The 55,109-nt window shown below is 54.5% G+C and overlaps 2 protein-coding genes and 1 long non-coding RNA gene across 5 annotated transcripts; 2 read left to right on the forward strand and 1 right to left on the reverse strand.

The window, feature by feature from the left end:
* The first annotated feature begins 8,606 nt into the window (after window positions 1-8,606).
* CLCF1 (cardiotrophin like cytokine factor 1) lies at window positions 8,607-17,069 on the forward strand. Of its 2 annotated transcripts, XM_066343700.1 has the most exons (3): window positions 8,607-8,768; window positions 14,573-14,739; window positions 16,568-17,069. In XM_066343700.1, the coding sequence occupies exons 1-3, from the start codon at window positions 8,753-8,755 to the stop codon at window positions 17,060-17,062; spliced, it is 678 nt and encodes a 225-aa protein (XP_066199797.1). In that variant the 5' UTR covers window positions 8,607-8,752; the 3' UTR covers window positions 17,063-17,069. The 2 variants fall into 2 exon arrangements, with proteins under 2 accessions (XP_066199797.1, XP_066199760.1); XM_066343663.1 differs by lacking the exon at window positions 8,607-8,768 and having other exon boundaries at window positions 14,439-14,739.
* Window positions 17,070-18,796: 1,727 nt separating this feature from the next.
* On the reverse strand, window positions 18,797-51,387 carry LOC136377309 (uncharacterized). 2 transcript variants are annotated; one of them, XR_010746282.1, is made up of 5 exons: window positions 50,984-51,116; window positions 46,367-46,521; window positions 45,906-46,087; window positions 19,011-19,116; window positions 18,797-18,918 (listed from the first exon to the last, which is right to left on the reverse strand). It is a non-coding gene; the product is annotated as an uncharacterized lncRNA (long non-coding RNA). The 2 variants fall into 2 exon arrangements; XR_010746284.1 differs by lacking the exon at window positions 45,906-46,087 and having other exon boundaries at window positions 46,460-46,521; window positions 50,984-51,387.
* POLD4 (DNA polymerase delta 4, accessory subunit) lies at window positions 26,119-28,393 on the forward strand. Its single transcript, XM_066343812.1, has 4 exons — window positions 26,119-26,352; window positions 26,563-26,652; window positions 26,859-26,970; window positions 27,335-28,393. The coding sequence occupies exons 1-4, from the start codon at window positions 26,256-26,258 to the stop codon at window positions 27,357-27,359; spliced, it is 324 nt and encodes a 107-aa protein (XP_066199909.1). The 5' UTR covers window positions 26,119-26,255; the 3' UTR covers window positions 27,360-28,393.
* Window positions 51,388-55,109: the final 3,722 nt, after the last annotated feature.

A 55,109-nucleotide genomic window follows, 5' to 3' on the forward strand; every position in this document is an offset into this window, starting at 1 on the left:
TGGACACATTGCTGATGTTCTCTGAGTCTCAGTTTACTCATCTGTAAATTGGGAAGAAAAGGTCTGTTGCAAGGATTAATGTAGTCAATGTTTATGAAGCTCTGAGTGCACGCCGTCAGTGTTGCTATGATGAGTGTTGCTGTGTCCTGCCACCTTCGTCTGGAGTGTGCCCTCACAAAATTCTAGGGTCAGAACCAAGAACCAAATAAATCGTCATTGTGGACAAAAAGCTGGTGCGAATCCACACTGGGAAGCAGAGAGGACAGTCCCGCAGAGAAACATTACAAAGAAAAGGCCCAGCCTGACCAGGCGGTGGCGCAGTGGATGCAGGTGTCCCCAAACTACGGCCTGCGGCCGCATGCAGCCCCCTGAGGCCATTTATCGGCCCCTCGCCACACTTTTGGAAGGGGCACCTCTTTCATTGGTGGTTAGTGAGAGGAGCACTGTATGTGGTGGCCCACCAACGGTCTGAGGGACTGTGAACTGGCCCCCTGTGTAAAAAGTTTGGGGACCCCTGGCAGAGCATCGGACTGGGATGCAGAGGACCCAGGTTCGAGACCCCGAGGTTACCAGCTTGAGCGTGGGCTCATCTGGTTTGAGAAAAGCTCACCAGCTTGGACCCAAGGTCGCTGGCTCGAGCAAGGAGTTACTGGGTCTGCTGTAGCCCCACGGTCAAGGCACATATGAGAAAGCAATCAATGAACAACTAAGGTGTCTCAACGAAAAGCTGATGTTTGATGCTTCTCATCTCTCTCCACTCCTGTCTGTCTGTCCCTATCTATCCCTTTCTCTGACTCTCTGTCTCTGTAAAAAATAAAATAAAATAAAAAGAAAAGGCCCAGAGGCCAGGGACCAGAAAGTACTCATAGGACTCAGGTGGGGGCAGAAGTCAGCCCCGTGGAGGAAGTTACGGCTATTGCCACGTGCCAGCCCCTCGATTCTAGGCCCTTGGTGTCCTTTGCCTTGTGAGGACAATGTAAGTCCTGTCCTCGCAAGCTGCCAGGGGCTGACATGAGGCAGTGGCTGGGCCCACACTGCCAGGCACAGTGCACAGATTTGACCAGCTCTCTCCAGTCTTCAGGAAAGGCGGAGGAGGAGGGAGAAGAGAGGGAACTTTTTAAACCCACAGAGGGGATGGAAAGGGGGAAGCTTAGGCTTGTTCACCAAAACCTGGCATGCTGCAGTTATGGGGCCCCCTCGGAGCACAAGTGAGGTAAGTTTAGGACAAATCAAAGACAGCATGCTTCCCCCAGCAGGGGAGGGTGCCGATGGAACTCATTACCCAAAGATGTGGTCTCGACTGGGAATATAAATAGCTTCACAGAAGGGTAGATAAATCCGTGGATGACAGCTCCATTCATGGGTTACAAGGGAAAGGCAGCTGTCTGGGGCCGGCTGGCCCATGGGGAAAGTCCCAGGGCAGCGCTGTGGCCTCCCTCGAGCACCTGGGGGAGCCCGGGTCAGAGGCAGGCTTCAGGTCACAGGGACCCAAGGAAGCAGTGCCAGGGCTCCTGTGGGCTAGGCTGATCCTGGCCTGAGGCCCTCGGCTCCTCCTCAACCCCCGACAGTCCCCATCCACTGTCTGGGGGGACATAGGCACCACCAGCTCTCAGGAGTCCTGGCCAGGTGTCCCCTAAGGGACCAGCAGAGGGAGACAGACACCGTGTCCAGTCCCAGCTCCCAGAACAGAGCCAGGCTACTCTGCCGGGTAGAGCAAGCAGGCAAGCACCCCTGGGACACAGCTTCATGCCCAGTGCTTGCCAGGCACCTGAGAAGGGAGGGGCCAAGGTGGGATTACTGCAGTGGGGGGGCAAGGGGGAGAAGCTTCAGGGAACTGGGGGCAGGGCAGCTCTGGAGCCATCTTGCTCTGTCCTCAGAGACCCCAAGCCCCTAGCCGGCAGGCAAGGTTCTATAGGTCCACTCTGTTCCGTGGGACACATATAGAAGGTGCTTCCTAAAGCTTTTGGGGAGGGCGACTGGACCCCACAGGTCTGCGTGCCAGCCCTCCCCCCCCCCCTCCCCGCCTAGTACCGGTTCCAGGCCAGCTGTGGCTTTCCCTGTTTTGCCACTCAGATCCTCCCAGGCCCTCTGGAAGCCTTCCCTGACATCTCCATCCACTGACCTCTCCGTTCTCCACACCAGAGCCCTTTATAAACCTTCCCTGTTTCTTGATTCCGTTTCATTTACCAAGTTAGTTTGTAGCCGCCAGTGGCTGAAACTGCCGTGTGCTCAGAGCCCTCTGATGAGGACTCCACGATGAGCTCAGAAAGGTGCCTTCGGGGCCGGGAGGGGTGAGTGAGCTCCTCCAAGACCCGAACCACCCCGTCTTGCTGCATGCAGAGGGCCTGAAAGCCCAGAATGGGGTGCAGGCTCCCAGCAGGGCCAGGATCGGCTGGCTCCTCTCATCCCTTCTGTGCTGGCTGTGCCCTGAATGTGGCCCCTCTGGCTGCAGCCCCTTCAACACCGAAGCTTACTGGAGGCTGTCTGGGACGCAAAGTCAAACACTCGGGCATCGTCTGTCATTGGAGGAGAGCTGAGCAACAGCCCAACTCTAGAATTCTCTGGAGTTTTTGTTTGTTTGTTTTTTTTTAATTTATTCATTTTAGAGAGGAGAGGGAGAGACAGAGAGAGAGAAGGGGGAGGAGCTGGAAGCATCAACTCCCACATGTGCCTTGACCAGGCAAGCCCGGGGCCTTGAACCGGCGACCTCAGCATTTCCAAGTCGCCTCCCCATCCACTGCACCACCACAGGTCAGGCTCTCTGGAGTTTTGTCTGTGCTGTGTGGGGAGTTGGGCGAGAGGTGATGGGGACAGGCTGCAGGAAGGACATGAAAGGGGCAGACGTGCAGACATGGGGGTTGCTAGGGCAGCGGCATCGCTTAGTAGAAGCAGGAACACAGGGCATGGGGGGCAGATACCGTAGTATTTAACATAACCAAGTGATGGTGCCAGAGAGTTGACGTGTATGAATTCAGTGTCCCTTATTCTGAGGAAAGCACCATTATGATCACACATTTTATGCAGGAGAAATCGGAGGTGTGCAGGGGTCAGGTGACTTGCCTAAAGTCACATAGCTCCTAAAAGTGGAGTGGTCACTCTCAATCGTCTCACTCTCCCAAGAGTGTAGGCACTTGGGGTGGCAGGCACTGGGGGGGGGGGGACGACTAGTCCCCTCCTCTCACCGGGATGGCACCAGGGAGGTGCTGTCTGTCCTCTGACCCCGAGGACCCCCAGGAAGCCCAGACAGTCTGCAGAAAGCCCTGGGAAGCCTGGAGGAGAGTGGCCGGTGGGCAGGGAGGGGGCAGAGCGGGAGGAGCCGGCAGTGACTCAGCAGGTCCGGATAAGGATCTCCAAGCCCAGGGAGAGGTAACCCCACTCCTCTGCCAGGGGAGACGGAGTCACAGAGCCCGAGGCATGGGCTGGCCAGGGCAGTGGAACATCCTGGGAGAATGACAGGGAGAGGTCCCGGCAGGCGGAGGCACTGAGCACTGGGGGGTATCCCTTCTGCCCCTGCCCATCTCACACACCCACTGCCCAGACGTCCTTGCTGACGGGGATCCAGAGCCCAGACAGGGCAGGGAGCGGCCAGCAGCAGAGCCGGGCTCCCCCGGGCTTCGCAGGGAGGCAGGTGGGTGCGGTATCCTCTGGGAGGCCTGAGCTGGTCCAGGTGTGGGCGGGACGCAGGGTGGGGTAGGGCCCTTGCCGAGGTAGGAGGAGGCCCTGGGGTTTCCGCTGATATCACGGCCAGCTCAGGGTGAGGCAGAGGGCCCTCTGGGCTCCTGCCCTCTGGAAGGAAAGGGAAAGTGCACACCCCGCTGCCTTTCCACACCCTCCTGCCCTCGGTGGCCCCCAAGCCTGCACATTTACACCGGAATGTTCCTGCGGGGGGGTGGGGGGTAGAGAGCTACTACCCCCTGCAAGGCCCTATGTCTGTAGGTCTGTACCTACTTGTTCTTCTGATTCTGCCTTCCTGAAGCCTGTCCCCTGCCACCCCCAGTCTGGCTCCCCACAAAGGGCACAGACGGGGGCACTTGTCTGGCCCTGGCAGTCCAGGCGGGGCCTCTGAGCCTTGGCAGACCTCCCTTTGCAGGCCATATAGTTAGGCCTTCAGGACGCACAGGGACACACTGCTCCCAGTGCTGCAGGCTGGTGGCCCTCTAACTCCTAGTTCACTGCTCAGTCCATAATCAAACTCACTGCTCTTAGAGTCTGCAGTTCCAGCTGGGGGCACTAACACGCTCTTGGTGCGGTGCTCCCACCCCCCAACCCAGGAGGGCAGTGTGAGGTGACAGCCCACTGTCACAGTCAGTTCACGTCAGTAGTGGGTGGTGGGCGAGAAAGCCCAGGTCTCTACTTCAGGCAAGTGGGGACTGTGTCTTGGAGTCCTGAAGAGAGCAGGTGGGCCCCAGATTAGATGTCTCATAGCCTGTGGCTCTCCAGGGCCCGCCTCAGGGCCCCTCCCAGGTTTGCATCTGTGAGGTGTAGTTAAAAGGGCATCGCACTGAAGGCAGACAGTCCTGGGCTCCGGTCCTGGTTCTGCTATTTATGTGACCTTAGACAGGTGCCTTCATTATACCAAGTGTCCGTTTCCTCACAGATAAAACAGAGGAATAACAGTTCCTATTTTATAGGGTTATTGTAAGGGTAAAATGGAATTGCCCACATCAAACCTTAGCACAGTACCTGATATGGGGTGAGGCCCACAGGAGTGACATGTCACCATTAACCAGACCCTGCGGCAGGCTGGCGGAGCTGCCACGCGGGTCCCTACCTCTGCTGCCTGCTCACAGGTCAGCCTCCCTTCCTCGACCCCAGAGTCCCTCAGGGCTCCTCTCTGTGTCCATGGCACGTGGCATGGAGTAGGTCCTCTGGGAATGTCTAGTGAGCAAATGAATGAATGAATGAATGGCTATCCTTACTCACTTCTGGGCTTCTCTACCACCACACTCTCCTGCTCACCCATTGGAGGGGATCAGACCAGAAGCCTTCCTGATTCAGGAATCCAGGACATCCGGAGGCCAGGGCCCCTACAGTGCCAATTCTTCAGCTGCCTGGGACATGGTGTTGTTGGGGCATCTCAAGAGCCTTCCCTGGGGGTGCCAGTTATGTGGAGAAGGTGGGAGCGAGAGGTGGGAATCTAGCTCATCCCTGAGCCAATACTGACTCACCCCTATTCCCTTGGAGGGCAGCTCAGTCATCACCAGGTGCTGGCCCTCCCCCTAACTAGCCACACCCCTTGGGGCCTTACCTACTATCCCACCGTAGATGGTAAGACTTGGAGTCTAGAAGGCAAGACAGGGCAGGAAAACAGTGTCTTCCTCATTGGCTCACTGATATCCCCACCATCCTGTGGGGGAGTTGGGGAAAGGTGGTCATGGTCATATCCCATCCCACAGAGAGATGACAGGCTTGTCCCAAGGCCACATTGGCCAACTGGGAGCCTGGCATCCTGACTCCCAGCCTGGCCCTTTGCCTGCTGCAAGGAGCCCTGTGGGCCATGCCCAAGGCTACCTCAGTACCTCTGCCCGTGGTTGCCCTGCCCCTCCAGCTAGCCAGTCAGATTTCCGCCCTGAAGCTCTGCCCCCTCCCCCAGCTCTCCTTCCCTCGCTGTCCCCTGATCACAGACGGTTTAATGCATGTGCCTGGTCACAAGAGTGAAATTCTTGAAAGCAAAGGTGGGTTTTCCCCTTCCTTCTGTCCTTTATAGGACCTAGCGTCTCGCAGAGGCTCAGGAAATGCCTGCATAACACGCCAAGGATCTGGAGCTGGGGATGGGGGTCTCCTCTAACCTCTGCTCTAGAAAGCAGGAACCTTCAGAGGTCCCCAGCTGGAAATCGCAGGGCAGCCACCTGTGCTCTGCCACCCACAGGAACCCTGGAGGTGCATCCTACTCTGCCTCTCCTTCCTTCTCCCCCAGTTCCAACAGCCCACTCCCATTTGGGACTTGGCAGAAGAAAAGCACAGCCTTTATTCCAGCCCCCACCCCAACCCCACTGGCAGCTCCTAGCCTGCTGCCTCTGCCCAGACATGGCAGAGGGGCACAGGCAGCTTGGAGATGGAGTTGATTTTCCCTTTGGCAGTAGGGAAGAGGGGGAGGGGAGAGGATCGCGCCCCCCCCCCCCCAGTGAGGGGAGAGGACAGGGATACAAGTCCAGGCAAGAGGCAGAGGCAGAACGTGACTTCCTCAGCCAGTGGGGGTCACAGCATCAAGCCCAGGGGCTATGTGTAAAGCCAACTGCCCCTGCACCCACCTGGCCTGGTCCCCATGTCAAGCTGCAGCCCTTGCTTCCTGCACACCAATGCTTTCTAGGCGTCTGAGGTGAATACTTGTGGGGGTTGGGGGCAACATGGTAAGCTCCCCGCAACTGCAGTCTGTCCCTCTTCCTCCTTGGGCTTCTGCCTCCTCCCCTCCTTCCCACTCCCACCCATTTATTTGCCTTTGTGTCTCCTCTTTCCTGCCCTGTCCCTTTCCTTCTCCCCCTCCTCTCCCCCCAGCCCCCCTTCCTCTCAGCCCCCTGCCCTCCTCTCTCTGGCCCCTCCTCCTCTCCCCCAGTGGGGCTGCTTTTTCCCTGACTCAGCAAGGTGCTTTATAAGGTGCTGAGGGCCTCGGCCAAATCCAAACCACATTGTCTGTGCAGACACTTCGCAAGGAGCAGGCTGCAGACCAGGGAGCCGGGCTGGAGAGGCTGCCCTCGCCTTCGTGGCCCCCTCCCTCTGACAGGGTGGCTGCTAGGGGACCTCCTGGCTGGCCTCAGTGCCAGTCACCCACTGGTCATCTGCCTTCTTGACCTTGGCATGGGCATCAAAGATTGTTGGGCTCACCGGCCAAGAATGTCATTGAAACTCCAGTGTTCAGGCTGGGGGGGGAGCGGAATGAGGGGGGGCAGAGGGAAGCCCCCCGCCCTTGGGATAGGGCCCCTCCAAGGCCGGCTCCATGGGAGCCGCTGCTGGCGCCCCAGAAAGTCCCCTGCCCCCTGCCCCCAACCCAGGCCAGCTCCCTTTTTCCAGTTTTTTCTTGTTTAGGAAAGAAAAAAAAAAAAAAAGAAAAAGAAAGAAAGAAGAGGGGGAAAAACTCAACAACAAAGTCTGTCCCACTCCAGTGAGGTAATTGAAAACAAACCTCTTCCCCACCCCCCCATCCCCCCCCACCTCAGTTCTCCAAGTGCAGAGAAGGCAGAGCTGCCCTGAGAGCCGGTGCTGGTCATGCCCATGCCGCCTGCTCTGACCTGCAGGCCAGGGGCTGTGGCGCGGCATCCACCCTTCCCTGGGGCAGCAGGGCAGGAGTGTGCCGTGGGGGCTCTGATGCTGTTCCAGAGAGAGGACTCACCTTCCAGGTCTGGCCTACCATCACCTCCATCCCTTTGAAACAACAAATAAACAGCACCAAAAGCAAGTACTCACTAACTGATTTTATTGCTGGTCTGGTTCTAGAGCTCTCAAGCCTTGGAGAACAAATTAACTGTCCCCCAAGAAACGTCATGAAGTGCAGATTTCTGCACGACCCCAGAGGAGAGCTGTTTTCTCTGCACTCTTCCCAGCAGCCCTCTGTACGGGGAGGAAGACCCTCCAAAGAGGGTCTAGGCTTATGGGTCCCCTGGGTATCCCGCCCAGCAAATCCCAACCCAGGTCTGCGGGAAGGGAGGAGGGAGAGCAGTCCACAGCCAAACCACCCCTACCCCATTACCGGAAAAAACCGACAGCCCCAAACCCCAAAGGCAGAGGGGGAAGCCAAATGCCTTGAATGGGGAAGAGTTTCACAAATGGGGTCTGTCCATCGCCTTGAATTGGAGCGTTCTCGCTGAGTCACCCCTGAAGCCCTGGTGTTGAAACTGGTCCCGGTGCCTTGTGCTTATTAATGAATTACCGATCCCCCACCCATGTGCGCTCTCCTGGCCCCTGGAGAGAAGAATGAAGAACCTTGGGAACTTGAGGGAAAGCCCTGGGCCAAGTGCCCTCTTCTCTCTTCCCAGCCGGCCGTGGGCCTGTGGTTCCCTCTTCCTCCCCCGCAGGGGGCATTGTGAACCGGTTAGTCACCTGCCCCGGCCAGGCGCCTCACTTAGCCCCAGCTTTTGGAAATGGGACAGGCGGCGGGACAATAGGCAGGGGGGGGGGCGGTCAGCCCAGACAAAGGGCAGCAGGAAAAACACCATCACTTGCTTAGAGGCCAGCTCGCTGACATTTGGGAGAATGTGTCATTGCATTTACTGGGTGCGTGGGGCGGGGGGAGGTTAGAGATGAAGAGGCAGAGGTAGGGCGCGAGCACGAGCCACGCCGGGCCGGGAGCAGCGTCCCAGGCCGACACCGAGGACGAGGAAAAGGAGCGGGCGGCTCCCTCCCCGCGCTCTCGGAGTTTGCAGACAGACCGATGCCCTCCCCGCCCCCTCCCCCGGGAGGCCCAGGGTGGTACCACCGCAGCCTCGCCTCACCTCACCCCCCCTCGGTGCTGTGGGAGGGAGACGAGCCCCAGAAGCCCTCCCTTCCCTCCTCCCCCCTCCTCCCCCCACCCCAGGGAGGGCCGCTACAATTTGTGGTTACAGCTTTACACGTCAGAAAAAAAAAAAAAAGTTTGCAGAATGTCCCACACTGAAAAAAAAAAAAAAAAAAAAAAAAAAAGTCGAAACCGAGCGAAAAAAACCTGCGAGTGGGCCTGGCGGATGGGATTATTAAAGCTTCGCCGGAGCCGCGGCTCGCCCTCCCACTCCGCCAGCCTCCGGGAGAGGAGCCTCGCCCGGCCGGCCCGGCCCCCAGCCCCATGGACCTCCGAGCAGGTAGGAGGTAGGAGCCAGGAGCCGGGGAGCCTGGAGATCCGGTTCCGTCCGTCCCCCGGGAGCCCCGAGCCGGGGAGCCGGGGAGCCGGGGGCCGCCCCCGCCAGCAAGGTTCGGGCCGGGGGAGGCACGGCGCAGCGCCCTCGAGAGCGGCCCCGCGGGGACGCGGCATTCCTGGAGTGAGCCCGGCGGGGCCAGGGGGCGGCTGGGGTCGCGGCGGGGCGTCCCGGCGACCCGCAGGACCTGGGGAGGCGGCCACCTGGAGCCCCAGCGAGCCGGGGTCCAGCCGATCCCGACGGACGGAGCCCCGCGCACAAGTCGGGGAGAGCAAGTCGGAGGCGGGAGCGGGGCTGCGGGAGGGAGACGCGGCGCGCGGGGCGGTGGGGCCGGGGAAGGAGGTGGAGGCGGAGGGAGGCGGAGGGGAGCCCGGGGCCGGGCCAGCGGGAGGCGAGGGGAGGCCGACACCTCGGGCCGCGCCGCTCTCCCTCCCCGGCCCGGCGGGAGGAGAGGGCGGGAAGGAGGCGGGAGAGAGGGGAGAGGAGGCGGAGGGCAGAGCGGAGCCGGGCCGGGCCGCGCCGCGGGCGGGCGGGACTCGCGGTTTCCTCGCTGCGCGCCGCGCGGCCGGAGCCCACCATGCTGCCCGCGGCCGGGGAGCCCGCGGCAGGTAGGGGCCGGGCGGCCGGGCGGGCGGCGGCCACCGGCCCTCTGCGCGGCCCGCCGGGGCCTGGGAGTGATTAGTGCCGGGGCGGGGGGGGGGGGGGACGACGGGCGCAGCCAGCCGGACCGGGCAGAGCAAAGCCCGTCGCCCGCCGGGGAGGCGGGCGGAGCGGGCAGGGAGGTGACGCGCGGGAAGGGGCAGCGGCCGGGCAGAGCCGGGAGCCCCGGGCCCCGCCCCCGCCCCCGCCGACGGGAAGGGAGCGACCGGGCGGGAGCGGGCCGGGGGCGGGGCCGGGGGCGCCGGGGCCACACCGGGGGAAGGCGCCTCCGCCGCGGGGAGGGGGCCGAAGGCGAGAGGTCACCGCTGGGAGGGGAGGGCCGGCGAGTAGCCGCCGCCTGGTCCCCGGGCTGAGTCCCTCGAGGGAAACCCCACGACCCCTGAGCTTCGCAGAGCCCCCTTCATCCCTGTTCTCCCCACCGTCCTTCCCAGCAACTCCACACTGTGCTCCAGACGCCCTCCCCAGAGACCCCCGTCCCCGAGGATCCCAACCCCGCGTCCTCCAGCGCCCGCCTGGCCCTCCCCCGTAGCACACGAGGGGCTGCCAGGACCAGAGGGGAGGCTGGCAGCCCGCACCCTCCGCAAGAGCAGTCCGAGCCCTGGACAGAGGCAGGGGGGGGGGGGCTGGACACACGGGTCTGTCGGCACTCTGTGACCCAGACCCGGACGGACATCTCCGTGCTTTCAGTGTCCCCACAGGCCCCTGCTGGGCTCCGGAGCACACATAGCGGCGCCCCTACGGGACACAGAGGCACATTCCCCTGACAGGGCAGACCTGCCCCCACCACTGGCTCAAACTGCCCTGGAGCCGCGTACTGGGCCAGGAGGGAAACGGGCAGCCCCAGAAGTTTTCTGACCGATGCACTGGATCCCTCTCCTCTCCCGGAGCCGGGAACTCCTGCCGCAGTCATACTTCTACACACCACGCTGCCACACCAGCGAGTCTGCTAGTGACACTTCACATTCCTCCCCACAATCCCACCTGCTTGTTCACATCCTGGCTCCCGCCAGGTCCCTCAGAGCCCCTCCCCGGTCTTTTGGATAACAACACCCTTTGAAACTCACCCACATACTTACCCCAGCTATTCCTTAACTTCTCCCTCCCCCCACCTCCCTTTCAGCCGGTGGCCCGGCTCCCCTGGCTTCAGTTCTCCCTGAGCAAACGGGGGACCTCTGGCAGCACAATCCAGAACCTTCTCACTCCAAAGAAAGCCCAACTCGGCGTCCACATTGACTTCACAAGGCAACGCTGCTGGCCTGCCTGGCTGCTTCTTCCCCAGGCCTCAGCTTCTGCTGTCATTTAGATGGAGAAGGGCAGGGAGGGGGTGGCTGTTGACGAGGACAGCGGAGACAGAGCCCCACATGGTTCTGCTGAGGGACTTAGCGTGCATAGTGCAACCCCTTCATGCAGGCTCCTTCACCTGGTAGGTTGGTGGCAGAGCAAGGCCTCCTCATTTCTGGGGGCCCGTGTGTACCCACTCACTAAGCCAGCTCTCGGAGGCCTGGAGGGTAGGAAACCAAGGAGCGGATGGAGTGGAGGGGAGGCCAGGCAGCCCAGAGGACAAGGAAAATCTGGCTGTTTCTGTGGGCCTTTCCAGGGAGGGCAGTTTGGGAAGCTACCCCAAGAGCCCTTTCTTACAGTCGCTGCCTGGCTCTCACACACAGTGGACACACCACCCCCTAACTACTTCATTCCCCCAGTTTCCCTCAACAGACCCCTCCAGAGTCACCAGGGTGCTGTCCTGGGCCGGTCTGAGGCGAGGCTTTCTTCCTGCTGGCTCCCACGTTTGGCCCAACACTTCTAGAGCTTTGGATGCCTCCCTGGCTCCTATACTTTCTGTTCATAGCTCTTAGCCACCAACCCCAGGTGCAGAGTCTCCCCAGCTGGCGTGTCCTGCCCATCCTGGTACATCTGGAACACTGAGCCCCCCACTCTCACTGAGTGAGGTCAGCCCGGAGGACACGGGCTAGGGACTGAGGGGCAGCTGGCCGAGGACATGCATATGCAAGTGTGCCTGCCTGTGCAGCTGTGTCAGGGTGGCCATGTGCTTGCGTGGGCTGAAAGTGTGTGTGCGTGCGCGCGCACGCGTGTTCATGGGGGGGGCCTCGGTTCCCAGGGCCCAGGGATCTGGATGGAATTAGGGGCTGGCCGAGGCAGGGGCCAGGATGGGGTGAGGGGCTGCAGCAGGAAACGTGAGCTGCGCTCATTAGCTCCTCACGTGCTCAGCCGGATTTATAAACACAGAGGAAGAAGGGATGTAAACAATCAGTGGGCAGAAGCCAAAGGCAGAGCTGGGGTGGGGAATGGGAGAAGGGGGCTCAGGACCCAGTCCTCAGCGGCCAGATCCACCTGCACCCGTGAGCCTGGAGAGGGGTGAGAGCTCTGGGATGCCCACCGCACTCCCCTCCTAGGGACACAGGCCAGCTGCAAGCCACTTACCACTAAAATGCAGGTGGTCTCTGCCCGGGACACTTTCGGTGTCGCTGCCTGAGATATGGGAACATTTTGCCCTGAGTGGAAGCTGTCGTAACAGCATGCAGAGCCCTTTCCTGCCCCCTTTCTCCTAGTCTCTTTCTGGTTCTTTCCATGGGTCAGTCAGTTGGATCCTTCTGCTCTCTCCCCTGCCCCCCTTCACGCCACCCCCCCCACCCCCACCCCCAGCCTGCAGTGACAGTTACCTCAGAACTGAAATATTCCTGGAAACACCGGCCTCGTCTGGTTAATTTCATGAGCCGTTTTTCTGCCCAGATGACTTAGCTCTTGTTTATCCAAAGGCTTCTCCCCCTCTTCCCCTATGTAGAGAGTCAGTGCTCCCCAGGGGTATCCCACAGGGCTCAGAAAGGGAGAGGAACACAGGACCCATAACCGGGTTCCTGACTGCCCTCTCCCCCATGGGATAAGCAGAGCCCTGTCCCGGAACTCTTGTCTAGCAGGGCTGCCCAAAGCAGGGAGGGATAAAGAGGCAAGCCCAACTCCCAATTCCTGCTTTAGCCCGGACCCGGACCCTTGGCATCGCCACTGCCACTGACTGAAAGAGAGGCCAGATGAGATCCTGAAAGCTTCCTCAAGGCCGGAAGGGCCACTGCCCACCTCAGCAGGTCTCTAACCTCCAAAACTCACCCCACCTTGTCCCGGGAAGATCTTGGGGGTGACTCAGCCAGGCTAAGGGTAGCCCCAGGCTTCGTGCAGAGGAGAAGGGCCTGGCGTTGTCTTGGGATGTGAAGATCAGGGACTAGAAAGGAGCTCCAAGAGTTAGCAAGAGCTCAGATGCAAAGACAGAATAAGGAGAGGCACATGCAGGAGGGACGGCATTGCTGCAGATGGGGAAGAGGAAGAGGAGAGCCTGTCTTCAAGGAGCAGTTATGCGCCCAACCCTGCTCTGTCTTAAGACACACATGCATGGGGTACACACGCACGCATATACCCTTAAACCAAGAGCCCTTCACCCAAGAGGGCACGGTCCCTGAGAGTAGGGACACCCCTGCTCCCATGTACCATCAGTAAAGCCAGCCAGTCAAGCATCTGAGGGTCGAGACTGACCAGCTGGGACACAAGTCCCCACCTGAACCCTAGACTCTGTGAGAGACATTCAATACAAGTTGAATCCTTAATTCTTCTAAGTATTACTCTAAAACCTGACCCAACATTAGGACTAACTGTAAACATAACCCAGCCTTAACACTAAACCTCTCCTGACTCTAAGTCAAATTGTTAAACCTGCATCCAACTTATTTCTACCAAAACATGTCATTGCAGAGGGTTTGAAAGTATAAAATATAAATTAGAAGAAAAAAACACTTTTGATTTCACACCTACCTAAGCTCAAAATCCAATGAGCCTTAACTTTTAGTGACATGCCATGTATCACCTCATCTGAAATCTGAACACATTCACAAACCTCGGTCCCAGCCAGCCTTCTGCCTGCCCAAACCTAACCACATCCCCAGCTGGGCTGAGACCTCAACCACACTCACTCAGCCAAACCCCAGTCAGTTAACCTGAAACTTTCAAGGGAACCCAGTCCTTACAGCTAACCTACCCAGTGCCAATTGTAGCCTTACCCTATCCTAACCCTAATTGCCTTTACCCAGTCCCAATGGCCACTGAATCCTGACCAAGTGCTCTTGCCCTTGGACGTCACCAAAAAGCGATGAAAATCATGTTTCCCAGCTGCCTATATCTTCTCACAGCACTGATCCCTGGCCTCTCAAGTCTTCCCGGGATGTCTGAACTCTCCAGCACCACCAGCTGACAAGCCCAACTCATTGACTGCATCATTCTCTCTCCTTCTCCCCCTTCCTCCTCCCTCCATCTCTCTCCCCCTCTCCCCAGTGCAGGCTGATTGAAAGCCTCATTCAGGTCCAACTCTTCCCCATCCAAAAGCCTAGATAAGAACGGGGTGCACCACCACACTGCCGCCCATCCTTGAGAGTGACCATTAACTCTCCTTTACTCTAACCCCGACTTATATTTCCACACCAGGGGTCAGATCCTAGAATGTCTCTGCCACTGACCGCACAAGCCAGCTACGTGTCCTTCAGCCTGACCCCGGTGGTCTGACCCTACACTGTGCCTCCTATAACTTGACTGGGGCTCACTGGTTTGTTCTCAGGGGCAGCCTCTCTCCAGGACCCCTCCCAGCACTGACTGAAGTCCCCGCAGCTCTGACCTGTGCTGCCCCGCCCCCGCCCCCCACCGAGCTGCAGTGGGACTGGGAGGCTGGGAGAGAAGGCTGAGGTATACCTGGGACTCACACAGATTCCTGTCCCTAGGCCTGGCCCTCCTGGCACACACACCTACGTGTTGGCACACATGCAGTGACTGTTAGCTGACCCACAAATAGTCTCTTCCATCTCTACGGGTATAACATGCATAACATACATGCCTTCAACTCTGTCTCTCTCACATACACATACATGCACGCACGTGCTTTCTTGGGCCCGGAATGCTCCCCCACTGCCGCCCATCTGGAGTCCCACCCTCACCTCCTCCCTCTTAGCCCAAGGTGGGGACAGACACCTGAGGGTCTGCCAGCTGCTTCCTCTGCCAGGCCCGGCTCGCCCTCACGCTCATGCCCATCCTGTCCACAGGGGACTCGTGGGGGATGCTAGCTTGCCTGTGCACTGTGCTCTGGCACCTCCCTGCAGTGCCAGCCCTCAACCGCACAGGGGACCCAGGGCCCGGGCCCTCCATCCAGAAAACCTATGACCTCACCCGTTACCTGGAGCATCAACTCCGCAGCTTGGCTGGGACCTATGTGAGTATCCAGGGCAACTTCGGGGTCTGGGAACTGGGGGAAGAATGAGGAGTCAGGGAAAGACAGACAGGAGGGTGGAGGGGTCCTGTAAGTGTGGGGTGATGAGGAGGAGACCCTTGCCTCCAAGCCGTTTCCCTGTTTGGCCTATCTCTTGCCCTTCCCTCTGGGGTGTCCCCACCTCCCCATCCCTGGCCTCAGGACTAGGCATGTGGGCAGGCCTCGCACCCGCCTTGGCCCATTGCCCCACTGGCTGGCTGCCCAGCCGCCAGCCTCCCCCTGGGGGCCGGGGAAGTCTCCTCTGTTTACACCGTGTTGTGGTGTCTCTCGCACGGGTGGGGCTGGGTGGGGATGAAGGGGCCCCACCCCCCGTGCCTGTGTTCCAGCTCGCCTCTGCCCCAGACCTGGGGCCCTGCTGCTCTGGACCCATGGGCCTCCCTTCTGTCTGCCTCTCCCATACGAGCTGGGCCTCCTAGGGGCACTTGTGGGGAGGCGGTTGCAGGGAATCCAGGCCTGTGGTGGCAGGGGGCTCAGGGTGTGGATTGAAGCTCTGCCCTGAGGATTTAGGGGCAGTCCGGAGGTGTTCCGAGAGAGAGCCCGGGAGAGGAGAAAGGAGGGTCCGAGCTAGTGAGCAGGGACCACAGGGAACCGGGCCCTCTTCCCGTGTTCCTCTTCCACATCCCAGACCCTCCTCTGGAGCCAGGGAAAGAGGGGGGAGGGCAGCGGGGGAGCTGGCTCCAGCCCCAGGATACACCGAGGAAATTAGTTTGTCTCTGCGCTTGTCAGCGTGTGAACCTCCCCTTGGGCCCGCGCCTATCCCAGGCCTCGCCCCTCACTGCTCCCTTTCTCTCCCGGCCTCGGCTCCCTCAGCCCTATCCCTGGGCCCCAGGCTTCTCCCCCGGGGGCTGGCAAGCCTAGGTCCTCTTCAATAGACTGCCTCCAGCTAACTCTTGAGACTGCCTCAATGTATTTCTCTGCGGTCCTGCTCCTGTGGGCTGGGACCTTCCTTGGGGGTCATTGGGGACCTCCTGTCCTCAGCCCTTCAGCTGGTGGCGCTGGGCATGTCCACAGGCAGATGGATCTCTGACAGGCCCCTCTGCCTTTCGACTGACCCTCTTTTCCTGTCCAGAAAACCTCTGCTTGACTCTGTTACCCCCCCTAGCTCCCGACCCTTTCTCTCCTGGCTTTCGCTGCCAGATTTCTCGAAGGAGTGGTCTACACCCTCTTGCCTCCACTTCCTCTCCACCCACTCACTCTTTAACCCCCTGCAATCTGGCGTCCAGGCCACTGGAACGGTTCTCTCCAAGGTTGTCAGGCACCTCCCTCTTGCCAAACCCAACAGGATTCTCTGAGGCTCACTCTCCTTGCTCTCTGTTTTACAGCCGCACTGTTGAGCACTGCTGCCTTCTTGAACTCCTCTTCTTGGCTCTGCACTCTCCTGGTCCACCTTCTGCCTCTGCGGCCCGGCCTCCTGGGCCCCATGGCTCCTCTCCCTGTCCTGCCCTGCCTCCCCCCCGGGGCACTCTCCGGGGGCTCCTGTACACAGCTCAGCTCTGCAGCGAGGCCTCCTGGGTGTGTGCTGCTCAGTTTTTCTCCTTCTGCACCTCTCCGTAGGAGGGCTCAGTGCCCTCACTGCCTCAGCTGTCACCTCCATGCAACTGACCTCCGTGGAGACACTTAGGGTTGGCCTGTGAACAGAGAGGCCTAGTGTGGAGACGGGGCTGGTGTCAAGGGACACAGGAAGTAGAAGTTTTGGGGACAGGGATCTCCTGGTGGCAGCGAGCTGGCTGCTCTGCCCTCCTCCTTCCCCATCGCCCTCTCCTTTCCACAGCTGAACTACCTGGGCCCCCCTTTCAACGAGCCTGACTTCAACCCACCTCGGCTGGGGGCAGAGACTCTGCCCAGGGCCACTGTCAACCTGGATGTGTGGCGTAGCCTTAATGACAAGCTACGGCTGACCCAGAACTACGAGGCCTACAGCCACCTTCTGTGTCACCTGCGAGGCCTCAACCGCCAGGCAGCCGCCGTGGAGCTACGCCGCAGCCTGGCCCACTTCTGCACCAGCCTGCAGGGCCTGCTGGGCAGCATCGCGGGGGTCATGGCGGCTCTGGGCTACCCGCTGCCCCAGCCTCTGCCTGGGACTGAGCCCACCTGGGCCCCCGGCCCTGCCCACAGTGACTTCCTCCAGAAGATGGACGACTTCTGGCTGCTGAAGGAGCTGCAGACCTGGCTGTGGCGCTCGGCCAAGGACTTCAACCGGCTCAAAAAGAAGATGCAGCCTCTGGCAGCAGCGGTCACCCTGCACCTGGAGGCTCGTGGCTTCTGATCTTTGACCTTTACCACCTCTCCGTTGCCCTCCCCCTTCCAACCCCGCTCCCACTCTGGGAGGGAGAAACCTGTGTGCCAACCCTGTGAGCCAGGAGACAGAAGCCTCTGGCCCTGCGGGACTTGGAGGAGGGTGTGATGCAATAAGGCCCGTCCTCTCCCCACTTCCCAAAGGTCTGCCGGTCTGAGGAAGAGGTGCAATAGGGCCCATTCCGCTTCCACAGGAAGTAATGCTCAAGGGAGCCCCAAGGGGCGCGGGTTGGTCCTTCGAGAGGCTCTTGCAGCCTCCTGCTTCTTGCCCACCACTTGCCAGTGCCCACCCAGCCCCCAAAGTGGCTCTTCCAGGAAGCATGCCTGTAGGGCAGGGAGGGGGCTGTCGCAGCATGTGCCTGTCTCTGGTGAGGCCCTTTGCCGCCCCAATCTCCTTAGATGGGTGTTGCTCCTCTACCCCCAATTAACTCCATACATTCAATTCAGGAAACAAATGCAGTGGCAAGTCCAAACAGGAAGAGATGGGATTAAAAATGGAAGAGGTGGGGTCTGCATTGGAGGTAATACTGAAAGCAGAGGGGCAGGGACAGGCTGGACCCAGGGGTCACCAAGGTATTTGTGGCACAGGGTGGCAACCAAAGGACCTTGTCTGGAATTTTCTTGCCACCATCACGGTGCCTCCTTCTCCGCCCCCTTTTCCAGGGTATCTGTGGGTTGCCCGGCCTGGGGAGGGCAACCGTAGCCACAGCCACAGGATTTCCTGAAAGTTTACATTGCAGTAGCATTTCGGGGTGCGGGGGCAGCTCCCCCAGGTCCTGCCCCCAGCCCCAACCACTCATGACTCTGTTTGTTGTATTAATATTTATTTATTTGGAGATGTTATTTATTAGATTATATTTATTGCAGAATTTCTATTCTTGTATTAACAAATAAAATGCTTGCCCTGGAAGCACTCTCTGCTGGGCCCTGCGCCCCCTTACTTGGTCTCCGGGTCCTGCCTCTCTCCTGGCTCCCAGGCCTGCTCAGGGGACCTGGAGGCTCACAGGTTAGCTCCGGAGGTGCAGAGAACTCGGGAAGAGGCTCTCCCCCTTCCGTCAGGGAAGATGTGTACACAGCAGACTTCCCTCTGGCCCTCCCCATGGACGCCATGTTCTGTTGTCCTCCCAAATACCTCTTGTCTGTCGCCTCCCTTCCCTCTCCCGGCCTGTGCCCAGTCCACCTTGCCTCTGGCCCACTTTAATGGTCTCAGAAGTCTGTCTCTCCGCAGAGCAGTTTATCTGTCCCTCTGGTGTTCTCTCCAAGCGGTCAGCCACGCATTCAGTCCTCAGTTTCCCCAGAACCCCCACCTGTGGTTGCCTTGGGGGCCCTCCTCCTGAGTGGTGACCCTCACCTTCACAACGTCCTTCCTCCTCTAGGGAGGGTGACTGACAGACGACGGCCAAGTCGTGGTCCTCAGCTGTGACTACTCCTTTCTCTCGAATGTCAGGTAGCAGACTAGCAGGACAGGGGAAGACTCGTATTGGACTGCGAGTGGATGGGACAGACCCTGTTCAAGGGGTGGCCCGAGCCCACACTCCAGTTTGATAACCTGTGACTTGAATGGCCTTGGACAAAGTGTTCAAAGCTCTCTGTTCTCCAGTTTCCCCATCTGTAAACGGGATATTGAACACCCTTGGATGGCTGTTGGGAAGGATAAGAGAAGAAAGATAAGATGCTCAGCTGCAGGGGCAGCAATTAGTACAGCAGATCAGTGGGCGCACATGGCATACTGTGACAGTCTAGTGACGGGCCACCGGGTAAACTGATGGGCTAACTGCTCTCAGGCAGAGCGTGGACATTTTCCATGGGCCTCCTGAAAACAGTGCCCTGAGCGAAGGAAGTAACATGATGGAGATGTCAATCAGCTGACAAATATTTTAAAGGTATTACCTGCCCCCCCCCCCAAAAGAAGACATTACCTGCCCATTACTGTGCTCACTGGTGTAGGAAAGAGAAAAGAGATGCAAAGCGAACTTGGCTCCTGCCCGTACAGAGGCTCTAGCTGGGAGGAGGAGGCCAGCTTACCTGAAACGATAAGAAACAAAAGCACACACGTGTGATGTGCACTGGGAGGTCCCAAGTGCAGGAGCCACTGGGAAAGGGAGAGGCTGGAATGTAGGTGCAGGAGCTATTGGACTTGCTTATGGGTGGGGCGGGCCAGGCTCTGCTGAATGTCCCTGAGTCACCTGGCCAAGTTGGAGGGAACATGCCCACCCTGATGGGTCCAGGCTCTTCAGACAGACCTCTGCCCAGGCATGGCCCTGCCTCCTACCTAACGAGGCGGAAAGGAGGGGGCACCGGGGCCGTCCCCATGCAGGCGCAAACTGAGTGGCAGCCGGTGTACGGAAGGCACCAAGCAAAGGGCTGTACAGGATTCAGGGACGGACGTGCCACACTACTGAACTGTGCACTTCTTGGGGACAGATTCTGAGTCTTCCCCATCTGTCTATCCCGGCAGCCAGCTCAGGCTCCAGCCAGAAATGGTTCAGTTAGTGTGTTGAACAAAACATTCCAGAAAAAAGGACTAGGACCACCTCTCCCCCAAGTGCTAGAATCCAAGGGAGAATTTGATTAAGTGCCCAGAGACAATACTAAGGACATCAAGGAAGTGGCGAGGGCTCCCGGCTGGGGGAGGGGTCTCTAACCTGTGAGCCCTAAGAGGGCTGGTGAGGGGCGTCTGAGCTCACTGCCGCATCTGCAGCAGTGCTCTTGCATCGATGTAGAAGGCGGGATTTGGCCTGACCTGTGGTGGCGCAGTGGATAAAGCATCGACCTGGAAATGCTGAGGTCGCCAGTTCGAAACTCTGGGCTTGCCTGGTCAAGGCACATATGGGAGTTGATGCTTCCAGCTCCTCTCTCCTCTCTCTCTCTCTCTCTCTCCTCTCTAAAAATGAATAAATAAAATAAAATAAATTATATAAAAAAGAGAATTGCCTTAGAAGGCGGGATTTAACACGGTTCTTGGAGAGGGGCAGGACGAGGGATAGGTCCGTGTGTCCCTCTCCCTTTTAAGCGGTAACAGCGTGACGGCGGGCCCTGTGATTTATTCGTGTTCACATCCCTACAGCATCTTAGCATGATGCCGAGCACAGATGAAAGTTCTCCATAATTGGATTTAAAGTGATTTGAAGTGTTTCCAGACAGTAATATATTGAAAGTCAAAAGAGGAGAGCTTTTTAAAATTATTGATTGATTGATTGATGTTAGAGACAAAGGAAGGGAGAGGCAGAGAGAGAGAGAAACATCGAGGAGAGCTTTTTAAAATTATTGATTGATTGATTGATTGATTTTAGAGACAAAGGAAGGGAGAGGCAGAGAGAGAGAGAGAAACATCGATGTGTTGTCCCACTTATTTATGCATTCATTGGTTGATTCTTGTCTGTGCCCTGACTGGGGTTGGACACTACCACCTTGGCATATTGAAAGGATGCTCTACCCAACTGAGCTATCCGGCCAGGGCAAAAGAGGATAGTTTTAAGGAGGCAGCTGATCCACAGTGTCAGATGCCCTAGAAGAACTGAGAGAATATGAGGAAAATCCTCTGGCTTTGGTAAGTCGGGAACTCACTGGTGACCTTTGCAAGAGCAGTTGAGAGGCAGATAGCAAATTGTGAGATTAAAGGAGATGAAAAGAAGGAAGGCATAAATATATTCCCTCGGGAGCCTGGTGCAAAGGGAACGTCCAGAGAGAGTAACAGGGGCCTGGAAGGCTTTTTGTTTGTTTGTCTGCTGCTGTTGTTTTTAGATGGAAGAAATCTGAACATTGCTATGGGAGGGGCAGCAGCTGGGGAGGAGTGGGGACCTGGGGAACGGAGTCAAGGACAAGCACAGGAGAGTCAGAAGGGTTGCTGGGCAGCCATGGAGCCAGGTGACATCAGCAAACACAACTCTGTTGTCACTGACCCATTTGGCATGGATCGTGACATTCCCTAGCAAGCCAGAGATGCCCAGAGGTGGGGGCAGAGTGGAAAAAGGGCATTTCCCAAGGCTGAAGGCTGGCAGGCCAGGAATGGCAGTGAATCACCGGACAAGAGACTCCACAGGGTAAGAAATTGTTCTGCTGAGTGGCTGTGAGCCTCGCAGAGCACAGTGTGGGCAGGTAGGTAGCAAAGGAAATGGGAGCAAGTGGCCTGGGAGAAGGGGGGCACACAGCTGGATCCAGCTGTGTGCTCAGGGTGCCCCCTGGGAGCAAGGCAGGGGAGGTGGGTGCAGAGAGGCGCCCAGTCATAGAGGACATTTCATAGTTTGAACTCTTAAGCTCTCCTCCAAATAGCTCCTACTGGTGGTGTTGGCGGTCTGAGCCCCCCTTTGGGTTTTGTGGACCAAGGGCCAGGTAGCTCCTGGCAAGTGACAGTCATAGGCTTTTCTGTGAGTGAGTTTGCCATGGCTTCTCCATACACAGCCATTTCAGGAGAGGGGTGATGAGTTTTCACTGGTGATCTTAGGGCCCACCTCTTTTTTTTTTTTAATTTTTATTTATTTATTTATTCATTTTTAGAGAGGAGAGAGAGAGAGAGACAGAGAGGGAGAGACAGAGAGAGAGAGAGAAGGGGGGAGGAGCTGGAAGCATCAACTCCCCTATGTGCCTTGACCAGGCAAGCCCAGGATTTCGAACCGGCGACCTCAGCATTTCCAGGTCGATGCTTTTATCCACTGCGCCACCACAGGTCAGGCCAGGGCCCACCTCTTAAGTATGGTCTTGCTAGTCAGGGGCCCAGGAATCCAGAGGTCAGCCTAGAACTTGGCACATCTGAGGCCCTGCAGTGTCATGGAGGGAGTGTTGTCTCTAGGAAGTCCTGTTCCCAGGAAAGCTAAGGAGTGTGAGAGGGAGGGAAAGTGAGGGGGGAGCCCTTCCCTCCTGTCATCTCCAGGTATCACAGAGGGGATTAGAAATCTCTTCTGCATCGTGGGTGCCTGGAAACACACGTGTTTGAGAGGAGTGCATGAGATGGAGCACTGTCATTTGGGGGAGATGGGGCATAGGAGTGGGTACAGAGTGACTCTGGGGTGGCAAAGGGGTAGGTAGTTATACCTTGCTAGTTGCCCACTTTTGCAAAGTCATCTAGGACTTAGGGCCTTCTCGATTAAGTTAGGAGACTCATTCAAGTGCAAGCGTGCGCGCGCGCACACACACACACACACACTGGCCACAGCTACCCAAAATGGGAAAGGGCCAAGGGAAGCCGTTGTTCCCCTTAACCTAGAGGGCAATGGCCAGTGATCCAGGCCTGGCTGAATGCTCTGATGGCTTCCTCTCAGTGCCCCCTTCTCAGGAGCCACAACTGTCCCTGCCTTTGTCACTTTAATTCTTGAGCTCCCTGACTCAGCCTGGTTCCCCCAATTTCCCAGCAGTGGACAAAGCCCTTGTCAGCTGGGTGGGGGTGGGGCAGTGAGAGAGTAACTGAGCTTTAGAACCAGAGATCCAGCCCTTTCCTCATCTCAACCTTCAGGATCCCTCAGCCTTCCTAGGTCAGAGGTCTCCTCTAGACCCCTGCTCAATTTGCCCTAATCTCCCAGGCACCCTAATCTCCCAGGCACAGTGGATGGGGTGGAAACTAACTAGGTCCTTCCTCTCAGCTGGACAAAGTCTGACACCTGGTGGCCAAGGTGAGGAACCGCCAGAGGGCCCCTTTTCAGAACTTCACAGGGCAGGATGGCGGAGGTGAAAGGGGAGGTGATGGGAGGAGGCTTGGGGGTGGGGGGGTTGGGACAGGACAAAGGAGACATCCAGTGGCAGAAAAACCCCAGTCCAGGGAACCTTTGCCTTCTACCAGGCTCCCACCCTTCAGTCTACTAGGCCAGAGGACCTGGAGCATCTTGAGGTGGAGACTGAGAACTTTGGCCCACAGGGCAGGAAATAGGGCCCAGAGTATGTAGTGTATGGGGACTGGGGGACGAGTCTGGCTGCCCAGAATCTCCAGGTTAGGGTGGGTGGCAGGGCCTTGAGGCCTGAGGAAGGGGCATGCTCGGATGAGGGAAGGAGAGCAGGCAATGCCCCACCCTGCTGGGCCCCAGGCACTGCTTCCCTCCCTCTACCTGCGCCCACCTTCCTAGCTCTCACTGGCTCTCCCCATAAGCTCTTCATGAGCTGGGGGAAGGGAAGGGGCTCTTAGGGCGCATGTGCCATGAGGAGGCCCCCCATCCCGACACATTGTCTGAGCTAAGCCAGGCTTAATCCCCCTCCCCTTGGAGCAGTCTGCAGTGGGCCTCCACCCTCAGGAAGGTTCTGGGCTCCTGTTCCAGTTCTTTTCTCTCCTTTTCTCTCGGTTCCCCTGAGGTTTTGGTCTTGACTACGCAGCAAGGGCCTTGAGTATTCCCAGGCCGAGGTGCAAATGTCTCTCTTGCTGGTGCCATTACCAGCCTTCAGGGGGGCTAGGGCTGACACAGGAACCTAGGTCATGGTCTCAGGAAATTCCCTAAAGGGGAGAAAATTTAGCCTCCAACTCAGACCTCTGGCCTGGCCCTCTAGCTTGGAGCCTGAGCTGTGACAGGCCCCAGGACTCCTCTGCCTTGCTTGGGGGATAGGCCAGGAGGCTCACTGAGTAGGGCAGGGGTTGCAGGCAGGAAGGCGACAGGGGGCAGACAAGGTTGGGGAAGTAAAGAAGAAAAAGACCACCCAAGCATGGGCAGGCCGAAGTCCAGTCTAATTGCCAGCACACCTTAGGCAGCCAGATGCCAAGGGAAAGAAGGATGCCAATTGGACAGGGGTGGTTCTACACCCTGGGTGCCAACTCCTTCCAGCCTGAGGAGCTCGAGTCCACTGCTATCTGACTAGGAGAGGAGGGCAGTGCTGCCCATGGAGAGTTCCTGCACCTCTAGGCCGGAAAGCCGGTGCCAGGGTGCCTGCTCTAGAGCAGAGCACCCTGACCCTCTTTCTTGGTACTGGGTGAAGCTGAAGGCCAAGGGAGACACCTCCTAGGCTGGGCGGGAGAGGCTAGGAGGGCCTGGGCCACGAAGGTCAGGGATGGTCCAGACAGCACCCACAGTGCAGGTCAGGGTGCCAGAGGGGAGAGGGAAGGGGCTCAGGCAGCAGTAGGAGCCACTGTGGCAGCCCAGTGGCACACCCCATTTCACGCTCCCTGGGCGGTGGCGGGGCCTCACGGCTATCAGCTTTCAGAGGTGGGAGGGACCAGGAATGAAGAAGGATCTGCCCCACCCATGGCTCCCTATTCCCTCAGGGCTTTGTGGGCTCCAGTGTTGGGTGCCACATACCTCTGCCAACGCCCCCTGGGGAGGGGCGGTCAGTCCCACAGAGTCTGGACACTATCCCTCCATAGAGTGTTCGGAGCCTGACCAGACCCCACACCTAAGCCTCTTGGTGAAGAGAGCCTCCCTGTTTTCCTCCCAACACAGCAGGGCCCCTGTCTCCCTCACTGTGGGCCCCACTTAGTCCATAAGGCAGATGGGGGGATTAGATCAGGCCCAGCCCAAACAATAAAGCAGGAAAGGGCCCTCCAGCTCTGTGCAGCTCGCCACAAGCTCTCTCTCCTCCACTCAGCTCTCCTCAGGGAAGCAGATGGGGAGAGCCAGAGCCAGGCAGGAGGAAGCCCCTGAAGACATGGCCTGCTCCTGCTCCTCTCCTTTGGTGGTCCGTTCTCCAAAGAGTTCTCCTTTCTTGTGCCCACCTCCCTCCTATGGCAGGGCACCCAGACTCCAGATCAGGAGAAGACGGGGCAGGTGGTGCCCTCTAAGTAGGCCCTTGCACCCCTGGAGGGAAGAACCGGATGGAATCTCTGGAGAGCAATTAGAACAGGGCTGGTCCCTGTGCCGATTCCCAGACTCCCACTGGCCAGCACTTTTGCCTGCTGCCAGGAAGTTGGTGAGGGGGAGGCGGGTGTTGGGTGAGTCAGCAATGACAGGAGCTCAGGGACAAAGGTCATGGGTGGAGAATCAAGAGACACTGTTTATTCAGCCTGCCTCCTCCAGGAGGTCTTCCAGTGTTATACCAGCCCTGTGGTCCAACCCATCACTGACCCACCCTCCCCCCATTTGTTGGGAATTTTATCCTTTTACTGACAACTTGTGGGTCCCATCTGCCTGCCCCTATACTCTGTGAGCTCCTGGGGAGTATGGAGGGGCTGTGATTTAACTGGGGCCCGACAAGTGCCTGGGACTATCAGGACTTCCTACTTTCAAGACCCATTTTACATCAATTTTAGTAGAGTGAATCTGTGGGAAAGGGCTTAGAACAGTATTTGACACACTAGAAGTGCCATATAAGTGTTGGGTTTTATTATTGGGATTTTCTGCTCATGTGCTCACATTAGTGTGTTACAGACATGGCAGTCTTTGCTAAGAACTGGAGATCCAAACACACTCTGGCCTCCTGCTCAGTGTGGAATCTTCTTGGCCAGTAGGGCCAGCAGGAGCAGGCTGTGGGACCCGGGAGAGCCGACAAGGCAAACGCTTGCCTGGACTAAGGGTGGGCATTATGTTTGGGCGTTGACTGTGAGAAAGGAGCTTTCCAAATCCACGGGCTTCTCCAGCCAGCTCTCCTGGGGCCAGTGGGGGTGGGGTGGGAGCAGGAAAGAGGGCTAGATTAGCCCAAACTCTCTCCGGACCTCCAGACCTGCCCCCACAACATTCTGTGGGCCAAGGAGGGGGCGGGGAGGAGTGGAAGGCTGCAGCTGGGCTCTGGGGAGTTACAAACCTGCCACGGGGATTAGTGAGGCTGAAAAGAACATTTGCCTAGGAAGGGAAAACGGGAAGTGAGAGGCTGAGGATAACGCTCGTTAAGTCCCTAGAGACCCACTGCTGGCCAATGGGGGGGGGGCACAGGAGGAGGTGGCGCAGTCTGGGACATTTTGACAGATCCTCCACCCCAGCCTCACCCCTTCTTCCGTAGAACACAGCTGCAGCAGCTGCCCCGCCCCCTCTGCCAGTCTCGTCTTCCATTGGTTAAAAACAGGCCACGCCCCCCAGAACTGGCCTGCCATTGGCTCAGGTCTTTTAATGTTTGTGTGTTTGTGGGCAAGGGGAGAGACGTCATTCTCTGGAACCCACTTCCTCTCAGCTTGTCTAGGTCATTCTGTCTGCCCGTTGCTGGTCCCAGGCTCGCTCTCTGGCCTGTTCTCACTCTCTCAGCAGCTGTCTCTCTCGTGCACACTGACCTGTCTCTCTCCTTCCCGGCAGTCGCCTCCTTCTCCGCCTGCCTGGGTGGCCGCCATGGGCAGGAAGCGGCTCGTCACTGACTCTTATCCAGTAGTGAAGAGGAGGGAGGGCCCCGCTGGACACAGCAAGGGGGAGTTGGCACCAGAGTTAGGTCTCTGAGGTGTGGGGAGGACGGGAGGAGTGGACACCGAGGGACATGGGACGTGGGCAGACGTCCATGCAAGGGGAAGTGCAGTATGTCCTCTACTTCCCACACCAGGCCTGGCAGTGGAAGACAGAGGCAGAGGGGTGGTGGGGGCCGAGGAGCGGTGGGACAGCTGTGAGGCGAAGGGCAGGCCTGAGGAGCAGCTTGTCATTGCAGAGAAAGGGATCCAGCCCCTGAACGTGGATGAAGTGGAACTGGAGCTGCTGAGGCAGTTTGACCTGGCCTGGCAATATGGGCCCTGCACAGGTGAGAACTCCCTCAGACTCCAGGCGCACATGCCGGCGTCAGTCCTGTCACCCACGTATCTCTGAAGCAACTCAAGCCCCTGCCTGATCGTCTCAGGCACTGTCTGCTGAGACTGGGGAGTGTAGAGGTCCCTCCACACCCATTCTCTAGACTGGACTCTTCCCTGCCCACCACAAGGCCCCAGTGTCTTCTTCCTACCCTGGCAGGGATCACACGGCTACAGCGCTGGCATCGGGCAGAGCAGATGGGCTTGGAGCCTCCCCCAGAAGTGCGTCAAGTGCTGCAAACCCACCTCGGAGATCCCCGCTTCCAGTTCAGGTCTGAGACAGACTGGGGAGGGCTTTTGGGGGAGCCAGAGCCTTCTCCAGCACCACCAGCCTGCTGATCCCGGGTGGGGGGCAGCCCTGCCCTGAAGGAAACATGGATGCTGGCTTGGGATGTGGGCGAGCAAGAAATGTTCTACAAGGTGCCTGGCTCAGGAGGGCAGAAGCTTGCTTAATAATTCTTATCTCTGAGCTAATGGTGGGGGAGAGGGTTACCCAAGGCCCAGGGTATTATCTACCTGTACTGAGGGAATGGCCAAGGACTATAGGCCATGGCCAAGGGCTAGTGCGGGTGAAATCATTAAGGGACTTAATGACTCTGGTTTCTCCTCTCTTCTGCTCCCCTCCCCCCTGCACAGCCTCTGGCATCACTATCCCCTTTGAGGTGCCACCTAAGGTCACCTGCCCACTACCAGAGGACCTCAGGACACAGCGAGAGCCAGCTGCTTTCCTGGCTCAGCTCTGCTGTGGAGAATGTTTGGCAGGAAGGAGTTGCACGGGGAAGGAAAGAGGCTGATCCGGAGGTGTCCGTGCTCAGCCCTCCATCTAACCAGCAGGCTCCGGGAACCCCTCTGAGTGCCGAGGAGCACTTCCTGCACGGGTGGTGGTCTCTGAGGACCTGGCCATGACCATTCTGACACCTGCCACACGCTTCTCTGACTTAACACTGTGATCCTGAGGATGGTGGAGCAGTTAGGCACAGCCATGGCAGAGCCGACTCCGGCAGGATGCCCTTCCTGCCTAAAGCTGGGAATCTGAGGGCAGAACTGGCTGAGCTCACAGGGCAAGGGGTTCACTACTGTTTATCAATAAACAACAGCCTGGAAGCCTCGCCTCCAGTCCCTTCATGTGGCTTAGGTTGGCGGCAGCCAGCAAACTCATGGGTGGGAGACAGCCAGCACCACGCTTTTTTACAAGGTGCGTGTACCTCCTTCCCCTGCCTAACCTTGGACTTGAGAGAGAAGACACCTTAGAAGAGCAGGAGACATGTCCAAACAAGAGCAGGGGACGAGTCTTCACAAGAGCTTAGCAGCCTCTGGCGGCCCCTGGTGGTGCACAAGGGAACTACCCTTTAGTCACCTGCACTGACCAGCTAAAGAAAACCTGTAACCTAGCCAGCCCAGGGCTCTCCACCTCAGGAAAATGGTTCCTTTGTCAGAGAAGGATCCATGGGTCCCCTGGCTCATAATGTCCAGACAGACTTACACATTCCCAGCAAGTACCTCTGCTTCCCAAATGGAGGGCTCAAAGGAGGACTGGGGAAGGTTTCCACCCACAGGACCTGCTCAGAGATGGTATGGTCTGGGGCTTTGGTAAGGACCTGAATGGTGCTGGGCAGGGAAGAGAACTGGCTGGAGCCAGGAACAATGTTTAGGGGACCCTGGGATGGCATGACATGGAGAATATAACCAGTACTCCTCACGTGGTGTCACATTCACTGTCTGTTCGAGCCCTCCATCCTGGGGCAGATAGAGACAACACTGAACTCCTTGGAGACAGGCCTACAGAGCCACCAAGTGGTCTTTTTGGCCCATATTTTATTGGATCACTGATCATGCCTCAGGACTTTAAATATTTGATCTCTAAACACTCTTAAAAGCCTTCAAGTAGATTTTACAGAGAGAGCTGAGGCCCGGGAAGGTTGGTCAGAGTGTCCTGGCAGCACCAGCAGAGATGTGGCAGTCCAGAGGCTGGGCACGTGCGTCAGGCTCTGCCCGTCTATACTGTGTCCTGGCCATCTCCCCAGCGCCTGCGTGTGCCAGCTCTAGAGGTCCTCTTGGGTGTGATTAGTGGTGAGGAGGTGAACACAAACGAACATGTCAGTATTATGTCAGGTGGGATCAGTGGTAAGCAAAATTAGGGGTGGAGGCCAGAGAGTGCTGGCAAGGCTGGTCAGGGGAGGCACCCCGGCCCTCTGACAGGTGGCCTCTGAGCTCAGAGCTGAAGGAAGTATGGGAGCAAGCCCTGCACCTGTGTGAATGCGCCAGGCAGAGGAAACCGCAAACACACCCTCCCCAAAGTGGGAGTGTGTCCACCTTGGTCAAGGAACAACGTGGAGGCCAGTGTGACCAGGCCAGAGGGAGCAAGGGGAACTTGGAGGGAAATGAGGCCAGAGAGGCAGCAGGTGGGTCCCACAGGGCCTTGCAGGCCAGGAGAATAATCTGGACTTTATTCTGAGGAAGGCATTTGTGGGTTTAAAGCCAATAAATGACCTAACCAAACATGTTTTTTTTTTGTTTTTTGTTTTTTGTTTTTCATTTTTCTGAAGCTGGAAACAGGGAGAGACAGTCAGACAGACTCCCGCATGCGCCCGACCGGGATCCACCCGGCACGCCCACCAGGGGCGACGCTCTGCCCACCAGGGGGCGATGCTCTGCCCATCCTGGGCGTTGCCATGTTGCGACCAGAGCCACTCTAGCGCCTGGGGCAGAGGCCACAGAGCCATCCCCAGCGCCCGGGTCATCTTTGCTCCAATGGAGCCTTGGCTGCGGGAGGGGAAGAGAGAGACAGAGAGGAAAGTACGGCGGAGGGGTGGAGAAGCAAATGGGCGCTTCTCCTGTGTGCCCTGGCCGGGAATCAAACCCGGGTCCTCCGCACACTAGGCCGACGCTCTACCGCTGAGCCAACCGGCCAGGGCCAAACATGTTTTGAAAACATTACTCTGGCTTGTTGGGGAACAGACTGTGGGGCTTGGGGAAGAAAAGCCCAAACCACTCAGGAGGCCATTGCGGTTGGCCTCACAAGAGCTGATGGTGACTTGGACCAGGGTGAGGGATGGCAACAGCAAATAGTACTACATTCTTTTTTTTTTTTTAAAGAGACAAGAGAGAGGGACAGACAGGAATGGAGAGATGAGAAGTATCATTAGTTTTTTGTTGCACATTGCGACACCTTAGTTGTTCATTGATTGCTTTCTCATATGTGCCTTGACCGTGGGCCCTCAGCAGACCTAGTAACAACCCCTTGCTTGAGCCAGCGACCTTGGGTCCAAGCTGGTGAGCTTTTGCTCAAACCAGATGAGCCCACGCTCAAGCTGGTGACCTCGGGGTCTCGAACCTGTGTCCTCGACATCCCAGTCCGACACTCTATCCACTGCGCCACCGCCTGGTCAGGCCACATTCTTTATATATACAGCATGTCTGTAAAGTCATGGTGCACTTTTGACCGGCCACAAGAAAGCAACAAAAGACGATAGAAATGTGAAATCTGCACCAAATAAAAGGAAAACCCTCCCAGTTTCTGTAGGATGATGTGGCTGCATGTGCGCATGCGCAGATGATGACGTAACACCGTGTATACAGCGGAGCAGCCCACAGCCATGCCAGTCGAGATGTGGATGGTACAAAGGAAAGTTCAGTGTGTTCTGTGGCTCGCTAAATTCGAATCCGTGACCAAAGTGCAATGTGAATATCGGCGCATTTATAACGAAGCACCACCACATAGGAATAATATTACTCGGTGGGATAAGCAGTTGAAGGAAACCAGCAGTTTGGTGGAGAAACCCCGTTCTGGTAGGCCGTCAGTGACGAGTCTGTAGAGGCTACACGGGATAGCTACCTAAGGAGCCCTAAAAAATCTGTGCATGAGCCCACATCGAACTGCACTGAATAGGTATGAAACTGGGAGAGTTTTCCTTTTTTTTTTTTTTTTTTTGTGGAATCTTTTTTTTTTTTTTTTTACAGAGACAGAGTGAGTCAGAGAGAGGGATAGACGGACAGAGAGAGATGAGAAGCATCAATCATCAGTTCTTCATTGCGCGTTGCAACACCCTAGTTGTTCATTGATTGCTGTCTCACATGTGCCTTGACCGTGGGCCTTCAGCAGACCGAGCAGCCCCTTGCTGGAGCCAGCGACCCTGGGTTCAAGCCGGTGGGCTTCTGCTCAAACCAGATGAGCCCGCGCTCAAGCTGGCAAACTCGGGGTCACGAACCTGGGTCCTCTGCATCCCAGTCCAACGCTCTATCCACTGCGCCACTGCCTGGTCAGGCAAATTTTTATTTTTCTGAAGCTGAAAACGAGGAGAGACAGTCAGACAGACTCCCGCATGCGCCCGACCAGGATCCACCCGGCACGCCCACCAGGGGGCGACGCTCTGCCCCTCCAGGGCATTGCTCTGTCGTGACCAGAGCCACTCCAGCACCTGGGGCAGAGGCCAAGGAGCCATCCCCAGCGCCCGGGCCATCTCCGCTCCAATGGAGCCTTGCTGCGGGAGGGGAAGAGAGAGACAGAGAGGAAGGAGAAGGGGAGGGGTAGAGAAGCAGATGGGCGCTTCTCCTGTGTGCCCTGGCCGGGAATCAAACCCGGGACCTCTGCACGCCAGGCCAACGCTCTACCACTGAGCCAACCGGCCAGGGCCAGAGTTTTCCTTTTGGTGCCGATTTCACATTTCTATCGTCTTTTGTTGCTTTCCTGTGACCGGTCAAAAGTGCACCATGACTTTATGGACACACTGTATATAGAGAGAGAATGAATACATATATATTATATTATATATATATATTTTTTTAATAATTTTTTTAATAATCTTTTTTTTTATTTTTCTGAAGTGAGAAACGGGGAGGCAGATGGACTCCAGCATATGCCTGACCAGGATCCACCCAGCATGCTCACCAGGGGGCGATGCTCTGCCCATCTGGAGTGTTGCTCTGTTGCAACCCAGAGCCATTCTAGCACCTGAAGTGGGGGCCATGGAGCTGTCCTCAGTGCCCGGGCCAACTTTGCTCCAATGGAGCCTTCACTGCGGGAGGGGAAGAGAGAGATAGAGAGGAAGGAGAGGGGGAGGCGTGGAGAAGCAGATGGGCACTTCTCCTGTGAGCCCTGGCTGGGAATCAAACTCGGGCTCCCACTGAGCCAACCAGCCGGGGCCCATTCTTTCTGTATTTTTTTTTTAATTTAATTTTATTTATTTACAGGGACAGAGAGTCAGAGAGAGGGACAGATAGGGACAGACAGACAGGAACGAAGAGAGATGAGAAGCATCAATCATCAGTTTTTCGTTGCGACACCTTAGTTGTTCATTGATTGCTTTCTCATATGTGCCTTGACCGTGGGCCTTCAGCAGACTGAGTAACCCCTTGCTGGAGCCAGGGACCTTGGGTCCAAGCTGTTTTTTTTTTTGGCTCAAGCCAGATGATCCCGCGCTCAAGCTGGTGACCTCGGGGTCTTGAACCTGGGTCCTTCCGCATCCCAGTCCAACACTCTATCCACTGCGCCACCTCCTGGTCAGGCTTCTTTCTGTATTTTGAAGGGAGAACTGACTGACAGGACTTGCTGATCAGTTGGCTGTGGGGTTGGAGAGAGAAGCCAAGGATAACACCAAAGGTTTTGGCTTGAGCAACTGGAAGACCCAAGTTCCCATTACGGAGATGAGAAAGACTGTGGGAAGGGTGGGTGGGGTGGGAATCAGGAGTTTGGATTTGACATCTGTGACACATCCAGGCAGAGATGACAGCAGCTAGTGGACAGAGCCCCGCAAATCTGAGTTCTGGAGAGAGCTCTGGATGTGAATATAAGTTTGGGCCCCTTTTAAATGGCATTTAAAGACATGCGTGTGACTGAGAGTACCGGAGGGAGGACAGATAGGGACTCAGCGGGGTCCAAGGGCAGCCCTGGCCTGCCCCGCCCGGCGGTGAGGGAGAAGAGGGCATGCAGCAAAGGTGCTGAGGACGGCAGAGTGGAGGGAGATGACAGGCTAGGGTCTCAGAGAGCCAGGCAGACGTGGTAAAAGAAGGTCTCACGTGGTCACAGGAGCCGGAGGACGGCATGCTGGACTTGCTGTGTGGAGCTCACCAGACACAAGCAGTTTCCACAGAGTGACGGGACTAGGGTGTGCTGGGAGCAGGCCCGAAGGAAGGGCACAGTGTACACAGGGCGCATGCCGACTCTCTCAGGCCCTTTCCCATAAAGGGAACAGAGAAACAGTGGTAACTAGGGGGATGTGGGACCAAGGGAGGTTTTCCTACTCATTGTCTTATTTGTCCTTTGTTTTAGATAGAGCAATATTACAGCATAATTACGTGGTAAATGGGGTGATCCAGTAGGGAGGGACACCGAGGAGGCAGCTAGGTGAGCAAAGTCTTTGTGAAGGCCAGAAGGGTGGGAAGAGGATGGCCTGAGAGAGGACCACCCACTGTGACAGGACTGGAGGCAGAGGATGCAGGATGAGATACAAGTGAGGGGCACACTTGGCGGTGGGGACATTCAAAAATCAGATGTTTTCTGGCCCTGGCCGGTTGGCTCAGCGGTGGAGCGTCGGCCTGGCGTGCGAGGGACCCGGGTTCGATTCCCGGCCAGGGCACACAGGAGAGGCGCCTGTTTGCTTCTCCACCCCCCCCTCCTTCCTCTCTGTCTCTCTCTTCCCCTCCCGCAGCCAGGGCTCCATTGGAGCGGAGATGGCCCGGGTGCTGGGGATGGCTCCTTGGCCTCTGCCCCAGACGCTGGAGTGGCTCTGGTCATGGCAGAGCGACGCCCGGAGGAGCAGAGCATCGCCCCCTGGTGGGCAGAGCATCGCCCCTGGTGGGCGTGCCAGGTGGATCCCGGTCGGGCGCATGCGGGAGTCTGTCTGGCTGTCTCTCCCCGTTTCCAGCTTCGGAAAGGTGCAAAAAAAAAAAAAAAAAAAAAATCAGATGTTTTCTGAGAGCAGGTACTGAGCGCCGTCTGCGCCATCTGCTGTGCCGAGTGCTGCGCACACTTGACCTCACTGACTCCTTAGGACAGTCCCGTTGGGTGAGCATTATTCGCGTTTCACAGGTAAGGACACTGAGGTGATGAGAAAAGTGCCTTGCTCAGTCTGTAAAGCCCAGGGCCAGTCCACACCCAGGCCTGTTTTCCCAGTCAGTCACCTGCACCCGCACGTCCACTGCACCTGTGCTCCAGGTAGTCAGGGTGCTGTGGAGGGCAACGAGCAGGGGTACGGGCCTGAAGTCCCAGGAATGCAAGAGCACGCCTGTTAAAGGGCCCTCACTGCGGGGCCCTGCACACAAGGACTGCACCCCTGCGGCCCTGGAACTACCCCGCCTTCCCTCCTCCGCACCTGGCCCCTTCTACTCCCATGGTCCTGCTTCTCAGACCTGCTCCCTGCAGAATGAATGCAGATTCGCCACCAGGGCTGGAGTGTGACCCAGGACATCTCCACTCTGAAGATTCTTAGTCATTGTGTGTTTGATCCTAAAAACCTTTGGTCAATTTTGCATTCTACTCCTTGATATATAGCTGGGCATAGAAATGAAGGAACTGACTTACCCGGTGAAATGAACCCCCCAGGAAGATGCACCATGTGGCCTGTGGCTGGCTTCATATACCCTGACCTGCCCACCACCTCACCCAGGCCCAGGCCGAGCAGCACAGCAGAAGCACCAAACGAGCCTTTACCAGAAGGAAATGGGAAGTAAGTGGCCCTTGAAGGGTAAGAGTCAAGTCAGCTAGCAGAGAAGAACATTCTAGACTGAGGGACTGGGCTGAGCAAAGGCAATTAGGAGGGGTGCACCAGGGGAGGAGGATGCAGACTGCAGTATGCTCTACGAAAATCAGCGCAGCAACAAGCCAACATTTCGGTGCTTACTCTGCATCTGTTCAAAGTGCCTTTAATCTTCACAGAAAGCCTAGAAATGATTAAAACTTGTTTTTTTTTCCAGAGAGAGAGAGAGAGGGATAGACAGGGACAGACAGACAGGAACAAAGAGAGATTAGAAGCATCAATTATTAGTTTTTCATTGCGCGTTGCAACACCTTAGTTGTTCATTGATTGCTTTCTCATATGTGCCTTGACTGCGGGCCTTCAGCAGACCGAGTAACCCCTTGCTGGAGCCAGCAACCTTGGGTTCAAGCTGGTGGGCTTTTTGCTCAAGCCAAATGAGCCCACGCTCAATCTGGTGACCTCGGGGTCTCGAACCTGGGTCCTCTGCATCCCAATCCAATGCTCTATCCACTGCGCCACCACCTGGTCAGGCTGATTACAACTTTTTATAAAGCAATTTTATTTATTTATTTATTTATTTATTTATTTATTTTTAAATTTTTCTGAAGTTGGAAACGGGGAGGCAGTCAGACAGACTTCCACATGCGCCCGGCCGGGATCCACCTGGCACGCCCACCAGGGGGCGATGCTCTGCCCATCTGGGGCATTGCTCTGTTGCAACCAGAGCCATTCTAGTGCCTGAGGCAGAGGCTACAGAGCCATCCTCAGTGCCCAGGCCAACCTTGCTCCAATGGAGCCTTGGCTGAGGGAGGGGAAGAGAGAGACAGAGAGGAAGGAGAGGGGGAGGGGTGGAGAAGCAGATGGACGCTTCGCCTGTGTGCCCTGGCCGGGAATCAAACCCGGGATTCCTGTATGCCAGGCCGACGCTCTACCACTGAGCCAACCAGCCAGGGCTTATAAAGCGATTTTAAAGAAGAAATTCAGGTACAGAGAGGTCAAGTACATGCCCAAGGTCACACAGCATGTAAGTGTTGAGAATAAGATATGATCCCAGAGTCCTGTTTCAGAGCCTCCACTCATATCATGTGGGATGATGCCAGCGAGATGGGCTTGAACCAGACACAGGGTCGTGGGCCTGAGGAGTTTGGACTTATCTATGGGATGAGACTCTAGACAGTTTTGAGGCAGAAGAGAGAGAAGATAAAAACAATCCTTCTGGACAATCTGTCTTGCAGGCATGAAAGAAAGACTACAGGGGAAGGGGAAGAACCCGCAGGCAGGAAGACCAAGTGGGAAGCCACTCAGTATTCAAGATGTGGTACTGAGACTCTGGATTAGCAGACAGAGTGCAAGGGACAAAGAGCTAAAGAGCCTGACCTGTGGTGGCGCAGTGGATAAAGCGTCGATCTGGAAATGCTCAGGTCGCCGGTTCGAAACCCTGGGCTTGCCTGGTCAAGGCACATATGGGAGTTGATGCTTCCAGCTCCTCCCCCACTTCTCTCTCTCTGTCTCTCCTCTCTGTCTCTCCCTCTCCTCTCTAAAATGAATAAATAAAAAAAAAAATTAAAAAAAAAAAAAGAGCCTGACCTGTGGTGGCGCAGTGGGATAAAGCGTCGACCTGGAGCGCTGAGGTTGCCTGTTCGATACCCTGGGCTTGCCTGGTCAAGGCACATATGGGAGTTGATGCTTCCTGCTCCTCCCCTTTCTCTCTCTCTCTCTCTCTCTCTCTTTCTCTCTCTCTCTCTCTCTCCTCTCTGAAAATTGAATAGATAAAATCTTTAAAAAAAAAAAAGAGCTAAAGAGATGTTGCAAAGAAAGTGGCATGACTTGCGTTTGGGAAGGAAGAATAGGGAGGAGGCCTCGAACATGACTCGGGGTTTGAGCTTGGGAGGGGGAGACGGTTTCAGTCTCATGCATGTTTAGTTTGAAATGATGACATTTGGAAACTAGGTGCTTCTAAATAGAAACATCTAGCAGGCAATGGAAACCTAGAGGTCAAGTCTAGCAGCGAGGTCTGAAGAGAATGTGTCCAGGGGTAGAGGGAATCACCTGCACAGAACTGACACTTGAGTCCATGAGCACGGACAAGTTCTCTGAGAGAGTAAAGAGAGGCCGGGAGAGGGAACAAAGACAGGGCCAAAGCGGCCTTGGGAAAAGCCTCCCTCGAAGGTGGAAGGCCAGCAATGGGGAGGGAGGGTGTCAGAGTGGCAGGAGAGTCAAGGTACAGCGGAGTCCGTGAGGTCCCCAAGAACTTCCCAAGCGGTAGTGGGTGGTGTGCTGCTGCGGAGACGGCAAAGAAGACTCATTCGGAGGGAACGGAAGCGCTACAGGTGGCTCACTCCAATTCTGTCCCCACTTTGTAGTTCCTTCTGACACTCCGGCTATCATAGTACAGTAACTACCAGTGCCACACCCATCCATGAGAGCCATACTGATTCGTTCCTTATTGACACAGGTGTGACCACATTTACCCATGCTCAGACTCAGACGAGCTCAACTAGTAGTGTGAAGGCTAAGGAACTGCTTCACCAAGAAACCCAAGTAAACATGGAAGGGAACACAGTTCTGAATTACTCTAGCAGTAGATCAAAGTCACAGCAGTGCCAGCTGAAGGTGAATTTGGGTTAACACCACCTCTAGGACTTACGAAATCCTTAACACGCTTGCTAGTTCGCTCTTCAGGTAGGTCTCCAGTCCATCCACTTTAGTCCTAAACGAGAAAACAATCTCGTGCTGGTTGTGGCAAATGCAAACGATGAGAGACCCAGACCTGAGCTCCAAGAGCTGACCAGAGTGGGAGACAGAGAGAGATAAGGCATGCAGGTGAGTTTCAAACGCTGCCACATGACAGGTGTGAACGTGACACTGGAAACTCAGACTTCCTGAAGACGACCTTTTAGCTGAGTGTTTAAGGACAAGTGGGGTTTCCAAAGGTAGACAGTGATGCTGGACCATGTGTTGATGAGTCCCGGGTCCTTCTTGAACCCTCCTTTGGTCTTTTATTTTTTGAAAGCAAAGACATTGCCTAGAAACCTCCTGGGGGTGCCCTCCTTCCCTCACCCGGAGGTTCTGATGGCTCCCAGTCCTGCAAGTCCTCCCCTTGATTTCCTAGGGCTGCCTTCCCTCGGAGAGTTAAGGATTCTTCCTCTGCTCCCTGTGGTAACCTGTTTATATTCTATTATCATACGTCACATTGCCACAACAGTACATTTCATTGTCTCCACTGCGACAGAATATTTTACCCTTGTCTGTGTGTACCTAGCACAGGGCCAGCTACATAGTAAGCACTCAAAGCAACAGAACCTTCCTACTTCACTCACACCTACTGTTTGGTCTGCTGGTCTTGTCCAGCATGTGAGAGTCATTCATGGACCAATTGTGAAGGCCAGTCCTAAACGCTAGTGAAATTTAGTCTCTAAGTGAGTTCTACTGGGAGCTGTCTGCTCTGGGTAGCAGGAGCCATCTTTTCCTAGAACCTACTTAGCAGGGAAGGCATCAAAGCTGTCAACTTCAGAAGCAGGCTCTTACTTCCTGTGCCAAAGCCCGTGTCCCCACTGGGCCAGCCTGCTGAACGGCCATCTGAGGTCCTCTCAGATGCAGAGTAGACATGGTCGTCAATCTAGTGTGCAGAGGACCACCCAGCCCACCTCTCGATACAGTTTCTGAACCACGGCTGCCCAGGTCCCTGTTATTACGGTGCCACAACAATGGGGTGTACACTGGTGCAATCCCAACGATGTCATTGGCATTATTTATCAAAATTACAAATGTAGCTATCTCTTTCAGTCCATATGTAGAAATTTATCCTATGGATACACTTGTATGTATAAATAACATATCTAAGGTTATTTATTACAGCACTGTTTGCAACAGCAAAGACTATAAACAGCCTAAATGGCTATCAACAAAAAACCAGTAAAATAAGCCTGACCAGGCGGTGGCGCAGTGGATAGAGCGTCGGACTGGGATGCGGAGGACCCAGGTTTGAGACCCTGAGGTCACCAGCTTGAACGCGGGCTCATTTGGTTTAAGCAAAGCTCACCAGCTTGGACTCAAGGTCACTGGCTCAGCAAGGGGTTACTCGGTCTGCTGTAACCCCACAGTCAAGGCACATATGAGAAAGCAATCAATGAACAACTAAGGTGTTGCAATGCGCAATGAAAAACTAATGATTGATGCTTCTCATCCCTCTCTGTTCCTGTCTGTCTGTCCCTATCTATCCCTCTCTCTGTCTCTGTAAAAAAACAAAAAACGCCCTGGCCGGTTGGCTCAGCGGTAGAGCGTCGGCCTAGCATGCGGAGGACCCGGGTTCGATTCCCGGCCAGGGCACACAGGAGAAGCACCCATTTGCTTCTCCACCCCTCCGCAGCGCTTTCCTCTCTGTCTCTCTCTTCCCCTCCCGCAGCCAAGGCTCCATTGGAGCAAAGATGGCCCGGGTGCTGGGGATGGCTCTGTGGCCTCTGCCTCAGGCGCTAGAGTGGCTCTGGTCGCAACATGGCGATGCCCAGGATGGGCAGAGCATCGCCCCTGGTGGGCGTGCCGGGTGGATCCCGGTCGGGCGCATGCGGGAGTCTGTCTGACTGTCTCTCCCTGTTTCCAGCTTCAGAAAAATGAAAAGGAAAAAACAACAACAACAAAAAAACAACCCAGTAAAATAAGTTAGTAGTACACAGTGGATACTGTACTGTGAAAAAGGTCAGGGAAGATCTTTATGTATTAATATACGTAAGATGATCTCTAAATTATATAGTTAAGTAGGGACAAAGGATTTACAAAAAGTATGAATTTTGAAGTATGTTAACTGTATTACCAATTTAATCAATCAATCAGTAAGAAAGGACGTTTCACCATGTCCATGCTAATATATTTAAGAAATATTAAAAATAATAGAAACAATTCCACCAGGGCAAAACAGTTATTAGGACATGCATTGCAATGGCTTTGTGGGCCCCCCTGGACTCATGATGGTGTACTCTTTTTACTACGTTCTACTGAAAGAGAGGTGTCTCTGCCTGTCTCTATGGGAAGGTCCAGAACTTGCTCTCTCTAGAATGCCCAAGATCTCTGCCAGGCACCTGGCACTGCCCGACACTGGAACAAGAGTTAACCTGTCATGGCAACGGGTTGCACAAGAGTCCAGTATAAGTCCAACCAGTTCATTCCTTTGTTAGTTTATCAAGTACGCACGGGCCTCCTGTCAGTGTGAATAGTATAAGGAACATACAGTTTGAGTCCTCAGCCTTGAAGAATTTTCAGTCTACCTTTAAAGGATGGACTGAAACTATGCCCAACTTTACTCTGAGTAAGATTGGCAAAAGCTAAAAGACTTGGACCGTCTACTCTGTTGGCAAGGCTTGGAGAAACACACAGGAGCCTCCAGGGGGTGGGGATTTGGAAGTACTAATAAAATGACAGCATTTACCCTTGGGCCCAGCAATCCCACTTCTAGGAATTTACCCCAAAGGGTCACTTTCACAACTCCTCAGCTCTGCCACTGCATGTGAAATCAACTGTTGACAATATGTAAACAAATAAGTAGGCATTGCCATATTTGGCCCGCCACAGTCAAGGCTCGGACTGGCGATAGGGTGCCAGCCCTCGCTCTAGGTCACCGCCTTTCTGGCCCCGGCCCCTTACGCAGAGGATCGTGAAGCGCCTCCACTAGAGCCAGGCTGGAGCGCCCAGCTCTGTGACACCGCCAGCGCCTCCATGCCGCGCTCACACCCGCACCAGCAGCTCTCCGCCAGGCCTCACTCTACACACATGCAGCCCAGCGCTCCGCTAAGGACCCACAGGAACCCCCCTACGGACCCCTGAGCCTCCTGCCCTCCACACAGCGCCACCTCTCCGACACCCTGCCCTGAAATTCCTAGCTGCTTCAGTGGCCCTCAGCTCTGATCACTGTCTCATCAGCTCAGCAGAACCGCTATGTTCTGTATGGGCTCCCCCGTGGTGCTGTGGTCGCGGCAAGTCGTCCCCAGTCCCCAGGCGAAATTCAGGGAAGCAGGGTTAATGTGGGCGGGGCTCACCTCAAGTGTTTCCGTTCTCAAAGTACTTACAGTCCTGCTCGCTGTTCAGAGCCTATATGTATACTTCCCAGTGTTATAGTTGTTTATAATGGGAAGGCTCAAACATGGTCAAATACAGAGTCCTAGAATTCAATAATTTAAAATAAATTCTCTGTCCGGTGACAAGGCCTAACAGCAATAAAACCCTAATAGCAACAACTATACCTAGAATCTAGACCTCAGTTTCTAAATATCTTTCCCCACTCAAAGAAATTAGACATCTTTGGACAAATGGCCGATTGCATATTTAGGACAGGGAAAATCCTAGGTGCATTTGGAACATTACATTGTGCAACCAAGTGCTCAAAGACAAACAGGAACATGGCAGAAGGACAAGGAGCCAGCTCGAAGGAGCTCTCACGTGCCAAATATAAGAAAATTTGAGCCTGACCTGCGGTGGCGCAGTGTTTAGAGGATCAACCTGGAACGCTGAGGTTGCTGGTTCGAAATCTAGGCCTGCCCAGTCAAGGCAGATATGACAAGCAGCCAATGAATAGCTAGAGTGAAGCAACGACTTTTTGTCCCTCCACCCCCTCTCTCTGTAAAATCAATAAATAAAATCTTTAAAAAAAATAAAGCAAATTTGAGCATCTAAAGCAATAATGATGGTAATGCCTTATAAAACACTGAATAAAACACAATACATTAATCTATAGTAATACTGAAAAGGGAACAAGAGAAAATTCTTCCTTACTAAAGAATAATAGCTTATATTAAACGCATACTAAATGTAGAAAGAATAATATAATTTTAAAAACACAATGAGATAAGTAATTTAGGAAAGATCATTACTTGATGCTATAACTAACAATTGACAGACTGTTGAAGACAGGATATTCATATGGTCTCAATTTATCACCCAACATGACTACAAAGGAAAAAGAGCTCCTTGACAACTGAGAGATCTAGTAGGTACCATTTTTTTTTAAAGTGAGAGGAGGGGAGACAGTGAGACAGACTCCCACTTATACCCCGACTGGGATCCACTTGGCAACCTCTGTCTGGAACCAATGCTTCAATCAACTGAGCTATTTTTAGTGCCTGAGGCTGATACGCTGGACCAACCGAGCTATCCTCATCTCCTGAGGTCAAAGCTCAAACCAACAACTGGCTGTGGGAGGGGAAAAGGGAGAGGAGGGGGAGATGGAGGAGGAGAAGAGCAGATGATCACCTCTCTAGTAATTAACCAGGAATTGAACCTGGGATGTCCATATACCAGGCCAACTCTCTGTCCACTGAGCCAACCGACCAAGGCCAGCAGATACTATCTTAACCAAGTCCACAAATTCAGCATCAACAATAATGGGATAAAGCAATAGTAAATGATTAAATGACTAAAGTAATGCAACAGAAAGAACATGTCACTTATGTAGTATTCTTACAAAAGGTCTAACCTAAACCTAATTGTGAAGAAACATTCAAATAAACCCAAATGGAGATATATTTTACAATACAACCAGCTTGGATTCTTCAAAAATGTCAATGTCATAAAAAACAAAAAAGCAGGACTACTCTAGATTAAAGAAGAAATAAAAGACATGACAACCAAATGCAGCCTGTGATTCCTGATTGGATCCTGAATCAAATATTTTCAAGAAGCTGTAATGGAAAATCTAGGGATATTTGGAGAAATGTAATTACAGCTTGTGTAGTCTAGATAATAATATTGCATCACTGTAAAATTTCTTGGTCGCTATGGAAAATAGTTTGGCAGTTCCTCAGAAAGTTAAACATAGACTTACCATATGATCCAGCAGTCCCACTTTTAAGTCCATACCCAAAAGAACTGGAAGCACGCACTCAAAGAGAGATGCTTCTATACTCATGCTCACAGAAGCATTATTCACAATAGCAAAAATAGTAAAAAAACGACAACAACAAAACCCCAAGTATCTATGAACAGACAATGGCTAAACAAAATGTCACCTACACCTACAATGGAATGTTAGCCTCAAAAAGGAATGAAGGTCTGGTACATGCCACAGAGATGAACACGGATGGACCTTGAAGACACGTGCAAAGTGAAGTAAGCCAAATACAAAAGGACAAATATTGTATGACTCCAGTTACATCAAGCCCCTAGAACAGACACATTCATACAGACACAGAATAGAACAGATGTGACCGGGGGGGGGGGGGGGACATTTAATTGGTACGGAGTTTCTATTTATGATGATGAAGAAGTTCTGGAAACTGACCATGGCGATGGCTGCACAGCACTGTGAACGTGCTTCATGCCACAATTATACATTTAAAGGGTTAAAATAGTAACTTTCATGTTATGTCGAGTTTACCACAATTTTTAAAAGAAAGGATACTGTGGCTATATATAGGTTAATGTCCTTATTATTAGAAGATGTAGGCCAATCTATTTAGGGGTGAAGCGTCTTAATGCCTATATCTTATTTTCAATGGGTTGAGAAAAAAGAGAGGAATGTGACAAAAGGCTGACAACTAGTGCATCCAGACGGAGGGTATGCATGTGTTTGTTGCATCATTCCTCCTACTTTCTGTAGCTCTGAAAATTTCAAAATAAAAGAAGGTGCTCAACAGAATTTTGTAAATGAATAAATAAATGTGAGAGGGGACCCTCCCAGACAGAATAGCATGAGCAAAGGTGAAGAGGTGGAAAAGGTGTTTTCAGGGTATAGTCAGCAGTCTGGTTTGATCTGAGGGCCAGGTGCACACTAGGACACGCTGGGAGATGTAGCAGCAAGGCCGGCTGAGGCCCTGAGCAGAGGACCGAGTCTGCATTGCACTTGGCCGGCAATGGGAGCACTGTGGAAGGCAATACACATGGGAGTAACATGTAAAATGATGCAATACTCCACGAGATGAATCTAGTCATGACGTTCTGGACAGACTAAAGGATGTAAGCAGCTAGGAGGCTATTACAGTAGCCTAGGAGCCGGGGCTTGGAAGCGGGAACAAAAGGCAACTGTTTTATGAAGTATGGTCAGAATTTGGTAATGATTAAATGTGGAAAGTGAGAGTTATCCCCGTGAGGTCTACCCCTGGGTGTAGAAGAATAGAGGAAACGGGAAAGTCAGCAGGAGAGGCTAGTTTGCAGCTCAAGGCTCAGAAAGACGAATTGTAAAAAAAAAGAATGGGTTTAGTTTTTTGTTTGTTTGTTTGTTTGTTTTTCATTTTTCTGAAGCTGGAAACGGGGAGAGACAGTCAGACAGACTCCCGCATGCGCCCGACCGGGATCCACCCGGCACGCCCACCAGGGGCTACGCTCTGCCCACCAGGGGGCGATAATCTGCCCATCCTGGGCGTCGCCATGTTGCGACCAGAGCCATTCTAGCGCCTGAGGCAGAGGCCACAGAGCCATCCCCAGCGCCCGGGCCATCTTTGCTCCAGTGGAGCCTTGGCTGCGGGAGGGGAAGAGAGAGACAGAGAGGAAAGCGCGGCGGAGGGGTGGAGAAGCAAATGGGCGCTTCTCCTGTGTGCCCTGGCCGGGAATCGAACCCGGGTCCTCCGCAGAATGGGTTTAGTTTTATCCCGGCCTTCCTGTCCAATATCCTTCACAGGCCCTCAGACTTTCTAACAGGGGTCCGATGAGAAGCAGAATTCTCTTCCAAGGACTGCTTCTACGTCTGAACAGCCTCACCTGGCCCCGACCACACCCCAGGAATCAGCGCCCCTTAGAGCTAACTGCATCTCTGTTCCTTCTTTAGTTATTGTCCCTTCTTTAGTACTGCCTCTGTCCCACTTAGCCTGCACACAGTTCTGTCTTCCTGTCATCACCTCCTCTCTTATCTGAGTCCCTTTTCCTGTGTAAGAGAGGGGTCTGAGGTAGCTAGCTGCCCAGGAGCAGCAGTCCTGCCACGTGCAGGCCAAGATGGCACTCCTGTGCAGCTCGGCGGCAGGGAGGCTGGGCAGGGGGAGCGGGGGACAGAGAACAGGGCTGGGCTGAGGCAGAGAGAGAGGCTGCAGCAGCATGGCGGCTGGCAGCAGGGACTGCCTGCAGCAGACCTGGCTGCGGAGAGCATCTGGCCCTGTTGGCATCAGCCCCACCCACCGCAGGGGACAGCCAGCAGTACTGGGCTGGGGATCTCTGCCTACCACTCGGGCAGCCCACTGACCCAGAATAATGCCATCTGCTTCCCTAACCACTTACTCTGTCCTCATGGCAACTAGCCTCTCCCCTCCATCTTGCCCTTTCTGTGCAGAAAGTAGGAGCTAGAGGTTGGCAGTAGGGCGGACATTCTGACGGGGCACAGCTCTGCCCAGCACAGGAGCATTTGGGAGACTGAGGCCATCAGGCTGTGAACAGAGCTGGAGGGGGCACTTAGCCGAGAGCCGACAGAAAGAGTGGGAGCTGCGGAGGTCTCCTGAGGCCTTCCCCGGATGGTGGGCCATGGGGGCACCGCACAGTCTGCCAGACAAAGAGATGAGCTGCATGGGGTGCCTGCTGCCTGGGGCTGGGGCCCACTGTCCGGGGCACACCTGCCCAGCTCCAAGCCTTCTCAGGCCACACAAAGATAATGTATGTAACTTATAACCCGCTCTGTCGCCCACCCCAACTCTCAGGGGCAGCCTCCTCCACTCAGCCCGCTGACCACCCCCCACAATTACATCGGGCTCGAGCGAGACCAGCATGTGAGGCCTTGCTTTAGTCTGGGCTTGTTCTGCGCGCCCTTCTCTGCCACACCCACTGCCCCACCCTCACCTGCGGGGCTCACTGAGCTGCTGTCAGAGGTGTCAGTAGGGTGGGGATGTGGCATTACTACCCAGGCCAGGGAATCCCCTGGGCAAACTTTGCCATCTCACCTTCCTACCCGGTGGGAGAACAGCTTTTGTATTTTCAGTCCTCTAGCCCAGACTCAGAATACCCTAAAGTGTCCCAGTTGCCCAGGGTGGCCACCTGGGAACAGACAAACCTGGCAGAGTAAGGAGAGGAGCATCAGCTCTCTGATGGGATCTGTTGCCACAGGGACACATCAGTGTCCAGCAAGTGCTCGAGTGAAAGACTCTGGTCAAATATATCTTGGCCTGGCCGGCTGGCTCAGTGGTAGAGCGTCAGCCTGGCGTGCAGGAGTCCTAGGTTTGATTCCCAGCCAGGGCACACAGGAGAAGCACCCATCTGCTTCTCCACCCTTCCCCCTCTCCTTTCTCTCTGTCTCTTTTCCCCTCCCACAGCCAAGGCTCCATTGGAGCAATGCTGGCCCAGGAACTGAGGACAGCTCCATGGCCTCCACCTCAGGTGCTAGAATAGCTCTGGTTGCAGCAGAGCAATGCCCCAGATGGGCAGAACATCACCCCCTGGTGGGCATGCTGGGTGGATCCCAGTTGGGCACATGCAGGAGTCTGTCTCTCTCTGCCTCCCAATTCTCACCTCAGAAAAATACATACATATATATATATATATATATACACATATATATATATGTGTATATATATATGTATATATATATTTACATATATATATATAATTCTCACCTCAGAAGAATACTCTATATATATATCTTATGACAGAGAGAGAAGCTGGGCTGGGCTGGAGAACTGAGGAAAATGGGCAGGAGGTTCCGGCTGAAAAGAGCAGGAAGGGGAGTCTTGGTCTAGCTGCAGGTTTGCCTGGGACGGTGGCTCCTCCTGTGGGCAGATGGACCCTTCAGTGACAGCTGAGGCAACGGAAAATCACTGGTTTCAGTGCCAGCATTTGGCTCTTTGACTTATAAGAACTCAGATCCCTCAGATGGAAAAGTAAAAGTTGTAATACAAGATTTTCTAGCTGTTGTAAGTTGTAAAGGATCATCGTGCCCCGAAAGCAGGCTGACGTGGGCCTTCATGGCAAGCTCTGAGCTGCTGTAACCTCCTCTCAAGGGCCAGGTCTAGAGTTATTAAGGCTCCACGTGGCATTTAGCTACGCAGGAATCTGGACACACCTGGCAGGCACTTACCTGCAGCAAGTGGAGTGGAAGCAAACGGAAGAGGAAAAGCAGTGTTCCAGGAAGGAGAGCACTGACTGTCAGGAAGATGGTACAACAGCTCACCCGGGGCATGGTGCCGGGAAAAGAAGCTTCTGTGGCTCCAGAAGTCCTGCACCATCACACATCTAGGGACAAAATTGACAGTCAGTTGTGTCCCTTCCCTTCTTTGGTTGTAACCACTTAACCTCTCTCCCCAGATTCCTCATTCTGAAAATACCTCACCCTCTGTGAGCCTAAATAGGAAAGAAGTCTAAATAGGACTTTTAGGAGAGTTTTTCCGGTCCTCCAGATATTCTCCTCTCAATCTGCTCCGCTCTGCCCTCCTCGTGCGACATCCCCACCCAAGGTCCCGAGGTAGTTCTTCACTCCCCAGGTCACGGACAGCTGCCCTGGCTGGTCTGTCTCAGTGCCGGCTCCTGGCACAGCGCCAGCCCGCGGCAGGACGGGAAGAGGGGCAGGGCCCGGAAGTCAGCCTGGAGATGGTGCTGCTAAAGCCAACTTCATTCCTTTGCAGCAGCTGCAGGTCTTGGCAATCTGCTGGCATGGTGAACATAGTTTCCCACTCCAGATGGGTCACAGATGAAAGAAAAAAATGCCTCTGGGGAGGAGTGAACCACAGAAAAAGAGGAGCTAAGAAAAGATACAAATGCCACACGAGCCAAAGGATATACATCACTGGTCCTTAAGACTGCTTTGTGACCCTGTGCTGCAGTCCCCTCCCCTTGGGGCTGTGCAACTCATTTCCAGGGAAAGAGGCTCACACACTCTCCTACCCATTCACAAGACCCTGCTCACTCTTCTCCAGGCTGGCTGGTATTGCACTAAATATGCCAACAATGTGGTCCCTACTTCCTGGTCATCTGCCTGTTCACACTCTTCCCCGGAAGAGTGGCAGTAGGAGGGCATGTGAACCTACTGAAAGAGCCTTGGGGAAGCAGAGAGACCACATCTCGGCTCTTCTCTGCAGGAAACCTGCAACCTCTGTTCCTTCACTAATAATTACTGTGTGCCACCCTTGTACCAAGCTGGGAATAAAATGCTGACCAAAAGACAGTCCCAGCCTTATAGGAGTTTACCACACAGTCCAGAAACCTTTGGGCTCAAACCTTTGGGGTCATGTCTATGATGCCACGCTCAAACCAGTGAGCCGGCAACCTCAGGGTTTTGAACCAGGGTCCTCGATGTCCCAGGCCAACACTCTACCCACGGCACCACTGCCTGGTCAGATTTTCTCTCCTTTTTTTTTTTTTTTTTTTAGTGAGATACGGAGAGACAGAGGGACAGACAGCAGATAGGGAGAGAGTTGAGAAGCGACAACTTGTTGTAGCACTTTCTTTGTTTATTGATTACTTTCTCATATGTGCCTTGACTAGGGGGGTGCTTCAGCTGAACTAGTGACCCCTTGCTCAAGCCCACGACCCTGGGCTTCAAGACAGCGGCCATGGGGCCATGTCTATGATCCCACGCTCAAGCCGGCAACCCTGAGCTCAAGCTGGTGAGCCCATGCTCAAGCTGGTGAGCCCATGCTCAAGCTGGTGACTTCAGTGTTTCAAACCTGGGTCCTCCACGTCCAGGTCAACACTCCATCGACTGCGCCACCGCCTGGTCAGGCATATCCACATTTTCTACATCCTTCAAGGCCGGGCTAAAGTGCCATCTCTCCCTTGATGTTCTCATTATATAGCCCCTGAGCCACTCTCCTGCCTCTGAATGTTCATAGCACAGTTACAAGAGAGGTGCTTGTATTAGATGTGTTTGTCTGCATAGTTGGTCTTCTCTACTAGATTCTACGTTTCTTGATGCCAAGTCTTATACACCTTTGTATATCTCAGAGTACTCTATGCAGTACCGTGTACAAAGAAGTGCTCCGAAAATACTCATACTTCCACATAAGGGTGCCTGTTGGATAAGCAAAGGCTTGTTTGTGGAGCTACTGGGAGTTCCCAGGGTAAAAATAAAACCATTTTGCCTGACCAGGCGGTGGCACAATGGATAGAGCATCAAACTGGGATGTGGAGGACCCAGGTTCGAGACCCCGAGGTAGCCAGCTTGAGCACGGGCTCATCTGGTTTGAGCAAAAAGCTCACCAGCTTGGACCCAAGGTCGCTGGCTTGAGCAAAGGGTCACTCGGTCTGCTGTAGCCCCATGGTCAAGGCACATATGAGAAAGCAATCAATGAACAGCTAAGGTGTCGCAAAGAAAAACTGATGATTGATGCTTCTCATCTCTCTCCGTTCCTGTCTGTCTGTCCCTCTCTCTGACTCTCTCTCTATCTCTGTAAAAAAAAACAAAATGTTTTTTATCACTAATTTAAAACTGCTGGTTAAGATTTTCCCAATTAACACAAAGCTTGAAATCAGTGCAAGTAGCATAGGACTTTTTTTTAAAAATTCATTTTAGAGAGGTGAGGGGTGAGAGAGAGGGTATGAAAGTAAGAGAGAGAGAAAAAGAGAGAGAAAGAGAGAAGAGCAGGGGGAGAAGAAGGAAGCATCAACTCTTACATGTTCCTTGACCGGGCAAGCCCAGGGTTTTAATTTTAATTTTATTTTATTTATTCATTTTTAGAGAGGAGAGAGAGACGGAGAGAGGAGAGACAGAGAGAGAGAAGGGGGGGAGGAGCTGGAAGCATCAACTCCCATATGTGCCTTGACCAGGCAAGCCCAGGGTTTTGAACTGGTGACCTCAGCATTTCCAGGTCCACGCTTTATCCACTGCACCACCACAGATCAGGCCAAGCCCAGGGTTTTAAACCACCGACCTCAGCATTCCAGGTCAACACTTTATCCACTGTGCCACCACAAGTCAGGCAGCATAGGATTTTTACTTTTTTTTTTTTTTTGTATTTTTCTGAAGCTGGAAATGGGGAGAGACAGTCAGACAGACTCCCGCATGCGCCCGACTGGGATCCACCCAGCAAGCCCACCAGGGGCGACGCTCTGCCCACCAGAAGGCGATGCTCTGCCCCTCCAGGGCGTCGCTCTGCCACGACCAGAGCCACTCTAGCGCCTGGGGCAGAGGCCAAGGAGCCATCCCCAGCGCCCGGGCCATCCTTGCTCCAATGGAACCTCGGCTGCGGGAGGGGAAGAGAGAGACAGAGAGGAAGGAGGGAGGGGTGGAGAAGCAAATGGGCGCCTCTCCTATGTGCCCTGGCCGGGAATCGAACCCGGGTCCCCCGCACGCCAGGCCGACGCTCTACCGCTGAGCCAACCGGCCAGGGCCTACATATTTCTTTTAACTGTGTGTAACCAGTCTTTTTTTTTTTTTTTAAGACTTATTTGTGGGTTCATAGATTTATTTATTTATTTTTTACAGGGACAGAGAGAAAGTCAGAGAGAGGGATAGACAGGGACAGACAGACAGGTATGGAGAGAGATGAGAAGCATCAATCATCAGTTTTTCGTTGCGACACCTTAGTTGTTCATTGATTGCTTTCTCCTATGTGCCTTGACCGCGGGCCTTCTGCAGACCAAGTAACCCCTTGCTCAAGCCAGCGACTTTGAGTCCAAGCTAGTGACTTGGACTTTTGCTCAAACCAGATGAACCCATGCTCAAGCTGGCGACCTCGGAGTCTCGAACCTTGGTCCTTAGCATCCCAGTCGGACGCTCTATCCACTGCGCCACCGCCTGGTCAGGCTGTATCCAGTCTTGTATAATATTGTAATAATGTTATAGAAAGGTTATCACTCCATATCCAGCTGTCTCTGCATCTTAACACTTAACTACTGACGTTTTCTCTGTGAATGTTAATAAAGTATCTTCTGCATTTGTGGTGTTGGGCTTTGCACCCTCCATGGGTGCCCTGTGCTAATGTGAAAACCCAGACTACAGTTGAACGAAGGGGATACACCAGCCAGAAGCATCCAGTCTTGCCTGAGAAGGCTCAGCCTTCCCCATCAGAGTCAGCTTACCAAACCATCCTGGCTAGAAAAGTGGATTTGCCCAGCATAAAAAGAAATGGCTCCAAAAATTAGGAAACGGTCTCAAAGTGGCTAAGAAACTTTTGATTTTATTTTATTATTTTATTTTTCTGTACTTTATTTTATTTTATTTTAGTATCAGAAATGATGGCTGGGACTTGGGATGGCGCTATGGACAGTCCCCTGGCTAAATTTACAGGTGAATTGTCTCATTTCATCTTCACACACCTGAGGTAGTACTATGGTTACCCCCACCCAGCTTTGCACATGAGGAAAATGAGGCTCCGGAGATACAACTCTGCCCAGTCACACCCCCACGTGTCTCGGACTAGACCCTGCGCTGACATTCTTGCTCAAACCATCCAGGTCGCATTCTCTGCTCTGGAACTTGACGTGCAATGAGGATCCTCTGCTTCAACCTCCTTACTTTAGAGCAGCGGTTCTCAACCTGTGAACCGCTGCTTTAGAGACAAGGAAGCTTGGGCTCAGGGATCGATAAAGGCGCTCGGCCCTGGGGTCACACGGAGCCAGGGTCCGTTGTGCAACGTAACCGAAGTGTGCATTGGAACTCCAAGCGCAACCCCCATTTTCCACGAGGGGGATGTGGAGCCCAGAGAGTGAGCCCGGCCCCCGACCCCCGAACCCATCGCGGCGCTACCTGCACGCTCACCTGCCGCGCCAACCAGCCCGCCGGCGGCCGCGCCCGGCCCGCGCCCCGGAAACACCTGTCAGTGGCGTGCAGGTCCTCAGCCAGGGGTGACAAGGCGGGGATGCGGAGCCGGCGGGGCTGCGCCGGCCAGAAAGCGACACCGGCCTTGCCTCGCCGGGTCCCTTCGCCCCAGGACGCGTTGGAGGCCCTGCGGAGCGCGCGGAAGCAGGACGCCGAGGAGATTTTGGGAGCGCCGGTCCTGGGAGGCAGGGCCACCTGGCCTCCTCCCCACGAGTCCTTTGCTTTTTCCCTCAGTCAGCTGCAGTCCCCCTCCTGAGGTGGGGCGACAGGTTCGGGCTCCACTGTCAAGCTGCGGGGACACTGAGGGGCAAGGTTCCCATGGAGACCAGCGGAGGTTCTTGGCGACTGCGCGGACGCGCTAGGCACTCTGGGAAACGTGGTTTCCGGACTGTCGCAGGTGGCGAGAGGAACTGACACGAGATGGCGCCCGAGAGTCACTGTCGGTTCAGAGTCTCTGGCGTTGCCAGCCCCCCCCCCCCACCCCCGGGCGCCGCGGGCGCCGCTGTAGAAAAGGCCGCCGAGGCCGGAAGGGTAGTTTCTCTTGGCAGCCGCGGCTCGAAGGTGTCTGGGATGCAGGGTGCAGTGACCTGGGCGCGGTCTCTTTGGCGCGTTCAGTTTTGCCTTTTGAAAACCTGTCCTCCTGTCCTGATTAGGGGCCGCCCTGCCTGCGGACCGGCCCCAGCCTGGGCCGAGCAGAGCCGAGCCTGGCGGAGGGAGAACGTTCTGAAGGTGGCAACTAGCCCTGGAAGGAGGGACCGCACGAGGGACGCGAGCTGCTCGTCGCTCAAGTGTTCAAGTCGGGGCTGGGCGACCGCTCCCGCTCCCGCTCCCGAGAGGCTCCTGTATCAGGTGGGAGTGGAATTGGGTCTCCGAGAGCAGGGGGTGTTCTCATTCGCCCCTTCCCCCTTCATCCCGGGAGCTCCCAGCGCTGCCGGACCCCTCCGGCCCGCCGTGGGCAGAGCTGCGATCTCAGTGCATTGACTGCCCGGAAGCACCCTCTCCACTCCCGAGTAGAGTCTCTGGACTGAGATCTAGAAACCTAGAATCTGATTCAGGCTCTGGCAGAGACTCAGTTACTTCCCTGAGCTTCTGTTTCCTTATTTCTAAAACAGTGGTAATTAGGATACCTGCCCTTTTCTCCTTCTCTGGGAGTGTTGCAAGTTCCATATGAGATGACACTGATGTGTATGTAGGCTGGATAGTCCTTTATGGCCGTAAACAGCCATTCCCATTCGCTGTATATTATTAGTGCAACTTCTTGGAAGGAAATTAGGCAATGACTTTCCAAATTAAAAAAAAAAAAGAAATGCACATCTTCTTTGTTTCTGCAATTTTAGAAATGTGTCCTACAGATTTTTAGTGGTATATGCACAAGAAAGTATATATAGTGTGTCTGTAAAGTCATGGTGCACTTTTGACCGGTCACAGGAAAGCAACAAAAGATGATAGAAATGTGAAATCTGCACCAAATTAAAGGAAAACTCTCCCAGTTTCATACCTATTCAGTGCAGTTCGATGTGGGCTCACACACAGACTTTTTAGGGCTCTTTAGGTAGCTATCCCGTATAGCCTCTACAGACTCGTCACTGACTGATGGCCTACCAGAACGCGGTTTCTCCACCAAACTGCCGGTTTCCTTCAACTGCTTATCCCACCGAGTAATTTTATTTCTATGTGGTGGCGCTTCGTTATAAACACGCCGATCAATATTCATGTTGCATTTTGGTCACAGATTCGAATTTAGCGAGCCACAGAACACACTGAACTTTCCTCTGTACCATCCACATCTCGACTGGCATGGCCATGGGCTGCTGCTGTATACACGGTGTTATGTCATCATCTGTGCATGCGCACATGCTGCCACATCACCCTACAGAAACTGGGAGGGTGGCCCTGGCCGGTTGGCTCAGTGGTAGAGCGTTGGCCTGGTGTGCGGAAGTCCCAGGTTCGATTCCCGGCCAAGGCACACAGGAGAAGTGCCCATCTGCTTCTCCACCCCTCCCCCTCTCCTTCCTCTCTGTCTCTCTCTTCCCCTCCAGCAGCCAAGGCTCCACTGGAGCAAAGATGGCCTGGGCGCTGGGGATGGCTCCTTGGCCTCTGCCTCAGGTGCTAGAGTGGCTCTGGTCGCAACAGAGCGACGCCCCAGATGGGCAGAGCATCGCCCCCTGGTGGGCATGCCGGGTGGATCCCGGTCGGGCGCATGCGGGAGTCTGACTGCCTCCCCATTTCCAGCTTCAGAAAAAAAAAAAAAAGAAGAAACTGGGAGGGTGTTCCTTTTATTTGGTGCAGATTTCACATTTCTATTGTCTTTTGTTGCTTTCCTGTGACCGGTCAAAAGTACACCATGACTTTATGGACACACTGTATAAGGGTACTTACTTGGAATGGAAAAAAACCAATAACCTGAATGTTCATCAGTAGATGACCACTTTAGTAAATGATGGGTTCCATAAAATAGAATATATGTGGTTATTTTTTTAAATAAGGCAGAGCAGCAGTGCCTTTTGCTCAAATAAATGCTTTCAATTACTTTTTTTTTTTTAATGTCACTGATTGATTTTAGAGAGAGGAAGGTGGAGAGAAAGAGACAGAAACATCAATCTGTTCCTGTATATACCCGGCCCGGGGATCAAACCTGCAAACTTTGTGCATCAGAATGATGCTCTAACCAACCAAGCCACCCAGTCAGGATGCTTTTTATCCTTTGTGTGTGTGTGTGTGTGTGTGTGTGTGTGTGTGTGACAGAGACAGAGAGAAAAACAGAGAAGAACAGATAGGGACAGACAGGAGGGAGAGAGATGAGAAGCATCAATTCTTCGTTGCGGCTCCTTAGTTGTTCACTGACTACTTTCTCATATGTACCCTGATGTGGGGTGGGGGGGGTTGCAGCACAGCAAGATACCCCCTGTTCAAGCCAGCAACCTTGGGCTTCAAGCCAGCAACCCCTGGGCTCAAGCCAGCAACTATGGGGTCATGTCTATGATCCCATGCTCAAGCCAATGAGCCCGTGCTCAAGCCGGTGACCCCAGGGTTTCGAACCTGGGTCCTCTGCGTCCCAGTCTGATGTTCTATACACTGCACCACCAACCAGTCAGGCGCTTTTTATCCTTTCTTTTTTTTTAAGATTTTATTTACAAATATTGATCGACTTATGACCTATGCAACTTATGACCATTCAACTTTACGACCACAATTGCTAGCCACGACTGCTCTGCGTCTGGCAGCGCAAGCGTTGCCCAGCTGGGCGTATGACAGTGACGACCAGCTTCCGGCAGCACTACCATCTCCGCGTGCACCATTTCAACTGTTATCCCAGACTCGGTACAGCAATTTGTGTTTTGTGTCTTGGATATTTTTCATCAAACCCCTCCCAAGATGTCTACCAAGAGGAAATTGTCTTTGCACATATTAAACCAGTTGTACTGGTAATGCAGTGTTTTACTTAAACCTGACGAATGTAAAAATAAGAAAATGGTGTAGAGATGATACAAATGGTATAAAATGAACAAAGAAAATTATGATATATAACAATCATGAAAGAAAATTATGATAAAATATAACTTAAAGATTTTTTTTTTTTTTTTTTACAGAGGCAGAGATAGACGGGGACAGACAGACAGGAACGGAGAGAGATGAGAAGCATCAATCATCAGTTTCTCGTTGCGCGTTGCGACTTCTTAGTTGCTCATTGATTGCTCTCTCACATGTGCCCCGACCGCGGGCCTTCAGCAGACCAAGCAACCCCCCGCTGGAGCCAGCGACCTTGGGTCCAAGCCAGTGAGCTCCTTGCTCAAGCCAGATGAGCCTGTGCTCAAGCTGGCGACCTCGGGGTCTCGAACCTGGGTCCTTCCGCATCCCAGTCCGACGCTCCATCCACTGCGCCACCACCTGGTCAGGCTAACTTAAAGATTTTTATAACATCATTTCACAGTACTGTACATATAGCCTACTCAACTTATGACCAAATTGTTACAACCGGTCTGTCGGAACCAATCGTGGTAGTAAGTCAAGCACTAGCTGTATTGACTTTTAATTTTTAATTTTATTTATTTATTTTTATTTTTCT

The sequence above is a fragment of the Saccopteryx leptura genome, chromosome 1 (genome assembly GCF_036850995.1).
Source record: "Saccopteryx leptura isolate mSacLep1 chromosome 1, mSacLep1_pri_phased_curated, whole genome shotgun sequence".
In the NCBI taxonomy this organism is placed as follows: domain Eukaryota; kingdom Metazoa; phylum Chordata; class Mammalia; order Chiroptera; family Emballonuridae; genus Saccopteryx; species Saccopteryx leptura.

Coding starts and splice junctions, on each gene's coding strand:
- CLCF1 (XM_066343663.1), top strand. CDS start 14,554: ATGCCCATCCTGTCCACAGGGGACTCGTGGGGGATGCTAGCTTGCCTG. Junction 14,740..16,567: donor GCAGCTTGGCTGGGACCTAT/GTGAGTATCCAG, acceptor TCCTTTCCACAG/CTGAACTACCTGGGCCCCCC.
- POLD4 (XM_066343812.1), top strand. CDS start 26,256: ATGGGCAGGAAGCGGCTCGTCACTGACTCTTATCCAGTAGTGAAGAGG. Junction 26,653..26,858: donor GCAATATGGGCCCTGCACAG/GTGAGAACTCCC, acceptor CTACCCTGGCAG/GGATCACACGGCTACAGCGC. Junction 26,971..27,334: donor GATCCCCGCTTCCAGTTCAG/GTCTGAGACAGA, acceptor CCCCCTGCACAG/CCTCTGGCATCACTATCCCC.